At 40.9% G+C, this 60,264-nt stretch overlaps 3 protein-coding genes across 3 annotated transcripts; 1 reads left to right on the forward strand and 2 right to left on the reverse strand.

Annotated features, from left to right (window-relative positions):
• The first annotated feature begins 6,094 nt into the window (after nucleotides 1-6,094).
• LOC127756760 (disease resistance protein RGA5-like) lies at nucleotides 6,095-10,954 on the forward strand. The gene is made up of 4 exons (XM_052282135.1): nucleotides 6,095-6,175; nucleotides 6,598-6,682; nucleotides 6,810-7,620; nucleotides 8,712-10,954. Exons 3-4 carry the CDS (start codon nucleotides 6,824-6,826, stop codon nucleotides 10,795-10,797), a joined length of 2,883 nt encoding a protein of 960 aa, XP_052138095.1. The 5' UTR covers nucleotides 6,095-6,175; nucleotides 6,598-6,682; nucleotides 6,810-6,823; the 3' UTR covers nucleotides 10,798-10,954.
• Nucleotides 10,955-15,875: 4,921 nt separating this feature from the next.
• LOC127757693 (transcription factor MYB3R-4-like) lies at nucleotides 15,876-25,198 on the reverse strand. The gene is made up of 12 exons (XM_052283259.1): nucleotides 24,850-25,198; nucleotides 23,876-24,114; nucleotides 23,741-23,795; nucleotides 23,118-23,175; nucleotides 22,031-22,125; nucleotides 21,842-21,945; nucleotides 21,339-21,467; nucleotides 18,953-20,741; nucleotides 18,190-18,392; nucleotides 17,526-17,610; nucleotides 17,077-17,292; nucleotides 15,876-16,743 (listed from the first exon to the last, which is right to left on the reverse strand). The coding sequence occupies exons 2-12, from the start codon at nucleotides 24,004-24,006 to the stop codon at nucleotides 16,609-16,611; spliced, it is 3,000 nt and encodes a 999-aa protein (XP_052139219.1). The 5' UTR covers nucleotides 24,007-24,114; nucleotides 24,850-25,198; the 3' UTR covers nucleotides 15,876-16,608.
• A 9,190-nt stretch (nucleotides 25,199-34,388) lies between these two features.
• Nucleotides 34,389-47,972, reverse strand: LOC127757237 (exocyst complex component 5). The gene is made up of 24 exons (XM_052282712.1): nucleotides 47,753-47,972; nucleotides 47,460-47,657; nucleotides 47,273-47,347; nucleotides 46,008-46,109; nucleotides 45,826-45,876; nucleotides 45,626-45,731; nucleotides 44,405-44,518; nucleotides 44,244-44,335; nucleotides 39,559-39,727; nucleotides 39,393-39,469; nucleotides 39,208-39,306; nucleotides 39,009-39,099; nucleotides 37,169-37,254; nucleotides 36,906-37,082; nucleotides 36,632-36,685; nucleotides 36,415-36,543; nucleotides 36,206-36,298; nucleotides 35,982-36,128; nucleotides 35,734-35,831; nucleotides 35,577-35,661; nucleotides 35,164-35,222; nucleotides 34,989-35,087; nucleotides 34,825-34,908; nucleotides 34,389-34,737 (listed from the first exon to the last, which is right to left on the reverse strand). The coding sequence occupies exons 1-24, from the start codon at nucleotides 47,813-47,815 to the stop codon at nucleotides 34,665-34,667; spliced, it is 2,421 nt and encodes an 806-aa protein (XP_052138672.1). The 5' UTR covers nucleotides 47,816-47,972; the 3' UTR covers nucleotides 34,389-34,664.
• Nucleotides 47,973-60,264: the final 12,292 nt, after the last annotated feature.

Here is a 60,264-nt window from a genome sequence, read left to right on the forward strand (position 1 = left end):
GGCTGAAAATAAACTTTTATAAAAGTGAATTTTTCTGCTTTGGGGGAGCCAAGGAAATGGAGGACCAATATAGACAACTGTTTGGTTGTAATTCTGGTTCCTTTCCATTCAAATACTTAGGAATCCCTATACACTATCGAAAACTCAGAAATTCTGATTGGAAATGTGTGGAGGATAGGTTTCAAAGAAAACTTAGCACATGGAAGGGCAAAAACAGCTCCTATGGTGGGAGATTGGTTCTTCTTAACTCGGTTCTTTCGAGTCTTCCCATGTTCATGTTATCCTTTTTTGAAATACCTCGAGGTGTACTTCAAAGACTGAATTACTACCGATCGAGCTTTTTCTGGAGCAGTGATAGCCAGAAAAAGAAATATAGGTTAACAAAATGGGATTATATATGCCGGCCAAAAGATCAAGGTGGACTGGGTGTCCTAAATCTTGATATCATGAATAGATGTTTGTTGAGCAAATGGCTATTCAAACTTCTTAATGGTGATGGCCTATGGCAAAACCTTTTGCGCAACAAGTACTTAAAGGGTAAACCCCTCTCCCACATGTCACACAAACCAGGAACATCCCAATTTTGGGCTGGCCTAATAAAAGTAAAAGATCAACTTTTTTAGTATGGATCTTTTAAACCTGGTAATGGGATGGAAATAAGATTTTGGGAAGACACATGGTTGGGCTTGCAACCTCTCAAATATCAATATCCTTCTCTGTACAATGTGGTCCGAAAAAGACATTCTACTTTGGCAGAGGTTATGAGCACAACACCGTTGAATGTTTCATTCCGACGATCAATTGTAGGACCAAAGTTAGTTGAGTGGAATGATTTGATCTCTCGACTAGCTAACATAACCCTGTCAAATGAAAAGGATTGCTTTATTTGGTCGCTACATAAAAATAGCCATTTTTCGGTCAAATCCATGTATAATGCGATCATCAATTCCAATGTAAGAATCCACAAGAGGATCTTATGGGAGGTAAAGGTACCACTAAAAATCAAAGTATTTATGTGGTTTCTTCACAAAAAAAAGTAATCTTGACGAAAGATAATCTCATAAAGAGAAATTGGAGGGGAAACAAGCAATGTTATTTTTGTAATATACAAGAGACCATCCAACATCTTTTCTTTGACTGTCATGTTGCACGTTTTGCTTGGCGATGTGTCTTCTTTGCCTTCAACATCCCCCTCCCCACAATGCAAAAGATATTTTTGGTGACTGGCTAAGGGGAGTGCCTAGACGCACAAAAAAAATTTTGTTTGGAGCTAGTGCTTTATGTTGGTCAATTTGGCGTTGCCGTAATGATATAGTTTTTAACCATAAAAAAATGCCTAACATCATGCAGGTTATCTTCATATGTTCCAATTGGCTCCACTCTTGGTGTATGATGCTTTCACAGGAACAACAGGATACTATGCGCAATGGTGCTACACGCTTGGAATTAGTAGCCAAGGAACTTTTATTCCAGTTTGGATGGCGTAGTACCTACAGAATTTCGTGATAGAATCTACGTGATTTTGAAAAAAAAATATTATTTTAGTAGATCATATCATCGGCAGAAGTTGGGGGTTTGTCCCATCTCGCCTTTTTTAACTTTTCTGTTCACGTCTGAATTTTTTGGCTGTGTGCCTACGAGCAGAGGCCGGAGATGTAACCCATTTCCATTATCTAAAAAAAGCGTTTTTCGAGCTACAAATCGTTGTGTTTTTAAAAGGAATCCTATCTTAGAGATTGTTGTTATGGAGAATTAATTACTCCATTTTTTTAATTTAAAATAATTAATACTTAATTAATCGTACGCTAATGACTCTTCTCATTCTGCATATCTTCATAGTTCTCTCACTTTTCATTCACTCCGATGGTCACACATCTCATCCTGACAAGTATCAATTACAGCAATTGAGCAACGAAATAAGTGTTAAATTGTCTTTTTTTTCCGTCAAACACACACCCTAAGTAGTCGTGTTCCAAACATAAGGGGCTTGTCTTACTTTCTAGGATCATCATCGTCACAATTCGATGGACTTGACTGATGCTAGAGCTACCGAGTCACTGGTGACTGCTGAAATGAGATGTTTAAATTAAGGTTGAATTTAATGTAGTAAGGCCCGGCGGCTATGGGCATCAGTACAAGCAAACGATAAAAGACCTTGTACATGTCTAATTATTTAAAAAATAAAGCCAAATCAAAGCTCTACTCTATAATACTCCTCCGTGACAATGTCTAGAAATATAGCTACCTAACACTACGTATCTGGATAAGGGTTATGTTTAGATTCGTAGTGTTAACTAGCTACTCCCTCGATCTATTTTAGGATTTTTAATTTTTAGTAAATATTAAGGTTAATTCCTCTTTAGTAAAAAGATTTCTTTCTAACTAATTGATTGGCTTTTAAATCATTGAAATGATGAAAATAATTGAAATATTAGTGCAAGAACCTATAAAGCATTTATATTTTTGAACAGATGACGGGGGATTATCAGTCAAAGAAAAACCAAAGAGACTGCAACTAGTGCAATGCAAACACTTGGAGACGATGGAAAATGGCGGTTACATTCTGTCGTCAGTCGACCTATACAAGGTTGCAGTTATTAATTAAATACCAAGGTTTCCGGTCAATCCTTCCAGATCATCTACTCACTCTACTACGTCAGATACGTCTCCATCAATCTGTGATTCTAATGTAAAATAGTACTCACTTATACTATTTTTGGTCAAATAATCCCTCTTGGCGGCTGCTAACAGGTTCCAAATATGTCCAAATTAGCCTTTCGTCATTTATTCTTTGAATGCGATGTAACTAAATTCACACAGATCTGTTCACATTGGACATCACTTCGCCTATAGAATATCACACATGTGTTGGGTCATGGTTTGATGGTATTAAAAGAACTATTTCGACTATTTTAACAGGTACTAGTGCTAGTCAAGATGCCACCTTGTAAACCATGTCAATTTAAATGTTATACATTTATAATAGGGTGGATAGTCAAACTAGTCCTCCAAATTTCACCTACATCTCAGTTTGATCCTTAACTTTTCAATTCTACCTTCCATATTAGTCCTTAAAATTTTTATTTTAGTTCAGACTCATCCTTAGAGCTATTTAGGAAGCCACATGACTAAATCTAATCAACATCATAAATAACCCTAATACCTCTCTCACACATATATAAGAAAAGAAAAAAAGTATATATAGAAACTGTATGGCAGGCATCACCCTTTTATTTTTACTGGCGGAATAACAAAACAAATGCTTGGAAAATTTATTGGAGGATTCTGAGTCACGAGACGACAGCAAAAACCAACTTCCCATGATGTGCACTTAGGAGGTCCGCCATAAAAAATAACTCTATTTTTTGAGGTGGACCTCTTAAGTGTCCGCCACCAAAAAAGGGTAGATAAAGAGCACCGTTGTGAAAAAGATTCATGGTTTTAAAAGTTGCACATCCACCGCCCAACACCCACCAAACCCTCCCTCTCCTCTCCGCCCTATCTCCGCTCCCTCGCCTCTCCTCCTTCCTCTCCCTTACCCTCCTTTCTTCAGCTTCTCCTCGGTGCTCTCGGAGATGGTGATGGCAGCCGTGGTGATGACGACGACAACGATGGAAACGAGAGGTTTGTTCGCGGCGGATCCGACAGTGGGGCGGGACGTGGGCAGTGGATGTGGCAGTGAGGAGGCATCCAGGCGGCGGATCCGGCGGTGGGAGGTGCGCAGGCGGCGGATCCGGGAGCATGAAGGCACGTGGGCTATGGATCCGGCGGTGGGAGGCATGCGGGCATCCGATCCAGCAGTAGGGAGGTACTCGGGTGGCGGATCCAGCGGCTGAGAGGCTCGTGGGTGGGCCGGTGGAGCATGGCTGCGCGTGTGGGCGGGCAATGAAGCTCAGACGGCGGCGGATCCAGTGGCAGGGAGGCTCGCGGTGGCGAGCGGGCTGGTAGAGCTCGGGCACGACTATGTCTACGGACGAGGCTTGCGTGTACGGGTCCTGCGGCATGTCGGCCACAGCAAGGACAACTAATCAGCGACATCGACATCGCCCCTCCGCACTGGCAAGAGGAGCTCGACGCCGGCGTCAAAGAGTGCGTTGAGGTGGTCGATTTTTTTATCTTAGTGTGATACATTTTATGGTTTGTTATTTGTGATTTCTTGAATTTGTGGTTGTGGGATTGGAGGATGTGATGTTTAATTTGTGGATTTGTTATTGTGGGATTAGATGCAAATTCATAGAATCTGTGATTGTGGGATGTGGTGTTCGATTTGGATTTATGATTGTGGGACTAGAGACAAACTGATCTGGACTGTGAATCTGGTTTGGTTGGTTCTAAAAATATATATATATTTTACCAAAAAAATATTTTTTCTGGTGGTCGGTTCTGAAAATGAAAAACAAAATTGCCAAAAATATTTTTGCTAGTCGTCCGTATAACCTAGCCACCATTGAAACTGATTTTGGTAAGCGGGTGAGGTCTCCCTGCGATGATCATCATCTATTGTCACTGACCCATGATCGCAAGCAGCTAGGTGGTCCCCTGGTGAAAATGTGTAGTTATATACTACCTCCATTGACTTTTTCTCATATGTTTGACCATTCGTCTTATTTAAAAAATTTACGTAATTATAATTTATTTTGTTATGAGTTGTTTTATCACTCATAGTACTTTAAGTGTGGTTTATGATATATACATTTATATAAAATTTTTGAATAAAACGAATGGTCAAACATATGAGAAAAAGTCAACAGCGTCATCTATTAAAAAACGGAGGGAGTAGAATATATATAGTTTCATTAGCATCTATATGAATATAGACAATACTAAAAAGTCTTACATTGTGAAACGGAGGGAGTAAACGTTACACTAACTATATATATATTAATCCATGTCGACACTCCATGTGCATGCATGTACGTTGTTTAATAATGCTTTAATCAACAAATCAATCACATTCATCATGGCGTCCAACAGGAGAAATAGTTACATACTAAATACAACGAACACCAACTCGCGTCGCGATCTTCCTGTATAATTGGTCTTCAATAATTGTATATATATACACCCGATCTAGTTAGTCAAAAGAGTAATTGATTATTGCCTTATTGTCTTAATAAAGAAAAAGTCTAAATACCCTTAAAACTTTAATAAAAGTCCATCTTACCTAAATTGTAATCATTCATATGACCTTAAGATGATTTTACAAAGTGGTTTTTATTTAATTCTTTTCAAAAATAAAGTACAAATGCATGCACTAATAAGAGATGCGCACTTTCCCTGTAAGTACACACGTACACTGTACCCTACCCTTATGAGCAACTCCAAAAGACTAGGTTAATATATCTTAATATTGATAAAGTAACCACGCAGTTGTGGCCACGTCACAAACCATTGAATGAATAAATCGCATAAATACTAGCACGCATGCCAAATCTAGTACTTCAACCCACATAAGTATGTTGCGCCACAAGAAACCCAATTATGTTGGATCAATTTGACTATTTGACATATGCATTAGATATATGTTAAAATCTCTACCTAAATATTTCTGTTTAGTCCTATGTTTGCTCTCTCTTAATATCAATATAATACTAGAATAACATCACTGTAAGCATAAATTGAGAATCGAGGATTGACTATGTGTAAATAAATATGTTATATTCATTATTTAAAACCGTCCGTTTAAGTGTCCAAATCCACAAAACCGCCGTTCAAAACCAACTTAAGGTGTAATATAAACATTGGATGTCCGGTTCTAACGTACGTTCAGTGTACTAGGTAGATTTTCATCCAAAATTTATGGAGTATATGGACTTATTCCTCTCAATAATTAATGCAACGTTCTTGCTGTAATTCCCATTATTTATAGAAAATAATTTGGACTACAAAAAGAAATAATTGAGGGTAATTAATATAATCGTCCGGACATCGTGCGTACGCCTACAAAAGAAGACTCTAGCTAATTAAGAGCTGTCCACACCATGCATCCGTCCGCATATACCCTGTCAACAACGTCAGACTTAATTTTTGACTTTATTTTTTCAGAACACTCTATATATATATGACACCGATGATCGATGGCTTTGGGTGCCTCCCTTTGCCTGCCTTCATTCGTGAATTAAAAGCTTTGGGTGCACATTGCCTTCAAAGTTCAAACGGTGCAAGGGCAGGGCAGGTACGTAGCTCTCTGGCCTGTGGGCTGCTGGTTTCTTCCTCCACACCTCTAAAAAGTACTACTTTTTTTCTACTGTATTGCTTAGGCCATTTCTTGTAAGCACTTAGGTTGTGTTATTCCCCTTCTTTCCTAACTCAACTATCTTTTTCTTCCATGTAAGCTTTTCAAACTGCTAATGGTACGTTCTTGGTAAAAGTTTTCTGAAGTTGCTTTAAAAAAATCATATTAATTTATTTTTTATTTTTTTTACTAATACTTAATTAATTACGTGTTAATCTCAGCATTAGTATTTGTTAACAGGTTGTAGCATGTAGGATTTAATTATTTCATAATTAAATAAATAATCTATCAGTTTCCATTTAGAATGCTGCCTAATTCTTTAATTCTTATGTTTCTCTTGATCCATGCTTCATTACTACTAGCTGTTGTTATTTGGGTTCATCTGTTGCTCGGTCGAGGCTACTCTCAGTGGTCAGAAATCTAAGCTTCATTGAGGAAGCACCGGTGGTAAGTGTACAACTAACCCAACACAAGTCGGTTACTAATTATTATATTAACCGCCTAAATTTCTCCTAAAAAATAAGCACCATTTTAAAACTCTAATAAATAAACACCTTAATTTGGCTATTTGCAGGACCAAAGAGAGGCATGTCGACGATGGTGGTGAGCGCATACAAGGGGGTGATTGACTCTGTTCTTGCAAAGCTCAGAGAGCTGATGGGAGGGGACATGTGTGCCAACCTCATAGGCGTGTCCAGCAGGGACATTTTGTTCCTCAGGGATGAGCTGCCTGCCATGAGTGCTCTCCTGGAGAAGCTGGATGATGCCGAAGAACTCGATTCGGAGGCGAAAAATTGGAGGAACCAAGTGAGGGAGATGACCTACGACATCGAGGACTGCATCGATGATTTCAGTAACAACATCACAAGCGTAGACGCTAAGACGGGGTTCCTCTACAAGGCTTCCCAATTTCTCAAGACTTGCAGGGCTCATCTTGAGGCTGCCTGGCAAATCAAAGAGCTCAAGACTCGTCTACAGGAGATAAATGAGCGGCGTAAGAGGTACAAGGTTGGACATTACATCTCTAATACTACCTCGGTGACAGTTGACCCTCGCATCTCGGCATTCTATAAGGAGACAGCCGGCCTTGTAGGCATTGACAGCCCAAAGAGAGAGCTCACCAAATTGGTGATGGACGAAGAGACGCAATTGAAGGTTATGTCAATAGTTGGATTTGGAGGCCTAGGCAAGACCACCCTAGCTAGTCAGGTGTATCGTGAAGTTGGAGTGCAGTTCAACTGTAAGGCATTTGTATCTGTTTCTCAAAAACCAGACATGGTAAGGCTACTCACAAGTTTGCTGTTACAACTCAAGCAACATCCCTCTCATGCTTGTGGGGTGCAAGAACTCATCGACAATCTCAGGGAATATCTAATGGATAAAAGGTAGATATTCACATTATTTATTCAGTTTCTAGGAATAAATTAACGTCTTATCATACTAGTTCTTTCTTTAACTAAATAATAAAACTTCTAGGAAATTAATTTCTTTTCCTCCTAAGTATTAGGTCAAAATATGCGTGCACACCTTTAGATTTCCACAAAAGCTTGGATTTCTTGTTTCAAAAAATTTAAGACCCGTTAACACATACTTAATTTGACTAGTTTTAGGAACAGAGGACACAAATGAAATTAAATTTTACTTACTAAGGATCATCTGTAAATGGTGCACATTCATGCTACTACCTCCATCCAAAAAAACTAGCAAATTTCAGATAGATTAGTACTCAACACAAATTACCGTTGTACCCCTGTTTAATGTTGTTTCTAATGACTCAACATCACTCTCAATTCACCATGCATGCAAATAAAAAGAAAAAGTTCAGCCAATTAGTCCACCTAATTAGCATTCTCAACTTAACTAGTTGGGTCCTACCTTGCTAGAAACACAAATTTTTGGTGCACATTTTGAATGGTAGAAATACATTTAAAGATATTAATTGATGATTTTAGTATCTATGTATTTATATGGTCACATTTGACTTTGATGGTTTTTCTGTCCATCAATAAGGTAAAGCTCGAATTAATTAATTGCTCAATTATTTCCTACATACTGTACATTTGTATATTTGAAAAATAGTTGCATTTTTAATACAAGTATTCGCTTCAAATATAAAGATGAATATAATGTACTCCTCTCCATCCAAAAAAAAAAAGGATTTCTAGGTTGTTTAGCAAATATTAAAGTAAAGGATAATAGAGTTTAGTATTCCTCTTAAATGAGGGATGGATTGGAGTGGGAGGGTGTTTGAGGTTAAAGATGGTGAAAATTGATTGAGATGATTGATGGGATACATAGTAGAATGCTTATATTTGTAGATAAATTTCAAAATCTGGGAATTTTTATATTTATGGACAGAGGAAATAGAATCTAGTTTCCAATTGCACGAGCTTTGATTTTGCTAAATCTATTTAAAAGCGAGTGTTTAATTATTCCTTGCAATTTAATATGTACCGCGCGTGAAATGTTTTTGTAGGTACTTCATTGTAGTTGATGATTTGTGGGATGTTCCTTCATGGAATATTATTACATGTGCTTTTCCACAAAATAATCAACATAGCAGAGTTATAATAACTACAAGACACGGGGATGTGGCTAGGACATGTTCCAGTGACCATGGAAGCATTAACAATATGAAGCCCCTAAGTGCCCAAAACTCAAGAGAACTATTCTTCAACAGAATATTTGGGTCTAAAGATTATTGTCCCTCTTACTTGGAAGAAGTCTCATGTAAAATACTGAAGAAGTGTGGTGGCCTACCGCTTGCAATTGTTACTGTAGCTAGTATTTTAGCTTGCCAACCCACAAGACTGAAGGAGGAATGGGAGTACATTCAAAGTTCTCTAGCCACTAACAAATTTGCAAGGAAGTCCACCTTGGAAGACATGATGCAAATCTTGGAGCTCAGCTACAAGAGTCTGCCACATCATCTCAAAGCATGCTTTCTTTATCTTGGTGCTTACCCAGAGGATTGTGTGATTAGCAAGGTTGATCTTATTAAAAGGTGGGTAGCAGAAGGTTTTGTGAGTCACTCTCCTGGGCAAGATGCATGGGTTGTTGCAGAGAGCTATTTCAATGAGCTGGTGAATAGAAGCATGATTCAACTTCCATATCAGGGCTACTACAATGAAGTATCTCATTGCAAGGTTCATGATATGATGCTAGACATGATTCTAATGAGGTGCAAGGAAGATAATTTCATCAGTGTGATACAAGATCCACGAGCGGCGATAGAAGTTCAAGACAAGATTCGTCGGCTCACCATTGACTTGAATGGTGCCATGGGTGACACAATGGATATGAACATTACTAGGAAAGTGTCACAAGTTCGTTCTCTTGGTTTATTTGGAGGATCAAAGTGGATACCTCCTTTGTTGGAGTTTAAGTTTCTGCGGGTGTTATTCCTTGAATTCTTTCTACGAGAGATGATAATTGACCTCACTGGTATCAACCAACTGTCCCAGCTGAGATATTTAAAGGTTGAATGCAAGGAATGCCTAATGGATGGTGACATACCATCACAACTTTCCATAGTGTTACCAAGTCAAATCCGGAGGCTACAACATTTGGAAACCTTGGAGTTACCCTGGGTATCAGAATGCAGCATCCCATCAATATCAGGCATCATTGATTTGCCGCGCTTGACCCATCTAGTGTTGCGACAGCATAAGGGGGGATTACCGGATGGGATTGGAAAATTGAAGTCATTGCGCACTTTGCATGGCTTTAATCTACCAGTAAGCTCATTGGAAAATATTGATGCCCTGGGTGAGCTCACTAGTCTAGCAGATTTGTCACTCCATTGTGGCAAACAAGACACAAAATCTACTACTCCAGGATGGATGACTGCTCTGAGTTGTTCCATCGAGAAACTCGGTAATCTCAAAGGTCTTTATGTGAGGTCTAATAGTCCTAGCTGCTGCGCCGATGCGATGAGCAGCTGGTTTTCACCTCCATTCCTCAACCTTGAGAAGCTTGATCTGCTAGATTGGACATTCTCCAAAGTTCCTAGATGGATTGGCCAACTCCATAGCCTCCGTGAGTTGGCACTTGGGGGCAAGAAGATACTCCAGGAAGATGTTAGTATGATCGGCACAATGCTACCCTTCCTCACCCATCTAAGCCTACGTATTGTTACATGCAATATCGCGGTGAAGGAAAGCAGGATCATGATAGAAGGCTCCATAGGATTCGCGGCTCTCCGGTTTTTCTGTTTTGACTCTAATAGGATGTCACACCTAGAGTTTGGGGTAGGTGCTATGCCCCAGCTCAAGAGGCTGCTATTAGCACTTGATCCATGGGAATGGGATGAGGCCACACCTGTTGGACTTAAACACCTCTTGTACCTCGAGGAAATACGAGTATTGACAGCATCAACAGCTGTTGCTTCTGCAGGATCTGAATCAATGAATGGCAAGTCTGCACTAGTCAAGGGTGTGTTCCATGATGCCGCTAATGCTCTCCAGAGTCGCCCAGCATTTACCGTGCTCCCAAGGATCCGTTCTCTCTCTGATCACGTAAATTGTTGTAAAATTAATATGGAAACAGTTGCATGTAAGTAGGATTTTTAGGGAATGTATCTGTAATTGTTGTAGCAAGATTTGTTCTTGTTCCAACTGAACATGGTTGTTAATGTTCTTACTTGTAATTGTAAGTTCTAATCTTACATCAAAAGGATGATTAGCCTAACACATGATCACCAAGATAATCTAATGTGGAATTTGGTGCACTGGCCGGTGTCAATTGGAGCCACAAGGGTATCGTCTTCCTCTGTTCTTCTTGTTCTTCTGGCTCATGAGATGTTGATGTTCTTAGCTACCTGTGTACTTGAGGTACCTCGAACATGATATCGTCTGCTTGATGCAAAGATGTTGCAGGTGATTGTCCTCCGTGGGGCCAAAGGGGTTGCGGTTGATTGATGCCCTTCGCTACTGCAGATCAATGATGCCGAAGGCATTCTAGTGATCGGTGTTCCTCCCAATGTCACTACCTACATGGGAGAAGAGTCTGATCACCATGGAATCTTCTTCCACGGTTTCGTAGGATTGGATGTTTCAGGGTTTATGGGAGAGAACGTGCAAGAGTGACCACTATCCATGGGAACTCACTTAAATATCATAGTGGATAACTGGGGGAAACTCTATATAGAAAGATTTTAACATGTTTCTAATCATTCCGTGTTTGCGAATGTCATTGATCATGTTCATGTTTTCCAGCCAGTTAGGCCCAATTGATGAGCATATGTCACTAATTGCCTAGCCTACCACTATACCATAGTGTCGGCCATGCTCCCACCCAATCCCTTCCCTAAGCTCACTCCAACCAGTAGCGTTGTCTCGTCCTTTCCTCTCCTCTCCTCTCCTCTCCTCTCCTGGCTGAATTCAAGTCAGTGGCAAGCGATTGGCTTCCCAAACCCTCTTTATCCCACCACAACCAACAACCTACATATGGGCCAAAGTACCAAAGCTCAACTACACGAAGCATTAAGGCCTATTATGGCCTGAAGTTACCGGGCCAACGAACCAAGACCTACTCCGCAAAGATTTCAAGCCCACGATAAGGTAGGCTCAGCCGCTACCTCTATCTTTCCCCATGCACTAGGGCTAGGGCACCACATTTTCTTGTTGGAAATAAGTCTATTTTGCGTCCCTTAAATATTTCCCTTGGTCCAATCACATCTCTCAACCGCAAAACCACAACCTCCCTCGTTGCCCCTTCATCTGTGTCGCTGGCCCTCCATGTCGCATGTCACCGCCGGCCCTTCACGCCCTGTGACGTGAAACATAAGCAAGCATAGTGCCGCTGCCGCCGTGGAGTAGTGAGGAGAGCCACTGCCGCCATGGAAGAGTGAGAAGAGGGCTTCGGCACCGACGAAGTCAGAGACGAGAAGCTTCTCAAGACACGCCCGCTCCTCTCGGTCGACGGCTAGCGCAAGCGCCTCCGATCCAGCCGCTGCGACATCCGCACGGGGAGGAGGACGCCCACGGCAACCACTGTTGTGTTCACCGTAAGGTCCTGCGTCGCACCACCACCACCGAGCACACAGCACGGGGATCTGGTCATGTGTCATGGGAATGGTGCTCGTCGGGTAGAGCGGGTGACCGGTGCAACCACGCGATAGCGACGAGGCACGACTGCTCCTCTCAGTCAACCGCTAGCGCCAACGCCTCTGCCGCCTCCACCTCCTCCACCGCTGGCCATGCCGACATCAATCGGTGTCACAGCATCACCTCCTTGACAAACCCATCTACCATGTCAAACTTTGCTACTTCCACCATGGACGCCGTGCCATCCACACGGGGAGTATGACATCCCCGCCACCCACAACAGCCGCGGTCCCACCGCATCTCGGACTACGAGCAGTGCCGCCATGTCCACCATAAGGTCCACCATCACCGATCATGCCAGATGGGAAGTTGGTTGTTGATATTTCTTAATGATATTACTAGAATATAATTTCCAGCAATGGCGCAGAAATACTCCTGGTATATTATGGTTACAGAGTTCATCCGCAAACATGCGGATATACCATTGTAGCATTTCACCCGAGAGTATTCCAAGGGTATCGTATTTATGTAATCCCGTGGGAAGATCATAGTAGAGAGAACCGTACTAATAATTTATATGTTACTTGTAATAATCATAGTCTAAGCAAGGGTTAAGATAAATCAAAGGGTACAGTGACACACAAGCAGGGAGCTACTCATTCACATACTAAAACATCTAAGCTAAGTGGAAAGAAAATAGAAAGAGAATCTATTCCTATACTTCTAATATACATAGTATACATACACTTATATGATTAACTAGCTAATACCCTCTTTCCGATGCCCTCCTAGTACTTCGAGAAGCCACCCCTGACTGTCGAGTTCCTTACGACAGCCCGCCATGACCATACAACCGGGGCTAAATACGGAGGAGTACCTTCCCAGGAAACTAACTTAGGACTATATACACGTGCGGAGGAATACCTGTACTGAGCTGTCACCATCAGCGGCCCACCTCTCATCCGCAGCATATAACCCCAAATAATGATATCTTGTAATCTAGACACCATGCCTAAACTATCAGATACTACTCTAATATCATCGTCATGACATAGAGTAATTGCATAAGCAAACATTATACCCGTACCTATGCTTCTCCCAGATAAGCTACCAGTATAATCAGTATGAACATAATGTAAAGTTGGCATTCATATACTCGAAAAGTATTTCAATACTAGAAATGTATAAAGAAGAGTATTCTAAACAAAGTACAAAGCTTACAAAAGAAGAAAGGAAAGCTACTAGAGCCATACCCGATCTCTTCCAAAGGCTTCCGGACTCCGATTTCTATTCTATTCCTACTCCACTAGCATAAGACTACTAAACTAAACTTGAGAGAATATGAGAGAGCTTTGCTTGGAGTGTGTGGAGGAAGTGAGAGTGAGAGCTACTTTTATAGCTTGAGAATGACAGTTGTGTTAGTTGGAATGGTCGGAAATACCCTCCAACCGCCATAGGGAGTCGACCTCAGCCGTCCAGGAGAACCCTGGATCGAGTGGTGCCGTGGTGGGTTCGGCCGAACCATGGGTTGGGCCGGCCTAGCCCAAAATCGGCAGGTGGCCTCCTCTGCTGCTCTCATACGCAGACTTGTGAATTTTGCCACAGTTCATTGTGTCAATTCTGAGTTCTTGGCCCATTCATGCATAAGTCTAATCCTCGACATCGTCCGATTGATTTATCGTCTGGTTTGATGCCGATTCTCCTCCACTTTATGGTTATTCTCTACAACAGGTTAGTAAACCTAATACTAGTGGAGTATTATTATTTCTAACACAAATATGCATTGCAAGCATAACTAGTTCTCCTCTATTTTGGTAATATTGACGGTCGAAACTGATCGCTAACGACCGTCAACATTGGTCAGCGATGTCATGGACAGGGAGCTCGTTAGGCACGGTGGTTGACCGACACAGTCGCACGACAACGTCGAGGCATGCTAGCTCTCTCAGTTAGCCACTGGCGCATCCGTCGCCTCCACCTCCTCCAGCGTTGGTTGTGCCGGCTTCGGCCGGCATTGGCGCATCGCAAACGACGTGCCATCTGCACGAGGAGGATGCCCACACCGTCCTCGGCAACCTTGGTCCCGCACAAGGCCGAGGAGCTGCCATCGAGGGTGGCCAAAACTATACGGCGCTTTGTGAGGGCGTCAGCGCATGCGGGAAAAGAGGGAAGACGAGAGAGAGGGCGTGGAGAGGTGAGGATGAAATGTGGTGAGAGTCGTTGACACGTGGGTTGCACCTGCTAACTCAGCAAGTCAACCACAATCAACCTGCCTATATCAACAGACCGCTTCCTAAACCACTAAGGAGATAGTTTGCACCAGTTTTCAAAAATAGGGGTGGTGTTATACCAGGTTTTGTAGTGGAATAACTTCACCCGAGGTCCCTCAACTTTACGTCGAGTCTGTTTAAGATCCCTAATCCTCAATACCAGAAATGTCTACCTCTCAAATATTTAAAACCATGCAAAATAGGTTCTATGGCAGTATATAGGGGTGGCAATCTAAGCCCACATATTTTTCTTTTTTCTCTATTCTATTATCTTTCTTCTCTTCTCTTTCAGCGAGCCTGGCTGCCTAGGGAGAGCAGCGGGCAGAGAGCATGGCGGCGGCTGGGGCGCATCGGGCACCTCGTAACACCGCGGTTGTTCTTCTGATGGCCTCCGTTGGTGAAGCGGGGCTTATCGCCGTCACCACCATCGGAGTTAATACCGAGGGAGAAGGAGGGCGCGTTGGGAGCCTCGTAACTTCATCATTGCTCCTCCCGGCGGCGCTCCTCATCGTCGTCATTGTCCGAGTCGATGCCGAGAGAGAAGGATGGCGCATCAAGAGCCTCATAACGCTTATGTTCCTCCCCTCCATTGCCGCCGTCGGTGAGGTGGGATTTGTCACCGTCGCCCTCGAAATCGATTTCAAGAGAGAAGGATGAAGTCCATCCGCCATTGACGACGAGGGAGGCATTTGGTGGAGAACTGAGTAGGCCGGCAAAGGGGGGATCGGTGGTCGACGGAGCAAAGCGGCGGAGGCCGGAGTAGGCCGAGAGAGGGGAGACGAAGGCAGGCGACGTCGGCAAAGGGGGCGGAGCGGAGTGGCTGCGGCCGAAGTAGGCCCTGGCCCTCCCCTCCTTCCTCGTCTCAAGCTCCAACTTTAGCTTCTCAAGCAGTAGCCGCCGCACGCTTCTCAAGCTCCACCTCCACGAGCTCCGGCCCTTGATCTCCTCCACCAACGGTGGTGCCTCCGCCACACTCCGCGACTGACCCTGCTCTGCCCACCGCTAACCCCGCACCGAGTCGAGCGTGCAGCATGCGAACGGCGGCAGCGGCGCCTGATGCAACCTCCCCCTCCCTCCCCCGCCGGCCGCTTCCTCCCTCTCCCAGCCGCTTCTCCCACCGGCCATCTGCCCCACTCCCAAGCTTGGGAAGAAAAAAGAAAGGAAGAAGATGATGCTGACACATGGGCCCACATTTTTCCTTCTCACTTACAGATGGACCTCACATATTTATTATTTTATTTTTTGATAACTAGGATGTTACATCAACAAAACCAAATATCTATACTGTCTCGGGACTTTTTTTTTTGGACGGTTTTACATAGTTTAGGGGTACACATTTCTAATATTACGATTAGGGGAGCCTAGACAGATTCTGCGTACAATTGAGGGACGTCAGGTGAACTTATTCATTTTGCAGTTGAGGGAGACTATTCAGTAAGGAGCAAAAGAGGACGGGAAGTAAAGTAGACTTATTCCTTTCTTGTAGCTATGAATTTTCATGTTTTCAACTAACCAGTCCAAAGTTCTAAGCATTCAGAGGGCTAATCCATTTAGTGGACCTGCAGATAATATTTTTTTCTACTGAAAAATTTACATGCGTAAATATTTGTATAAAATTTAAGCTTTGCATGACACCAGACTGAATTCTAGCCATTCAAAGTATAGAGTAGTAGACTCACTCGAGAGCCAACTGTTATCTACCTGGTGAAAGACCTGCAGCAAGCAACACTAAGGTTGCCCCACGTAGTTCCAATTTGCAAAGGGCTTGCAAAATGATATTTTGAATCAAATCCACAAAGAGGCCTGGAATGTCAAATAATATTGAACAGGAATAAATTAAAATTTCTAAATTTAAATACTACAGCTTCAACAGCCCAAGTATTCTGCTGCCTTTTGGAAGCTAGCTTCTGGGCTGAAATTGTAAGCTGGCGATAGCAGTCACAAGAAGCAGCTTTCTTTACGGTAATAATCACAAAGAATACGGTAATGAACAAGATTCACAGTTTCACATAATGATTGTTACAGCTAACCTGAGGTGTATTCCTCATATATCTACCTATCGAAAACTTTTCAGGAGATGGGACGAAGGAATAGGGGAGCTCAAAGATCTTCCCAGACTGCTGCCAGCTTTTTTATCTGATGATCTTATAGGTGTGGCACATTCGTTGAAATCCAGGATTTTCCCCTCGGTCTGCAAAATATGCATTCATATTATGATCATTGCTAATAATACAGTTAAACACTGGCAGTCTGGAATGGGTAATGATGTTAATTTATGCTCAACGTGGATGCAAATCTATCAAAACCATTTACAGTTGATGGATTACAGAAAAACAACTGCCACCGTTTTGGAACTCACAAACCAAGATTTGCCAGACAGCATGAGCTACATAGCTAAATAATATTAACGCAAGAGGAACTACTAAAATAACAAACAATAAAACCAGGGTCCTCCTTTTGTTACAACGCAAGACCTTTTGTTTCAACAACACGGGAATATGAAAATAAGCAGTTCAATACGCACCTTGATTTTTGCTTGCAATTTGGTTGTTGCTCCTGGTTCCTTCTTGGCATCTGGATTCTCCAGGTTTTCCTTATCAGAATTTATGTTCTCAGATTGGCCACCACTTGCCAGCACCTCACGGGCTTCTGCCAAAGCAGCAGCAGTCTGCACATTTATCTGCTTCACCAATCCTAGCGCATCGTAACTTCCATTAGCTGGGCTGACGAAGTATGAACCCTGGGAGGAACATATGGCCACAAGAAGTTCAGCAGAGTAAACAGCAAGCAATATCCCCAGTGCGTGACAACATCAGTAATTAATGAAAAAAAATACTCTCAGGCACGACTCAATAATAAGAAATATATTTCCATCCGCTTAGATTTAGCCATAGTCCACCAAGTTATATTCTTGTTCCAAACACTTGAGCTCTGCATTTCAAATATATAAATTTTACAAAGTGCTAAATGTACCTGAAATTGCATATCTACAAACCAAGGGGACTTCCATGCTGAAGGAGATTCTAGTCCTCTTTTGATGCCTGGGGTATCAGCCAATCTAACAATAGCAAGGCTTTAGAATTCAGAATTACATATTAAAAGGAACAAGGATCAAGTAATCTCTTCACACTTCAGTAGTTGGAGACAAGCGGGGTTTAATTCCCTATTGTAGTATCTTAAATGTATTCGTCAGTAGGATTCAAGTGTTCTTCAACATTCTGGATGAAATAGCATGTGCTAATCCCAGTAAGATGGTGGCTAAAAGGCTTATGATAATACATTAGATAATAAAATGTTTTTCAGTTTCTGACTAATGATGAAGCTCTTGAATGGATATTTCAGTTACATAGATAAGAATGGGTAGTAACTTAATTTTGTACTGGATTAAGTATCTAAATAGAGACATGAGGTTGAACATGAAAACCAGCTAATCACAGTTTAGGTCTTCAGAAGCATGCCGGACTACAAATTCAATAGGTTGATGCTTGCAATAGCAAGAAAAGGAGGAAATGATCATTCACTAGAGATCAGTTGCCATAAAACTTAACGACTTAATATTCATGTAACCTGAGAAGATTACTATACAAAAGAATCTGCTGTAAAACAACAAAGGAACATGTGAAATTAGTGGTCTTACATGTTCACATATTCATAATCCACATTTATGTATGCTGAAGATTTCTCCACAATAAGTTCCGCAGGCTTTTTAGCAGACACTCCCTCCTTACAGACTGACAAAGATTCCATATTTGTGTTTTGCTTCTGTTTCATGGTGTTTTTACCATAATCTGGGGAAACAAGATCATCACCGTTGTGCTCAATAAGAATACCTGCAGGTTGCTGCATCAAACAACATATAGGTAAGAACAAGATCATTGGAAAAATTCATTTTCCATTTTGATCCAGTCTCCCAGCCCCCATATTTCATAGATGCTAACATGTTAAAGACTAAAGAGCACCTGCTACACTCAGGGCATTAACTTGATTATTTGAAGATGCATAAGGCCACTTCCAGTGGGAGTTTCATTTAAATAGGGCTCCATGTCAACAATTTAGATGATGTGGGCATGTGGCAAAGAATTAATAAAGTGAGATGAAATGAGTGTCATCTAGATGAAACTGTCTACATCATTTCCAATACAGCTTGTCTCTTGCATGTATTGCCTATGAAACAGCAAAAATGAAACAATGCATTGTAAGAGATATTTCAATCATCCATTAAATACCTTGTTGCTTATGTGGCACCCACTGGGACTGGCCTAATGCTAAATTTAATTGTGTTACTGGACCCACTCTGATTGGTTCACCTCACAAACTATACAGGTGCTACCTTTTATCCTCAACGAAATATGATACACATACTAACTGGCTAAATATCATCAAAAACTGGAAGTACTTACTAAATTGCCTGGCAGATCATCATAAGTAGTAGTTATATTTGTTGCAGTACGCCGTTCCCCCCTTGCCTGCTCGTCAATGTGTTTGTAATTTCCTGCACTCTGTCCATCTTTTGCCTGTTCAATTGTGTTGTCCAAATTTTCCTTGTTCTCATCAGAGAACTCAAGTTTCTTTTCCAGAGGTTTAGAAGAAGCAGATCGCTCAATACGCAAAATTGATTTAGTTATAACAGCATCATCTTTAGTGGCATTAATAAAACATGTTTGAATGCCGATGGAGGATGTGTCTGATACCCCACAATCCTTTTCAGTCCCAGATTTCTTCTCGATTCTTTTATCCGGAATAGGAGACACGAGGTCTCTGTGACGTTTCTTTAGTATTGATGGTGTGCATATGAAGCTTTTGGCAGCACTCTTCAGCAAAATGTCAGGGCTTTCATCATGTGTAGGGGAGCCCCACAATCTCATTGGAGTGCAGACATTCATGGTCGACCGCATTAACTGCCGAATACCAAGGGGACTATACTCTTGGAGATCACCAGAAGTTACAAGGTCGCAACTGACAAATGGAACATCCATGCTTGGAAAACGAGGAGGTTCATAGAATAGGGCTCCCTCATCCTGCTTTTCATCTGCTGTAGCACTCAGTGTAACCGATGGTTCTTTCTCTATACTGGCTTCAGGTTCTTCCGCATTAGTAACATGTTGGTCCGCACATTCAGGTATCCTTTCCATCATTGAAGGAATATCACTGCCATTACTACTACCAGGGTTAGCAGACATTTCAGCATCACCTGAAGAACTGGAAGATTGTGTGACCATTTCTGCCTGAGAAACTGTCATTTCTTTTGGTTCTGATCTATTATCAGAAGGTACATCAGTCATAACATTTGAACAGATAAGAGATGGTGGTACTGACATCTGTGGACTCTGTCCATAAGTAGCCTCCATCACACTGGAAGAATTTGATGTCTGTAATAGGTAGGGTGGTGCTAAAAATTCATTATCTGCTTGAGAGGAATATACATCCGATTGATGATTTGATCTTGAAAAAGAATCAGTTTCAACTGCATCAGGTCCAGAAAGAAGGCTTTGCAAGGAAATATCCTGCCAAAGTTCAGATTTCAGACAATTAGGACTATTGAAGTCAGCCTCCGACATAAAATGTAGTTTTTGCTCAGCTCCAGAATCACTTGGTAACATAGAGAGAGGCATCTCCATTGCTACATCATATGGTTCCAATGACCTTTCATGATTTTCTATACTACAGATAGTTGGGTTGTCTGCAAAACTAGAATTACTTGGCACTTCATCCATACTCATATGCAAATTCAATCCTTGAGCAAACTCCTCTTGCAAGTGTTGATCTGGATCGAAGTTAGAGGAAGAAACGTGGTAGTGCACCTCAGGTATAGCAGTTGCAACAGCCCCCACAGAAGTATAGCATGCTTCGTGACCCACAGAAGATTGAGAATCATGCGCTTCATTATTGTCAACATTCGCATTTACTTGCAAATCACAGCCCAATGCCACATTAGCATTGTGCACTTGGGAGCAAGAAACCTTGGCAAGTGATGATTGACTACACACTGATGAATTTTCAACCTCTCGAACAGCATAGCTACCACTGTCTTCGCTGTTTTGTTGGGTCAACGCAGGTGAGGAATTACAGTGTGCAGAGTATTCATTTAGAGGGAGACACGAGACTTGGGTAAGTAAACCTGATGACATGTATGAGTCGACTTTCTTCTTTACTGAACTGTTCCAGTGATTTTTAATTGCATTGTCCGTCCTGATAAGGGAAATAGAATGTTACAGGTTCAATCATTTCAGTAGTCCAAAAAGGGCATATTTTTATAATAACAAGCGTTAATTGAGCAGAAGTACATATAGATCATTGTGCATTAGGTCATAAACATTTAGAGAAGACAAGAATGTTAAACATCAATAGATGTGTCAAAATGGCAGTAAAACATAAATTTCACATCTATTTTCACTTCATAGAAGATAACAGATTGATTTTAAATTTCGCTTGCTGAAAATAAAGGAACGATATTGCAGTTAAGCAGTGGCATCTCTATTTCACATTCGGTGGAAGTATGGACCCGCGTCCTCATTCTATTCTCCCAAAGCAAAAACGATTTAAGTTTCTTTTTTAGGTTACCATCTTCCCTAAATTTATACAACACCATAGATTCCAAATGATGTCTGAAAGGAAGGTGGAAAGAATGCTGAGCTAAACAGTTTGGGAACTTACCACAGAAAAAAAATAGAATTTGGAACAAAAATTAGAGGAAAGATTTCCCCCATAATAGCAGTCATCATGACAATATCAGATCAAAACTAGAGGTCTGCAAACAGCTCTTAGGTTAAAAATAAAAATCATTACCTTCCTGGTAAAAATTTTGTCAGCTCAGCCCATTTATTTCCATACATTCGATGAGCATGTATGAGGGTAATTTCCTCTTCTTGTGTCCATGCCTCCTTGTTTATGCCAGGGTTAAGATGGTTGTGCCACCTAAATGCAGATTAGATAGTCCATCTTTAAGACGTAGAATCCACAGTAATGATACTCGATTAAAAATAATGGCATGCACATTAAGAAATAAATTAGCATAGTTTACAAAATACTGCATTGTGAAAATAAATCTTATTAACAATCTAACACATGTTTTGGTAGACATCATTGTACAACATATATGGTCTATGCGAAAACAATGTCCAAAGAAAACCTGCATTCACCAGCAGAACAACGGGCTAGAAGAAATCAGTTGTTGCTAGCACAAAGAAGTTGCTCTGTTGAGCCCCACAAAACTTCTTGTTATATCATTTTTCTTCAGTGCAAGCTAGATGAAATAAAATAAAATGAATAAGTAATTTTCATAGCATTACCGTTCCCGACATTGCTTTCCTATACGTCCAGGCAAAGCTTGAGCAATGGTTGACCATTTCTTTGGTCCAAGTTTGTTTACCATCTGAACAATGATGTCATCTTCCTGAAAAAGGGAACAAGTCATTGTGAGCGTATTATGACTAATCAATACTATCTAAGAAATGAAAATAAATGGAATAGCATCCTACTTCTTTGGACCATGGCCCTTTGACCAATTCAGGGTTTAGAACCTTTTGCCACCTGTGCAAGCATTGTACATCGGTTCTATCCGGAAAACATTCCGCTGGAAAATTAGAAGGACCTCTGTCAAAGCTTGGATTTTTAACGATATACAAGAATCTCATCAACAGAGTAGGAAAAACAATGCCAGAAGAGCATGACTTGAGTGTAAGTTAATGAAACAGCACAATGCTTTCCTGCACACGAGTTCACATAACATCGAAGAAAAAATATAAAATATGCTGCATGGTTTATGATATCCTACTGCACTAAACAATTGTAGGACAAAAGAGGCTTGAGAACAATATGGTAAAAATGAATTGTAAACCCTGGATAGTGGATAATATTGTGAAATAATATATTGTTCCTGTTACAACCTGACATGCATTGCCATACAACAGTATGTAATCAAAGAGCAAATGTGACCAAAAGAAAAACCAAAGGGAAGCAGACATGCATAATACTCCCTCTATTTCAGGTTATAAGATGTTTTGACTTTGGTCAAAGTCAAACTACTCTAAATTTGACTAACTCTATAGAAAAATGTAGTAATATTTACAACGCTAGCATAGTTTCATTAAATCTATAATTGAATAAATTTTCATAATACATTGGTCTTGGGTTAAAAATATTACTACTTTTTTCTATAAAATTAGTCAAACTTAAAATAGTTTGACTTTGACCAAAGTCAAAATGTCTTATAACCTGAAACGGAGGGAGTAGGCTATAAAATGTAGAGTAATGTAGATACCAAAGGACACATTTTTGAAGGTGCTTTCCTATGTTATTTCCTCTCTCAAAAAAATAGTGAAATGGGTGGGGATTGGATTTTAGAAGGCTGTTTCGTTTATATGTTCCATCATAAAAAAATAACTATATTGAAGATCAAGAAAAAGAAAAGTATGACAGCTAAAGGATATTGTAGAAATGCAATGATAAAGAGTAAGGACTCACCGGGCAAGAGTAAGGACTAAGGTAAAGAGTAGGACTAAGCAAATAGAAAAATAGAATCATTGCATGACTTTCCACATATAAGCATCAATCCAAAGAACGTACCTATTTTTTTCCAATTCTTCCCTTTATATGTCTGAACAGCTCTGGACAATATGGCATCCTACATTTGAATAGCACATAAGTGCAACGTTAAACAGTGTAAGTAGATAATAAGCACAAAAAAATATATGCATCTAAGAAATTTGAAATTTTGCATTGTGTGGATGATAATATGGATCTTGGCTCACATTTCATTGAGACATACAAAATAGAACCAAAATGCTGCTGTTACAATTTTGTACAAAGCATGGAACTAGAACAGAATTGCACATGACTATATGACAGAAACAGAACAAAGAAGGTAATCCCAAGGTAGAAAAGTGAAGTTTATGATTCGCCTCAGAATACATGCATTTGTTGACTTTTAAAGAGTTAAAGTTGCCCATGGCTCCCTTGGATGCTAGAGAAATTAGTAAATTATCAGATTCAACTTTGTTTGTAGGAGGAATAAAACACCAAATGAAGTGAAATATTTTTTTCATATTAAACAAGTCCAGTCTTTACCAGTAAACACATTAGATGTTTCACAGTTACATAAAACAAGATTTTTCAATCATCATTTAATTATGTGTACATGAAAGGACTCTTCATCAACAGAAACACAAGCTGACATTCACATGTTATACCTCTTCAGGGGTCCAATTTCCTTTCGTGGAACGCCGTGTTGGACCAGTGGTCCTCCTAAAGTTACAAGGACAAAGAAGCATAATAAAATTTAGTAGAATATACATTAGCATGGTTAGAAGAGCTTAGAATTTTACCCACTGAGCGGCCGGCGCCTTTGTGGTTCATTGCTGATTTCACCTTCTTGGGGAGCTGATGAAGGTCCAGAAGCTTCTCCACCCTTCTCTGGAGCCTTTCCGTTGTCGCTTGTCATCATGACTGAAGACATTCAATCCTCACTTTGCAATAGAAACCTCTAAGGGATATAAAAATCATTATACGGTCAAGCCTGAGTAAGGCCTTCAGGGAGTTGCTTCAAGGAATAAGCGATCATAGGCTGCAATAGAAATGGAGGAATGAAGTTCTTGTCACAAGATGTAACAATAGAAGTGTTCAGGAATGCATAGAGGGCATTGACTACACTCATAAGGACATTAATTTACTCATTTAAAAGGAATGGGGAGTAGAACTCATGTCACTTTGGCTTTCTTAAAAAGATGGATTTTATAATCTTCTATCAAAAAGAAGGAACAGAGGTGATAGTGTATCTACACCAGTACACCATCCCTTCACTGTACATCTTTCGTAAAAACTAAAAATTGCATCATTCACACAGATGTATCATGTATATGGAGGCAATCGATTGATATCCAGCCAAGCGTACAACTTATAGATTGGGAAAAAAAATAGTCCATCTTTGCTTTTCTAAAACTATTCTGCAGGATCAATTAACCAGCAAAACTATTTGATGGCTCATTCTACCCTCCGAGCTACCAAAGAAGCTAATTTCACACCCTGATGGTTTGTGTGTGGGTGTGTGTGGGTGATATGCACTGCCATATGGACCTCTAATGCTTGCATTGTCTGAATTTCAGCTTTATTTAGTACCAAAGAGAGTTTGATTTTTGCCATGGAATTTACCGAACAAAAATGTATAATATACAGATCTCACTGAGACAAATTCATCACACATACAAAAGCACCTCCTCCTCCTCCTCCTCCTCCTCCTCCAGCTCCAAATTCGAAGCGGACATCCCAAACAACAATCAAGCAAGCAAGCAGATATACATACCAATCGCCCTGGCGACGGCGACCCTGGCCGCCCTGGTCCCGCGGAGCGCCGTCCCCAGCCGCACGATTCCTGGATGCTGGATCTGCGGGTGGGAGCCCGACGGCCACGGCGGCGGCGCGATTTGCGGCGCACCGACCACCGGCCCACGGCGGCGGCGGCGGCGGCTCCAACTGAGAGATTCGGCGCGGCAGAAGTGGAGGCGGCGGGGGGTGCGAGATCGGGGGCGAGACGAGGTGGGGGATCCGATCTGCGGGCGGAGCAAATCGCCTCCTCCTAACCCTAGCTCTTGCTCTTCCTCTTCGTCTTCGTCTCGCCTCGTCTGCGATTTCAAATTTCAGAGCGTGGGAGAAATGAAGCGGATGGGATATTTGACAACTTTGTTTTTTCTTCTCTTTTTTAAGTTTTGGGTTTTGGGTTCGGGGTGGTTTCTGCAAAATGGACGGGAAGGAGGCGCGGAGAGGGATTCCGGTACGAAATGGACGGTGGGGAGATGGCTTCGCGTGAGATCGGGCGGATCTGGGCCGTCGCTTCATTCGCAGAGCTCGTGGAGTCGTTGACATTCGAATATTGCCGTAGCGGGAGTATCCAAAGCAAGGGATGCTTGGCTGTGTTCGTTAAGAGAAGGGAACAAATATCCCGTGCACAGAAAACAGAGCGGTTTATTACTACGTGATTAATTAAGTATTAGCTATTTTTAAAAAAAAATGATCAATATGATTTTTTAAAGAAACTTTCGTATAGAAATTTTTTATAAAATACGTACCGTTTAGCAATTTAAAAAACATGCGCGTGGAACACGAAGGATAGGAGTTGAGAACACAGGCCGCCGAACACAGCCAGTTGCTTACCTCCAATGGCCATTGTCGACCATGAAAATTTGCTCTCACAAAACATGAGAGGCTATTCCCTCGATAAAAACAAGAGGGGTAAGTTGAAAAAATTATTAAGCGGATTATTGTTACGGTCATTTGGTTCATTATAAAGATAAATTAAATATTTAAAAAAATACTAGCTAAATACCCGTAGTTTGCTACTGGAAAGTTGAGTTATACATGTGGTAAACTTATGTTTGGAACAAGTTAATTATAAGGTTTTTAAGAACAATTTCATTCCCAGTTCTCTATAGAGGTCTTTACATGATAAACTTAAATCATAGAGATGAAATAAGATATTAAAAATTTGTAAAAGGATATGTTTTTACAACATTAAAGTACGTACAGTAGTTGGTAAGAAAATAGAGTTGGTGATTGGCAGATTTATTGCCACCATCATTTTTTTATAAAAAAAAGAGTATAGAAACTTAATAATTAGCTTAAAACAAGTCTAAGCAGTATAACCAAAGAAAGTCTTGAGAAAATACCTTTTTAATCATGGAGCAAATAATTTGTTAGACATAAAAAGATAACATAATCAACTGGAACGATTACACTGAAAACAACAGAACTTTGGAGCATTTGTGAGGAAAAAAAATCTAAGCCAGGATGGAATGCTTGTCATATTTTTATATCCTTTTGGTGCCGGGATCAGTTGACTCATGAAGTGATGCAAGCTTTGAAGATGCTATCAAGCTGGAATGAAGCTACAATTGTTCATACCAAAAGTAAAAGATTTTTCCATCAATAAAGCACATGAACAGGGCTTATAATAGGGTGGATTCGATTATTTTCTTAAGCAATGTTACCCGGACTAGGCCTCTTTCCACGTTGGGTTGATCTCATCCAGGGTTTTCAATTTCGATTTGCACAGAAATTTTGGAATTTCGGTGCAACTAACACTTTTGGGAATTTTTGAACTTTTTTACCCAAAATCATTTGAAAATTTAATAAATTTTGACCAATATTCAAAAAAGTTTGCAGAAAACCAAAAATCTTGTGCAACATTTTTAGTTGCTAGAGGGGAGCGAAATTTCCAACTGAAATTGAAAACCCTGATTTTATCATGAAGCATGTCATTCAAATTTTTAGATTAAATGCACTAGGCCCAATTTAATCCTAATAAATTCCAAAAGCCAACAATTAATGTTAAAGTAATCTCAACATAAAGTGTTAGTTGCACCGAAATTTTGGAATGTGTTGCTATTGGAGAGCGCTTGTTGAGCGGTTAAGGTGGTGGTGGCTTGGTGGGAATGCCACCCGCGCGTCGAGCCGGCCAGGGCGTGGTAGTTGTTGCACGCGCTCTCTCTCTCTCTCTCTCATTATGTTTTGCAATGGACACGAATTGAATCGGCACTGTTACTTCTGTAATGGAAGAACGAATCAATCCCAATTTAATTATCGGATTGATTCCGTTATTACTCCAGTAACAGGGATTGATTCCTCTCCCTCTCGCGCACTATATAATCCCACCACCGGGACAGACAGAGGATGCACTTCTCTGCTCTCCTCTTCTTCTCTCCCGCACTGATTCTCCTCGGCACATCCTGATTCTTCTGTTCATGTGCTAAGATTCTGCTTCCCCAGTAACAAACACTTGTGCGCATGAGTGATTGGATGAGCAGGCCTTCGAAACTCCGTCCGCTTAAGTACATGCACGGGTAGGCGGCAATCAAGTTTTTGGGAGCGCGACTGCTCTGCATCGGTTCTCCACGGTATTGTCTTCTTCCTCTACATCGACTCCCTACTCTGCTTCGTCTACTTCCACTACTTCAACATATCTATTGGTGGAGGCGCTGGTGGAGGTGGCGGCAAGGACACTGGAGGAGGTGAGAACGTCAACATCAACGGAGGCAACAACACCAATAATGCCTCATCTAGTACCAAAGCGTTCTCCGGGTATGTTTCCTTCTTCACTATAGCGTTAAAACATGTTTCTCGATGATGCTTTTCTAGTTATTAGCATGTACATGTTTAGCACTTTTAGTAGATCAATTCCTATTACACATGTCATGTTTATTATCTTATTTTTCTGGATTAAAATATGTTGAATTATGACCAAATTTTCAACAACGGCCATATTTCTTTTTAGAAAATGGATTAAAACCGGCCTCTACATCCAAAACACATGTATACGGTCATGAAACATATAAACCCAAACTCGTCACAATAAGGTTTCAACAAAGTACCATAGACAACACCCAACAAAAGAGACAACAAGACTATGCTTCCAATCTCCTTCTAAAGTCCCACCCCAAACCTTTGCATAAATCTCTCTGACCCTTGCTTCCAACATTTTTCAGCACTCCTTTTCAACTGGTGACCATCCTTTTCTTTAAGCAACGATCACCACTAGCGTGCCCAGTATGTCTTCTTGAAGATCACCTGTAAAAATAAATTAGTTTTGGAGCCATTAAAGACCACACTATTTCTAGTTAACCATTCTGCCCAACATAAAACCGCAACGTCCACAAAAATTTGGTATTCTAGCCTAGTTGTACATCATCTTGCCAACTACCAAAAAGATTAACAACAATAGCAAGCAATTGATCAATCCCACAGGCTATAAGGACAATATTCCATACACATTTTACCAAACGATAATAAAAAAAATAGAGGTGTTGTATTATTTCATTAGAATTACAAAAGCAATATTTAATGCTACCCTTCTACTTTCTTTTTGCTAGATTATGTTTGGTCAAAATGACCCTCTCTTTAGGTACCAATGGAAGATCTTGATTTTCAACAAAATTCTAAGCTTCCAAATGAACTATATGTCATTGTAGTCACATATAATAAAGGTGAATGGAGAATTGGCAGAGTCTATGATCCCCTCTAGATGTTTAATGCAGGGAGATCCTCTCTTTCCATACCTATTCTTGATATATGCATATGGTTTTTATCCTTGCTAATTGTTGGTGAAAAGGGAGGGTACAATACACCAAGTTGTTTGTTTGCAACCTTAAGTCACACATCTGCTATGTTGACTTATTTTGCTGAAGTTGAATGCACATAATTTAGAACATATCCTTGAGGTGTATGAGAAATGTTCAGGCCAAGCAATAAACAAGGAAACACAGCCATTATGTTCAGCAAGAACTTAAGTCAGACCGGTAAATCTCAAGTAATGGTACTATAATGCTAATGCTAGATCTGATAAGTACTTGGGACTTCCACTATACACTTATCAATAAAGAAAACGAGAACCTTTGCTTATATCAAAGAAAGAATTTAGCAAAGCGTAAAGGGGTGGAAAAAGGAGATGCATGCCACCAAAGGAGGGGAAGGAGATAAGGATTAAAGCTATAACATTTTACCAACTGAGGGAAATGTCTATCTTGCACTACATGTGATGTGTAGGCAAAAGTGACATCTTCTAACCAAACGGTAGTGTGAAGAAATTAATATCATGATTAGACGATATTGAAGGAGCTAGAAAATAAATAGAACAAGATGCACTAGGTGTCATGGGGCTGGGCAGAATGAGGAAACAGATGAGTGTGAGATGGTTTGTACGGCTTCAACCTCAGCATGCTTGCCAGACAAGGTTGGAAATTACTGCAGCAACCAGATTCACTATGTGCTAATGCCAAGAATTTTATTCAGTGCTGGAGGCTAGACAAGTGTGAGGTATGTCTTATTCATGGAGGAGCATTCGTAAAGAAAAGTGTTAAAGCAAGAGATTATTTGGATGATCAGGAATGTAAAAACACTTTGAATTTGGAAAGATCCATGGTTACTAGTAGGTATCACTAGGAGGCCGACATCAGCCCAAGGCAACCACTAGGTAGGCGGTAGGCACCGGTGCTGGTAGCAACAAGCACGTGAGAGAGGTGCTACTGAACTCCTATTGCCTAATCCACTTTACACGTGAGGTAGTTAGTACAAGTGAAACACAAGTCGGGGCTAAACAAAACAAAGATAGGGTTGGTAGGCACGGGAAAAAAAACATTGAAGCCAACAACACCTACGTAGCTAGTTTCATGCCTTATCGCTTAGCGTTGCTGTCGAAAAATATGATCCAAAATCGAGAAAAGAACAAGTATCCATCCAAGTTTTCTTACTAATTAAAATGAACTTCCATTTATCTTGAATCTAATTATACTTTTTATCCAACACATTTTTTCAACAAAATAATAATATATTCATGAGGATATGACAACGTAGATAGGGGAAAGTCATTAGTAGAGCATGTTTTCTTAAGCTTGTTTTCCCATAAGGTATTGAGAGTTTTGCTGAATAGAGTGATAGTCCAAAGTGAAAAGCTAGTCTTGCTTGTTCGCCAAGGCTATCTTCTTTCCTTTTGGATCACCCTTCTACACTTTGAGCCATGGTTAGTGAAGGACTAGAAAAGCTTAATAGTTATGTAAAGAGTTGGTTGCTCTCACTACGAGAGGAATACTATTATCCATATCATTGAATCACTACATATAGCACCCCAATTACACTTTCATCCCTGCTTCATGTAGAATGGTCAACCTGAAGGTGCTATGGTTGGAGCGAACTAGGCAAATTTGGTCGTCAACAATAAGTTGGCCCAAAAATATCTAAACTTTCCATGTGGGACTATTCCTACCAAACAAACACTTGGGTCTAATGAGCCTAAATCGAAACCATAACATGCTTACATGCACACAAGTCAAACCAAACTAGGAACATGCTAGGGTATTGAAAGCTCGTAGATGTCGCCTAAGGAGGGGGTGAATAGGTGTTCCTAAAAATTCCTACAATGTAGCGGTCAAATTCAATTGACCGGAACTTTGTAATCTCCGACCAGTTCTCTCAGCGAAGCCTAGAGTGCTGGTCAGAACCTTCACTCCCTAGACTCGGAATTTCTGATCGGTTGTATACTTCTCTGAAGAGTAGCTCACAGCAAGTTCAAATCCATCAAGATGGAAGCCTAAAAAGAGGTATGGTATAGGCAATATATAAATTGATCATAGAAACTCCAACAAATGGATCGTGCAACACATAAGAGAGCAAGTAGAGCAAAGATAAGTGATTTTTACCCCAAGTTCAGATCACAAATACCCTACATCTCCATTGAGGAGCTCTTGAGAGCCCTGTTAACCCCTTGCCTCACCAAGCGACCAGAAGGTCAACTCAATTTTCACTCAAAGTTACCTCTTTTTCTTTTGGAGGCAAAGTCCATCCTCACAAACATGCCCAGGTCAATCCATAGCATGAGGAAGCTTGTAGGTGACTCCTGGCTATCTAAGAGGTCACCCTCCAAGAGTAACAAGCTCTAAAAAGCAGCTTGGTGTCAACCCCCCAAGTGCTCAAGATCCTCCTAATTCACTCACAAACACAAAACTCTCACAAACACCCTAGATCCACACTCAAATCACCATGGGAGCCCAATAACTAGGTGGAATCCTGAAACCCCAAAAGAAGTTAGGACACAGAAAACGGAAAGTGGAATTAATGACCAAAATGCACTGGAAGGGATGGCGGGGTTAAATACCCACATCCTTATGTCATGTAGCAAGTACTCACATATTCAAAGCTCGGAAGTTCCAATCAGGAAACTTGAAATCTCCGGCCAACACTTGGTGCATAAGCTGAAAACTGGAGCTGGAACTTCTAACCCAAGTGGCAAGAACTTTTGACCCACAACCAAACAACACCCAAACCTATGTAAGCGATGTGCAACCATGTCTCTCAACTAGACAAAGGATGGACATTTGAGCACTTGATTAGACATAAGCAACAATTTGGAACCCCCCTTGATAGCATGACTTTCCTAGACTCAAATTCAAAGTACAAGAAATTCTAAATAAACCTTTGAGTCCTCTCATCACTTTGCATCATGTTTGTGGAGGTCTCTATGCATCATCCTAAGCATCTTGGGATTAATCACTGCACAGTTCTCAATAAAATCAATAGTCCCATTATCATTTTTGTCATTAATCATCCAAAATACACAATGGGGGGGTGTTGACGCAAAATATGTCACAACACACAAAGGTATGAGAGATCTGTTTAGCTCTAGTGCAGGTCCTATCGATCAGGTTCAGAGTGTGCCAGTTAGTTTGATCTTGCAACTAACAAGATGAAAATAACAAGGTTAGGTCATAAGGCAGATCGCTCGATGGACCGATATGGCATCGTGAGCCCAGCCGATGCCGATGGAATTTCGGACCAACGACTATAACCAATGGAATCTGCAGATAAGGATATATTAAATGAAACATTCGTTGATTCTTAAATATAACATAATTGTTAATAACCTATTTTTATTAAAACCAATCTTGATAGATTAGAGTAAACTGAGACAGTATAAGGTTGAAGATAATAAACATAAAAACTAAGCAATTATATAACCTTCAATATTAGCCGATGCATCAAATTGATTATAACTTATCATTTACTTTTGTAAAGCTTTAAACTATCACTGACTAAGACTAAACAAAGTATAATCAACAACAATCTTCAATAATTAACCACAATCTTGATAGATCATACCAAATTGAGATAATATAAGATTGAAGATAATAAAAGTAGCAACTAGACAATTAAACTAAATCTTGTAACTTAGCTGATCTAATAGATTAATTGATGACAAGCAAATAACTGATCGGCGTTTGGTATAATGAATATAATCTATCGGATTGAACAAATTTATCTAGCAAATCAAGATCTAATAGATCGGACTTAACCGAGACAATATAAGGCTAATGATAAGCAATCTGATTGATACTATGCAAAGGAATTGATATATTAAATCTGACTAAGACAACAAAGCAATCAAAAAAAGAATCGATGTATTAGATAAGCAACGCAAGTAAAGACCTAATTAGTATATCGGACTCAACCGAGTAAGTACTAGCCGGGTCGATACAAGTGAAGTTGACAAAACTTACTTTCTTGCTAGGTATTGAAACCGATACAGCTCAAACTCGAAAACAAGAACTCGTCGGGAAACTAGGACGAGGGTGGCGATGCACCGAAAAGTGAATATTGAAATGTTGTTAGATCACAATGAACCCGGTTGTACATATTTATAACCTTGGACAGGAACAAGTCCGACTCAAACATGACCTAATCGGCTTAGGACTCTAACTAGAAAAAAATTAAATAAGTCCGACTCAGGTACGACATGATCAGCTTAGGAATCTATCCATATCAAACAAACCTTCCTTGATCCATGACCTGACACAAAAATAACTCTAAAACTAACCAAACTTGTCTGATACACTTCCCAAACGTGGCAACTATAATCACGATGTCAACTTTTCCCTTGACTCAGTCTCGACTAATGACAATTACCAAATTTTGCTGTTAAGAGAGGCTAGATGCACTTTCAGGTATTAGACCCCACGCCCTCCCCTTCACAGACTGTCGCCCTTGGTAGCTCACCACTACTCGGCATGTGAATGGTCACTATCTCCCCTCGATGCTACGCACACCCCTGTGTCGTGGGTTAAAATTCTAATAACAGTTGTAATACCCCGGTCTTCAATAATCGGGATTAGCCCAGCTTTACATGCTAAGCGGGGCAACATTCACATAGACCCACATCACTTTCATCCTCGCTTCGTGTAAAAGTGTTAACCTAGAGGTATGATGGTTGGAACGAACTGAGTATATAAGCCACCCAAACCTATCTAAACTTTTCAAGTGGGATTGTTCTCACCAAATGAACACTTGGGCCTAATGGGCCTAAACTAAAACCAAAAGCACATAGACCGAACCAAACTACAAATAGACTAGGGTAGTACACATTCAATTCAATACACATGACCTAATAATACTGGTAAGCAAGGTGTTAAATAAAGCACATTCATACGATCCCATCAACCTTCTATGTGCTATAGCTACATTATTGTCAATATGGAACAATCATATTTTGGATAACTAGTAACCGTGCATTGCAATGGGTCTATAAAACTTAGATGGGTTGCACTCATATGATTGGAAAGGGCTGAAAGCATGGATCAAGAATAAATCATTAGATCTAACCGGTTCAGCGGGTTTTTAGGGAGGCTGTGGTTGTGTGATTTCACGTGGCGTGCTTGCTTTTAGGGGATAGGAGGATGACTCTGTTATTATAGTAGTTGAAATAATGATGTTGCAAACACAATAGACTAGGCTTAGTAGAACAGGTGGACATAATATGTTTGCATTGTTTTTTCTTACGAGTTCAATATTTATCTCCTTATATTTGTGTGACATCCTAGTTCAATTAGGATGTGACATATGTGACCTATGTGACCTATAAGAATGGGCATTCGGCTATCTCCAAAACATAGTTAATCCTACCGTAGAAGAATGTATTACTCAAAACAGAAAGGTTGAATATAACCTTATTCACTTTCGAATTTCACATTAGGACAGAGGCAAGGAAGGGGTGATATATTCAACTTTCTACCGTCTACAGACTTTGCAATATGCAATTTTATGTGATTGAAAAATGAAATCTAACAAATAAACTTGTGCACACGCATCCTCTTGAGCCGAGTAGAGCCACTACCTGATGACGAACATAGTTTTGGTACAAGGTGGTTGCTTTGTGCGGTTATTTTGCATGAATCACATCAACCTATGCTGACATATAGTACACTACCAGCGAGCTGAATTGCATCAACCACACTTGAATCGTTGAATGGTACGGCACAGAGGCTGACCAACCCTACCAACTGCGTCGTCGCGCGTGATACAATCATGAACAACTGAACGTTAAATACTACTTATGCCACTTGGTACAATGGTCATATTTAGAGAGACTGATACGGCATGTACAAATGCAAGCCCAAAATAGGATAGGGAAAAAAATGGAACAAAGAAAACCCAAAGAATTAACATAATCATGAATCTGTGCTATACAGGCGACATGGATGGTCAAAATCATTTGGAGGGCACTGAATCATTTCATAGACTTGAAGCTTGATAGGCAGCAGAAAGTGTGAATGCGGCTCAAACATACTGCTTCTTGACGTGACACTATTCAGCCATGATACTGTTTAGCATGGAAGCGATTTTTGCTGTCTTATAGTCGTCCCTGAGTTGAATGAACCTGCAATTCAGATCCCAAATTTAGCATCAAGTTTAATAAAAGTGGTCGATAGGAAACTATCATGTTATACTATGCAAGATACGGTACCGCAAGGCATCTTTCCGGATACTGGGGGTTCCTTCAAATAAGGAAGCTAGACTTTCAGGAGCAACGATGAATACATTGGCCATGCTGCAAATAAGCAATAGAAATTATATTAGGGACGACTTAGAGAACCATCTGAGAAATAACAAGATACAAGGCGCACTCACATTCCAAGCAGTTCAAACTTTTCATCTATCGATGGGGCATTGAAGCTACGAACGAATTCCCCGTACTCAGTGATATCACGTTTCAGCCGTAACCCACCACTGCAAAAATTAATAGGACATTGGTCAGCATTTGACAAGATAACCCTTTCGAATGTGCAAAATGACACAAGGATACCTGGGACTAAATGTGAACTTCTGCCAATGATTGAGTAGCCCCTTATGCAAGCGATTTCCCTAAGGCAAAGCTCAGATTATTTATGGTATGTACTTTCCATGTCATTTAAACATCGCATAGAGTATAAAAGTACAGCACAAAATTAGCACCATACACTCAGATACTTGGATGTATTAGCTTATAACACAAATTTATTACTGGTAGCCAATTTAAATTTGATAAGACAACTATGGGAAGTTCATTCTGCAAGATAATATGCACAGGGCAGAAAGCAGCTCTGTACATGATAAGGAGTAATGAATGTGCATAATAAATATACAATAGTGCACTATTCTAATCTCGTAATATATTGGTTTCTCATATTCTTAGTTCATGAAAACATAAAAACAATTTTGAAGTTAAGATTTACATACCAGCTCAGTCAAAAAGGACTGTTTATTGAGACCTTCTAGAGCACTGAATGCAACCTCGAGAACACGAGATAGATAGGCTACAATTCTGAAATAACAGATAATCATATAGTTAGGCTTAGTTGTATTGGACATATTAGGTGAGCAAATAAAAGAACACCTTATGCAAGCATTGGTTGGTCGATGATCCGGTGCAGCTCCATCATCTGGTGTTCGATAATCTGTAGCCTTCTGTTCTGAAGACAGCAATCTTTCAACCTGTCAAGCAACGATAGAAGCACACACTTAACCAAACGTTGAAGATGCACAGTGACACCAAAAGTAACATATCTGATTCGCTGATCATGAATGTCAAACTAACAAGACACAAACACCTAACAGTGTGCCTGTAATGAGATAGGAGCGAACCTCAGACATGACGGTATCAATACACTGTAGCAGTCCTTTGTGGGCAGCAGCCTCAACAACAGATACTGCTGATCCCATATCTTCACAAGCTGAGGGGTGGGCACCATCCACAGGCAGCAGGAGCCGAGATATAGTATTTGAGAAGTACTGGAGAGGAGGAGGAAAATCAGCATGGTTCATCGTTTGGCAGCTTAGTGTAAAGTTTAGTGGACTCTGCATATTACCTGCTGAAGAATAGCCACACTGCTAGCACAACGCTGCACAGCAATCATGAAGGATCTAAAGCTACTCTCACCTGCAGCAGCTGCCGCCTCTGCCTGAAAAAATATTTCAAGCCTAGCTGCATCTTTCATTCAATGATAAATTTCGTATACAAATGGGGTGTGATTGCCAAAAATGAATGGTAGATTAAACCATTGGAAAGCAGACATACAGCATTAGCAGCAGCAGTAGCAACCCTTCTACTAACACTTGTTCCAATGACATATCTATCCCGTTGAGTTGCTGCATGATTTAAACTCTCTCTAGCACGGTCAAGCCCTTCAGTCAAATATTGGCTTACCTATATGGTGAAACAACAATCTAATCAGATGTGCCCAACATTTCTAAAGACTTTCAAAAATTATTACTGTATGCAGTTCTTCACTCACTTGATCAAGCAAGCATGCAAATATGGATCTCACATTAGCTGCAACAGTAGCAGGCTGCAAACAATAATAATTCAAATTAGTCTTGACAAGAGAATATACTAACGCAACTGTCAAACTAATTTCAAAATTTGAAAGTCTTGCCAATAAGAACGGAGGGCCCTCTGAATTTCAAAATAACATGTTTGTTCATACTGGTCCATTTTGCACAAGACATTCAGAATAAGAAACTCTATATCAAGCCCACACAATAAATGGGATGAAAAATCAGCTCAACCTGAGAAAACAACAGTGTGCATCTAGATATTGCTTCCTCATTCCAGCGAACAAATTCAGTCACTACAGTAACTGATATCTGCTGCTGAAGTGATGTAGTCACAGCCGCTCCATTTGAACGTCCAATTGTGCCAGTTGACTCAGATTGCTGCTTGGCCTCAGCTCTCAATTCAGCCATCTGCAGAACAGTTCAATTTTGAAAATTACGGTACTTGAAATTTACATTTGAAATTTTGACATCCTACAAATGCAAAGAGTGACAACCTTTGATTGGTATTGTTGTCTGAGTGATGCCTGTTCAAATTCTGTGTACTCATCTTTGTGGGAAACAAATATGGATTCAGTGAGACCTAGTATGGTCATTGAACAAAATGAGAATCATGACAGCAATCAACAAATAAGCAACTGCATTCCAAATGTAAAAGTATGGTCATTGAATCGAACTACTTTAATTCGATACATTAAATAAGGGAAATTTTCCTTTTTGCCACTCATTACAATCATGTTCTCTCTATTGGCAACAAAAAAGTGCAGTTCTTTCTTTTACCATTCTTCCATTAGTGAACCTTTTTGTTTTGCCATCGCAATCTCACTGGCAGTTACTATAAGTTTGCTTCTAACAGACCAAAGTTCCAAACTAAAATAGCACTTGAAATTTAAACAAAAAATATAAAATATCAAGAAAACCAAATTGTGGCCACCTAAACGATATAAAATTTTCAGAAAAACATAAACAAGGGAATTACACTAATTTTACTATTTTCATAAAAAAGAACCATGAGAATGATTGGTCTGTAAAAATAATTTATACCAGGATATCTGCAAGCAAATTTATAAATAGATAGGAGAAACTATTTTCCTTTAAATATTTTATTTCAAGACACATGTAAAACTTTTCTAACTAATTGAACATTTTTTCTGCTATATTTTTTGTACGAATTTCAAAAGGTAAAGATAAATTGTATTTTTCCTTTATTTTCTATTTCAACTATAATTTAGCTTCATAAGGGCATAATGGTATTAGGGGGGGCATATCTAATGGTCAAGTGACATTGACCAATGATAATAGAATAAGAGAAATGAGTACTAACAGAAGAGTGGCAACGGGTGGCAAAAATAAATTTTTCTCAGCATTTACAGGGCATCTGATAGACCAAGCCAAAAGACTATTATTTTAAAACTGCTAGAATAAATTAGGGTAAAGCCCATTTTACACCCTGAACTGCAAAATTGACTATTTTTCAATAATCGGACACATAGCATCCTAAACCATATGCCATGGTGGTTTTGATCAAAATGACAGTGGTTTTTCGCAAGCATGAACTTCAATTAGGTAAGTTACATGGTTGTGGATCTAATTAAGGCCCTGTTTGATTCAGCTTAAGCTTATTATAATCCAACTTATTAGGAGTAATCTGAAACAAACAGATAGATTACTATAATCTGGTAATCTCCTCCAAAGGTGCTTTTTCAGATTATTGGGTGGCTAAAGACCCACTGCCCTTAGATACTTGAAAGAAATTTCCCACCACTGCCTTCTGTACCTCTCAGCTCTCACCATATTTTTCTTTCCTATCCCCCACTCCAGAACAAATCGAGAATTGGTGTTCAACCTATTGTACAAACAAAATATTCATGATTTTTTATTTATTAATATGACAATAATTTTTAGCTACTTCAAATTATGTATTTGTTGTATACAGTGACAAAAGGATGAATAAGGCATCCAAAATAGCTGAGGGCATTATAGACTTTACCCTTTCAAACCTAGTAATCCATGCCTCCAAATAATCCAGAGAAACAAACAGCTCACAGCTTATTTTAGTCTAGCTTACATAATCCAGCTTATAGTAATTTGGCTAAATAATCTAGATTACAAAAATCTTAAGCTAAAATGAACAGGGCCTAAGTGACGTTTTTTCAACAAAATATGTGTAATAAGAGTATGAACTAGGAAAACCACCTCTACTTAAAAAACGTCCTAGGGTGTATCTAGTTTCGAAGAATCCAAAATAGCAACTGGATAAAGAACAGATGTACAGTTGTTATGTACCAAAAAAAAAAGGATGAAGAACAAAATAAAACGTTGTGTGATACAAGATACCTTCAATGTCCAAATCCCCACAACCGATAGATTGCAACTCTTTAGCAAGTTCTTTTGTCTTGTCATATGCTACCGCCAGAACTCTGAGATACTGCCATTTCCATTTGATAGGAATGAGATCTATCATGCTACGGTAAAGGATTGGCAATATATATATTTATATATAATTTGGAAGTATAATATTGTACACGGTGCTTACATGCAGAAGACCACCCTCTTCTATAGGAGGTAAGTTAGCAAGAGAGGGCTTAATAAGAAGTTTATCAAGAATTGCTGTTACCCTTTGTTCTAAAACTCTCTGAAAAGCAAAGTACAGTAGTCTTACTTTATGCATGTCATAAACACATGGTCATCACTTAGAAATCACAGCTCAAGGAGACATACCTGCACAAGAATTGACATGACCTCATTTGGAGAAGGAAATACAGCCATTATTGTAGTTGCTTCTCTCCTCACAGTATCTGAAGCAGCAGTATGATTGTCAGATTACTATAAATGTATATCTTTGAACTATCAACTTGTAAACAATAATCATCAAACTTTTCACTACCTGCAATTTCCTTGTACAATACAGAGAGGCCCTCTGCAATACAAATGTGGTCAGCTTGTGGCCCCTCCTCACCAAGAACAACTTGAATATCAATGCTCATAATATCCACATCAATAAACATTGGCCGTGTTGCAACATAATGTTGCATAGCACTGGTTCCGCGGTTGAACTGCAATTAATGTAGCATAAATAACTTTGTTGAAAAAAATGAATCCTTGAAACATACAGATATACTGCATTCCTTTACTCACAAATTATCAGAAAGAAGGTATAAAAAGGGCCAGACAGATAGCTTATTTTCAGGTTGAAATTGAACTCACAAAATTTCAACTTGGAAGCCAATGGAAGGATTTATTATGCGCAACTAATCATAAGTTTGTAAATCCTCATATGCTAGATTTCTCCTAACAGCTTCAGGGGATATCTGATCAGCAAGACAGTTGAGCATGTAACTAAGAGTGGTATGCTGGCTTGTAATGTAAGATAAACAAGTCTAACCAACACTGAAAGGGCCCAAAAACAACCCTTCAACATATTTTCCTGCATACAATGGCCTGAACTAGCATATGTCAGGCCATCAAAACTGTCTGTCTATTAACTCAGTTTTGAGTAGTCTAGCGATGTTCATGTTGTCCTTCTTTGAAGTGCCTGAAGGTATCTTAAAGAAGCTGGACTATTATAGATCCAGATTTTTTTGGGCAATGTGATGAACAAAGAAAAAGTACAGATTAGCCAGATGGATTGTTCTATGCAGATCTAAGGAATGTGGGGGGTCTAGGGATTCAAAATCTGGAGATACAAAACAAGGGCTTGCTAAGTGGTTGTATAAGCTCATTAATGAGGAAGGGATCTGGCAGAGTTTGCTTAAGAAAAAGTATTTGGTGAGAAAAACTATCATTCATCTGGCTTAATGCGGTTAAGGACACCTTTCTATCGTGCAGGGCATTTAAGGTGCAACGTGGCACGCAGGTAAGATTCTGGGAGGATTGTTGGTTGGGGGATCAATCCTTGGACAAGTATCCGTCACTATATAATGTAGTTGGAAACAGAAATGCAGTTGTTACAAATGTGTTGGGGAGGATACCTTTGAATGTCTCTTTTAGAAGGGCACTTGTGGGGGATAACTTGAAAGCTTGTATGAGATAGTGGCCAAAGTGGTATATGTGAGTTTGTAGGAGCGAAATGATTCTTTCACTTGGAAGGTCGCTAAGAATGGTTTTTTTACTGTTAGCTCAATGCATAAAGAGCTTATGTATTACTATGGCAAGATGTATATGGAATGCGATCCTAGGCTAAAATATCAGATGTTCGTGGGTATAGCTGCATTGTGTTGGGCAGTATGGTTAAATAGAAATGATGTGGTCTTCAGTGGCTCCAATACTAACTCCTTTTTGCAGGTAATCTTCAGGGGAATGCATTGCGCAAGGCACTGGTCGTTGTTGCTTAAAAAGGATGATGGTAACATGATAAAGCATTATTGCAAGATGATAGAGATCAGAGATGAGAGTTTTGGAGTTCTTTTCTAAATACAGTTGGAACTTTAGAAAGAGAATTAAAGCTCAGTCTTGTTATCTCTCTTTGTTGCTTAATCAGTGTGTTTCGAAAGCTTTGTCCCATGTAATGGGTTGCGAGTCTTAGTACTCTTGTATGAACTTTTTGGCTGTGTACATCCTTGTGGATGTAGAGGTCGGATTTTTCATCCATCTATTATATACTAAAAGTCCATTAACCTCCCTACAAACGCTTCTAATCCGCCATGTGGCGTTCCTACAAACGCTCCTAAATCGCCACGTGGTATTCAAATAAATTGGTGGCCCGTTATTTTACACCATTAGATTAGATCTATTTGAAAAGTCATTGCTACACCCTTAATGTATAAGCTTTATACAGGAGAAATTTTTACGAGAAAAATTAACGTATATTCCGATCGGATATAAACCCTTATGTACTGTTCGCTTAAAAAAAATAAGCAAATATACGTGCAGCTATGAAGCCAAAATAGTAGTACCACACTGTACGTTGAAACCATATATACCGGAAAATCTACGTACGAACGCACAATGGAAAAAAACAGAAACTTTAGGTACCGTTTATTTAAAAAACGTACGTACGTATGATAAAAAATATTAAAAAGGTACGGTTCACTAGAAAAAAAATGCATGTATGCTATCCGTCAGTAGACAAAAATAGATGTTTTTTTAAAAATAGTATTTTCTATAGTAGAAAAACAAAACTTATTACCCCACAAATATGGTAAAAAAACGTACAACAAAAATATATGATTTGAAAATATATGTTTTCAGCTGCGCGGGCATTCTTCTTTGAAAATAGACTTTAAAAAGTCGATCTAACAATATATAGTCACCATCTATTTTGTTTATGCATGCAAGTGAAGTGGTACTGGATGAAATAATATACAGTCACTTTCTTTTTATAATTTTTCATATACGTTTGAATGACATGGATTGAATAGAACTTAGAAGAATATACATTTTACGAGTGAAGTAGATAACATACGTATAAATTCTAATTGTGATTTTTATCATAAATAACACAATGGTCTAAATAGATAAAAAAACGAGTGTATCATTTAAAAGTTAAAAATTATGACGAGTTAAAATATATTGTTACAAATAAATATAAAATTTAGAAGGTTGTGGTTATTTAAAAATTATTGTTGCAAATATTTTCATAAAGAGAAAAAGGGAGAAAAAGTAATCAAGAGGATAAACTTTCTACAAACGCTTATAATCCGTCACTAGTACCGTATAAATGCTCATAGACCGCCATGTGGCACTAATAAATCATAGAAAATGTATAAAAAAAAGCAAAACATCCGACCAATCGGTTTGCATTTAATCTGGTGGACCCATTATTTTCAACTATTAGATCTATCTTAAAAAGTACTAATTAAATTTATCTGTTAAAAGGCCCACATCATAATGCCACTACCGGCCAATATACATGCACGTTGGTATGTAGGTATTCCTTCTTAACAAAAGTAGGTACCTACGTAGAGTACATACACAGCTATTCCTATGTACAGTACGTACACACACCGGGTCCCACATCCTTTTTTTTTCTTTTTTCTTCTTCTCATCATTTAGATTAGATGGAAAACCAAACTAGTAATTCAAACTAATATTAACTATGCTTTAAGTTGTAAAAATATATGCTATTTTGAGTTATATTCAAATTAGGCGCATGTCATTGAAACACCCATAAAAAAGTATAGATAAATTAAAAGTATAGATTATGTTATAGTTAAATTAGACTTACATTTTCCAAAATAAAAACAACTTCAAGTGTGTGTAGAATTTCAAAAATTACTAACTCTCTATTGTAAAAAATACTGATATGGCAAAAGGATGTTACTAAATTTATCATAAATATATTTTTATGTATTATGTGTTTACTCTATTCATATATTATTAGAAAATTGAAGATCAAATATATTCATTTGACACCATGTCAATATCCCTTTTCTCCCACTTAGCCTTCGTTTGATCTAGCTCATTAACTTAGCTTATACAGGGCACACGAAAAGACACAAGTCATTAGCACAAGATTAATCGAGTATTATAGAAGCTTGAAAATGGAGTTATTTGTATTTTTACAAAATTTCTATAATAAAAAATATTTTGTAAAATACGCACCATTTAGCAATTCGGTAAACGTGGTCATGGTAAATAACGAAGTAGGCACTCCAATAAGCACTTTAGAACTTAACCATAAATTTATTACTTATGCACTAAAACTAAATATGTAGTATATAATATACTTTGTGAATCAAGAATAGTATAATATATCAATCGTATGTCCCCGATAAATCCTATGTAATAAGTTCTATATACAAACCAGTGTCAACAATCGTCAAGTTATATTGTTTATGATACATCCATGCACAATGCACTTAGTAATCAGTTGACATCCAGTAAGCACATGCGTCATCAAGCACCGAAGATATAGGATGATTCTAAGTGGGAACCCATTAACAAAAAAATGATAGATAAGTAGAGGATGTCACAAAATCACAACAAACAATAGTTGACTACAAGTAGATTGTGAGTATGAGCAATAGAGTTCTTATACTTCTACAAACACTTGTAAGATGTCATGTGATGCTCCAATAAATAGGAGGAAATTTAAGAAAAAAATATAAGGGAAAAATAAAACATCATTGTTGCAAAGGATGATGATAGGTAAGTTTACATATAACCAAAACAAAGTGATTTTTGTTTGAATATGATAGACACTATCATTTACTATATCAAATTATATGGTCTATTTCACGGTATAAATATTTCCTTCTTTTATGGTAAGTTTATGAGGTAATCTATTGTTCTTATAGTTAATATGATGATATATGACTTTTTTCAGTATTTTTTTTATATAAACAAAAAATAAATTGCCCACGCATCTGCGAGGGCTTCCTTCCTAGTTATCTAAAAAATCAAAACTGTCTGTCTAGCCCATTTTTTATTTGAATATTGTAAGTTGTTGTTTTGCACCTGAAAGAAAAGTTGCAAAAGAAGAACAGTGACCATTGTGTTAACCTTGCTCTCTCTAATAGTCCTATACTAGTAGACCTCCATTGTAATGGAATGAAATTGATGTTTTTTCTTTCAAGAAGAAAACCTGAGAACGAGACAAATACTATCATGTCCTATGCACAGAATACACACCTGTGACAAAATTTTAGCACATTCTGCCATCGTAGACATCTCCCGCCTCTGTGATGCAGTATCAAACCGAGCTAACAATCTATTCTCCAATTCTGAATAAAGATGATCATTCAAAACTAGATTCAACAAACTAGTAACACAAAGGCTAAAAGTGAACTGACCATTACAATACTCTTGAAGATTTGCAACAGCAACCTCCAAACCACGACTTGCATTAGCAGAACCAACAGCTGATGGTACACCATGTCTACCAACATCCTCCTCGGCAAATGAACCTACATTAACAAAACATGCAAACCGTTAAACATCATATTATGAAAGAACATGCTGGGCCCAAAACCAAATAGTAAATCAACTATTTGAAGCTTGAAGGAGTTCTCCTTCAAAAATCAATAATAGCTGTGCTCTCCAGCTCTACAGCCAAAAAATATATATGTTTTACAGATTTAGCATATACAATTGACTGCACATAATCATAACTGTGATGCCCATCAGAAGGAGCAGAATATATTTTCACGGCAGCTGAAGTCATTACATTAACCATTGTTGTTTCAAGCAGTAGTAAGGTACCATACTACCATATTAAAAGACCTCATAAAAATTAGACACATGCTTGATAATCAGTCTATCACTCTCCTGGAATCCAATGATTCTTGGTTATATATTTGGGGGTCTCCAAAATACACTTCGCAGCATTTCTATAAGCTCAATTTTTGGTCCGTGTCACCCTCTTCTACTTTTAAATGGATCTGGCAGAGTAAGGTTAACATGAAAATAAAAGTTTTTAGCTGGCTCTTATTCATGGACAGAGTAAATGTGATTTCAGTAAAGCTTGTTGGAATAGACTGGGCTGGTGTTGGGATACTTCATTGGAGTTCCATCAAATGCTACAAACACAACGTTCTTCATTCCCGCATCGATGTTTCATGGAGCTGTTCCTGCTTGCTGCTTAGAGTATTTGGAAAGAAAGAAATGGGCTAATTTTCCAAGGCATACAGCCCTCTGTTTCTAATTGGGTGAAGATTTTGAAGTCTGATTTGAGCCTACATTTAATAGACTCAAGAAAAGTAACAGACCTTTAGTACAATCATGGATTGATCAGTTGTAATCGGCTTAGTCCTTTTCTTTTTATCTTGTTTCTTCTTTTGTAAATATTTTTCCCTTATATAATATATACCGTGGGGGCCTCCCCCACTGTCTTTTGATCAAAAAAATTAGACACATGCAACTCCATAAATATATGAAATTAGTAGGGCATGTATCTGGAACAAACAGAATCTGTACACAGACGCAGTAACAGGGATATGAAAAGAATGTAAGGTGCAACAGAAAACTGCTAAACATTGTGTTGATCCCGTGAGACAAAAATGTTGTGAGCTTACGCAATTTCTGTGCAATTGAAGCTGCCTCAGCAACACGACTGTCATCAGAAAATAAAGGAGAAAGTTCCATAAGATCCCCTGGTGTGCTGTTGAACTCCATCAGATACTGCAAAAGAAGTATATTTTGTTTAAAATGAGGTCACGGGTCATGAAAAAGTATTGGACGAAAGAACATTAGTAATGTCAAGCAACTACATTACCTTGATGAGATCTATTGTCTGACTAGCAGTTTCCCTCTGGGATTCTGCACTCTAAAAATGAGAAAACAAATGTTCAGTATGAAAACTAAGCAAGTTCCGATAAATTATATCAAAGAGTAATGTCACGATCAGCGAGTATATGTAACAATTGCAATCATAGATATTGAGTAAGAGAAGATTACCTGTAAATGATCACCAATTTTGGCAGCTGTTTGGCCAACACTAGAAATACGGGAATCCAACCTAGCAAAGCTATCAAATAAACCATCCACACCTTTCTCAAGCTGGAGTAAACAAAAACAAAGGAACAATGAAAATGAAAAATAAGCAAGAATTAGTAGTTCAAGTGTTCAACAATATATCCCAGGAATATGTTTCAGCGCTACAACTAATAAACAGTCCTTACCTCCAGAATGGAGCTTAAAACTTTCATTATAATATATCATATTATGCTCCCCTAAAAACAACTCTTCTCAGGTATAGAACAAAACATGGTCAATCAAAAAATGGAATCTAATTCAGAGGGTTCATGTGGCTATGGGAAAATGTAGCTACAAGAGCGGGAATACCATTTTTTTTTTTACCCAGCTCATATATTTTGAATTTATAACAGTAGTTTTCAGAAGAAAAAAATTCATTATATTATATTGTCATTTTTCCAGGATACCAAATGAGGAAGGACTACATTGTTCATTTATATTTATATAATCACAAAAGATAAATAATAGAAAGGAACTGTTGGAGTAAACAACCACATAACACACCAGGAGCCGTTGTGCAAAAAAGCAGTAATTAACATGCAGCAGAGTTTTTTAATCAAACTACAACCTTCATCAGATACTGTCCGTAACAAGAAAGGCATTTTATAACCAAATACCTAGAAAAAAAATGCCAACAAGTACTCTGGTACAGAAGCTTTTATACTGTTAATTGTTTCCCTAATGCTCTACATTCTGTCATTCTGAACATCAGCTTCCCAGTTTACTATCAATGAAATTTTCCAAGAGATTGGTTTAACTGGTTTTTTGGGAGAAATAAACAAAGTGAACAGGTCTAACAGAATATGCAGGCCAGAGATGTGAAGCAACATTTATGAGCAGAATATTTTCTCGTAAAGAATGTGTATTAACTATGCAATTACATCTATACAATGTGCATAACAGAATTTAAATTGCAATGGATTTGCACTTGATTTAACTGTGGTTAACAGGATGACAGATCGATTATCATTACCAGAAGGAGCAAAAGGAGTACAAACATTTCCTTTTGTACTGTGGATTTGTCAGATATATCCCTAAACGAAACCAATTGTTGTTTCTGTATCCATAGGGTCTTTCTGGTTTTATCCTTTTTTCCTAGTGTTATTCAATGTGATGGTTGTTTGTCTTCGTGCAAATATTGTTAACAGCAACGAATTTATAAGAAGCGTGCGTTTGTAGAAGCTAACCTCCCCGAGCGTCTTGCGATGCTTGGCGTCCTGCGTGGCCACCTCCTTCTTGAGATTCTGGAGCCTCTTGTCAATCTAGCAACACTCGAAAACATAACCCAGCAACCTCATCAGCACAACGCCGCGGGGCACCCAATCAACTCACGCATATAGAGGCAGGCAGGGCACAGGGGATCGATGACCGGACCTGGCGGCGGAGGTCGACGAGCTCCTTGCATGAGTGCTTGAAGAGCCCCAGAAGCTCGTCGACGGCGGGGAAGACGGGGGGCGCGGCCCCGAGCACGGGCGGCGGGGGCGGGGGCGCCCCGGGCGCGTCGTCCCCGCGGAACTCCGGCAGCAGCTCGTCCACCAGGGTCCCGAACAGCGCGTCGAACGAGAAGTCCCCCTGGGCGCACACGCAATGGCACCAGCACACACCTCAGACGCCGCCGCCGCCGCACCAAATCGCAGGAGGGAAGGACGGGGGCGAGTTGTTCTCACCTTGAAGTCGTCGAGGTCGAGGGTTAGCGGGAGCGCCGCCGGGGGGTCGGTCGCCGACGGCATGGCGGGCGGGCGGGCGGGCGGCGAGATCTGGGTGGGGGAGGCGATCGAATTGGGTGGGGGAGGTTGGGGGCGGACGGAACAAGAGAGAGAGAGAGAGAGAGAGAGAGGGAGGGAGAGAGAAATGGCGGATCTAGTAGTCAGGGCTAATGACGACGAGTCTCTCTCGACTCGAGTCGAGTTGAACGTTGGGAACCGTGGAGGGGAGGAGCGAGCTTCTCTGCTCGTGCTCGTGCTCGTGCTCCTGTTCGGCCCTGTTCGTTTCTCCTGGGAGCAAGTTTAACTAGTAGCTTCCAATTTATCTATAGTCAATCTAATAACTAATTTATACCATAGTTGTTTACTATATTATTAATATATAGTTCCACCTATCATACACACGCTGCGTCTTGGAGTCCGTGCTGTAGCTGGCTACAGATCTGTAGCCCGCTGCTCTTCTCTCTCATCTTTCATTTCATTAAAATATGTTTATAGCTAACTAATAGTATGCTATTGTACCTGCTCTACTAGGAGAGGATAAAATTTTGGATTATCGTGGCATGCTTTTCAAACTGCTAAACGATGCGTTTCGTGTAAAAACTTTATATATGAAAGTTGTTCTAAAATATCATATTAATTCATTTTTAAAGTTTGTAATAATTAAAACTTTAATTAATCACATGTTATTACCACTTTATTTTACGTGTTCAAGAGATTCAAACACCACCGAAGGTTGGTTAATCGGCAATGTCGAATGTCGATTTTGCTCCGGATTTTCCTTTGTTGGCAGCTTCCGATTGGAAATTTGCAAAGCAACTGGCTTAACCTTAAGTTTTATTATAAACTTGTAATGTGTTATAGGAGAGAGCAAAATGACCCATGTTTTAAGAAAACTTTCTACCTTATCTTATACTATTATAAAAAATTAAAATGTTTTTGTACGTCGTCTTTGGTTGTCATCCCGTCGGATTGAATCCGTGATTCCGTTAATTTATTATCATTCACAATAGGAACACTGATTCTTCAAACGGGCCCATCATCCCACGACAGGCCACTCAAACGGCCCGTGCATGACTTGGTCTAATATAAATTATAGTGCATTTTTTCAGTTGCGCAGCGTAGGGGTGGACAGGAAACTCGTGGCTCGTTAGCTCGCTCGGCTCGTTTGATTTTCCTAACGAGCCGAGCTGGCATTTTAGCTCTTTAGAGATAACGAGCCAGCTCGAGCTGGCTCGCGAGCCTTAACGAGCCAGGACTCCAACAAACAATAGCAAAGGCCCAGCCTAAGACAACAGCAAAGGCCCAAGCCAAGACAATAACAACCCTAGTCCCACTCCTCACCGCATCAGATCCCCTTCCGCAGTGCGTTGTGCGCCGTCGCCCACTGCCCAGGTGCAGGTCCTCTCCTCCTGAATCGATGAATCCATGAATCCTCGATCCCTTTTCTCTCCTCTGCTTTCGCTCTAGAGCGCCACCGATGAAGTCGTGTCGTCGTCTCATCGACAGTCCTCATAGCTGTCCCAGGCCAGCAGGCGCCAATCCTTGCGTCCGTCGACCTCCTGCCATCGCCGGCCTCCACCATCACCATCGCCATAGTCCACCTCGGCGCGACCAACTGCCCAGCCGCCACCCGCCTAGTGGCTGGCCCCTCAATGGACGGGGCAGCGTGGAGTCCACCACCGAGGAAGGAGGTGGCTGGCCCCTCATCGATCTGTGCATTCTTTCTTCATCAACCTCTATTTGCATTTTCAGATCTGGAATATTCCATTGGTTTTTGCTGTGTTGTTGGTTAATGTGGCACTCCATTGCATTTGATTTGTAGCAATTGATCTGTAGCATGCTCGTGATGTATCATTATACCAACATTTTGAGGATTTGTTGTTTTGAAACATTAAAGCTGTGAGATTTTGCCCTCTTTGTTCTTTGCAGCTCCTGTTTTTGTTCTAGCTCGCGAGATAAACGAGCTAGCTCGAGTTGATGAACGAGCCGAGCCGAGCCCGTCTCCTAACTCGTTAGGATAACGAGCCGAGCTAGCTCGTTATCCTAACGAGTCAGACCGAACTGAGCTGAGCCGAGCCAGCTCGATATCCACCCTAGACTTGCGCGTGCTAATAGAGAACTATGTTGTTGTAGCGAGGGATGAATTCAAGCAAAGGATATTGCAAAAGAACGAGAAAAATTAGGTCGGTTAGGTACGTACGTACCCGGAGAAAGAGATCGCCGCGATCGCTCCATCAAGATTTCACGCAGTCAAGGTCATCCTCTGTCCTCTCTGCATCTGCTTCGTTGCTGCTTCCTCCGCATTCACCACCCATCGTTGACCAGATCTATTACTGCTAGGTTCATATAAATGTTTATGGTATTTTCTTCGTTCCTGTATCTGATCTATCTTTTTTCTAAAAAAAATAGACAACATATAAATGCATATATACTAATCTCTATAAACACACACTAACACGTACATCCTACATTTATAATCACCTTTGAGGATTGGACTGGTATAGTTTGAATTTTATGAAGTTACAATTGATACTCGCTATTGATGGGTGTGTCGTCTACCATTAAAAATATATATACGACTATAGGGGTGTTCAGATCCAAAGGTGTAAAGTTTTCGCGTGTCACATCGGATATTATACAGAGTGTCACAATGGATGTTCGGGCACTAATAAAAAAACTAATTACAGAATCCGTTAGTAAACTGCGAGACGAATTTATTAAGCCTAATTAATCCATCATTAGCAAATGTTTACTGTAGCACCACATTGTCAAATCATGGAGCAATTAGGCTTAAAAGATTCGTCTCCCAAATTAGTCGCAATTTATGCAATTAGTAATTTTTTTAGCCTATATTTAATACTTCATGCAGGTGTTCAAATATTCGATGTGACAGGGTGTAAAATTTTTGGTAGGGATCTAAACAGGCCCTATAATACCACGTCTTATTTATTAGATGCTTTGGGGATCGACGTCTCTACCTATTATTTAAAAAACTAGCAAAATACCCGTGCGCTACACCTGATGAAAAATTATTGTAGGTTCTAATCAAACAAGAATTGTAGTGTAGCCGAACAATATAAGATAATCTTATAGTACATGAGGGATGACGATACATGTGGATGAATACATAACTAATAATTAATTCAACATTGGGTAGAAGAACAACTATGAGTTGAAATAATTTTCAACAATTTAAATTAGCTAAGAAAGTGTATAAATCAATTTATACTGCTGAGTAAGCGGCCCTACCGGCCCAGCCAAGAAACAGCCCGAGGAAGGATACACGCAAGAGCGCAGCACAGCGTGCGGAATAAGTTCACTTTGGGTTCCTCTATTTGTCGTCCAGTCTGATTTTCAGTCTGATTTTCGTTCCTTGATCACAAAACCGTGTACGACAGGTCCCCTAACTTACGAAACCATTTAAATAAGGTCCCTTGGCAGTATTTGACTCCGGTTTTGGGTGAGGTGGCGCCTACGTGACTAATTAACTCGGTCTTCATCTGACGTGGCATTGACGTGGCACTTACGTGGCAATTCGATCCGAAAAATAATAAAAATTATGGGACCCACATGTCAGTTTCACACACACAATAATTAAAAAAATGGTGGTGTGGACCCCGCCTGTCATCCTCACTACCCCTCTTTCTCTATTCTTTTTTCTTTCTCTCTCTCTCTCCTCTCTTCTTCCTTCTCCTCCGTCGCGTCGCCGCCTTCTTCTCCGTCACGTCACCGCCTTCTTCGACGCCGCTATCCGTGTCACCGCCACCGACCACCCAGACACCCTTCGAGCGCGCCGGGACGATGGTCTGCACGAAAGCAAGGCGACGAGGCCGAAGATGGCGAGCATCTCAGCGAGCAGCGCCTCGGGCCTCCCTATGGCGGCCTGCACGAATGCCACCGCTGCGGTGCTGTTCGACGACGCGGCGTCCCTCCACCCCGCCGCGCGTCCGCCGCCGCCGCAACGGCGTCCCCGGTGGCGGCCGCCATGGCCCCCTCGACGGCAGCTCTGATGGAGCGGAGGAGGAGGCAGCCGAGGTAGCCCGGGAGCTGGACCAGCCTGAGCAGGAGCACGACGGCCATGACGGCGCCCTTGAACACCACCGCGGAGGAGCAGGTGATCGTCGTGCTCAGCTCGGTGATGAACAGCTTCGCCATGGCCATTGCCATCGATCACCTCTTGTCTTTCTTTTGCCTGAACACGACGTGTTCTTGAGATTTCTTGATGAAAATTTGTCGAACACAAAATGTACGTTCTTGAGATTGAGCAGGGAGAAGAGATCAAAGAGGAAGAGATATGAATTTGTTTGGTCGATTGGTTGTGCCAGGGAGCTCGCCTAGCTGTCTACCGCCCTTCTAGCTCGCCGGCGGGAGAGAAGGGAGCTCGACACGGCTCGAGCGCGGCGTAGGCGGCGGGAGGACAACGAGCGCGGTGTAGAGGCGCTCGGTGATGCCGTCCCGGCGCGCGCGGAGGTCGGCGGTGGCGACACGGATGGTCCGGTGGCGGCGGCACGGATGGTTCGGTGGTCAGCGGAGGTCCCGGCACGCGCGGAGGTCGGCGGCGGTGACACGGATGGTCCGGTGGTCGGCGGCGGCGACACGGATGGCAGCGTCGATGGCGTCTTCCAGGGCGCCGCCGCGCTGCTCGCCTTCACGCTGACCGGCGGCGCTCCGGTCGGGGGGCGGCGCCGACCACGCCCGCCGCCGCCTCCGAAGCTCACCTGCTCCGCCGTCCTCTGCCGGGGAAGAAGAGAGAGAGGGGAATGGGAAGAAGAGAGAAGGGAGAGGGAAGAAGAGAGGAGTGAGGCTGACATGTGGGGCCACATGGCCCCACCATTTTAAAATTATTTCTTTTTGCAGCTGACATGTGGGGCCACACTTTTTATTATTTTGCTGAGATATAATTGCCATGTAAGCGCCACGTCAATGCCACGTGGGACGGAGACCTAGTCAAACAAGCCACGTATGTGCCACGTCAGCCAAAACCGCCTTCAAAACCGCCGAGGGACCACGTTTGCCCGGTTTTCGTAAGTTGGGGGACAGGTCATACCCGGTTTTGAGGTCAAGGGACGAAAATCGGACTGGGCGACAAATAGAGGGACCTAAAGTGAACTTATTCCACAGCGTGCAGCTCAGCTTACTTGTATGGCCCATTAAGCGTGCATGGCCCAGTTAACAGCAGCAGCCCGACACGGGAGTGAGGATGGCTGTCCGATCTGATGGGGAATAAGTTCATCTGATATCTCTTAACTTGTCAACGAATCCGATTTTCATCCTTTAATTGAAAAACCAGATATCACGGGTTCCTCAACTATCAAAACCAATGCAGATGAGATCCCTCAGCGGTTTAGATGGTGGTTTTGGCTAATATGGCGCCAGTTTCACACACAAAATAATTTTAAAAAGGGTGGGACCCACGTGGGCCCCATATGTCATCCTCTTTCTCACCTTTTATCTTTACAGAAAAGTAAATAAAAATGATGGGGCCCACATGTCATCCCATTCTCATTTTCCCCTTTCCTCTATTCTTCCTCTTTCTCCTCTGGTCCTTTCCATCTACTTCTTGTTGACCGGTGGAGGTGGGATAAGGACGGCTAGTGATGGATAGGAGAATCGGAGGCGCATGGCGGCCGGCTATGGGCCGGGAGAATAGGAGGCGGGCGGTGACCGCAATGGCCCTCGTTGGCGGTGACACTGATGCAAGATGTCCTCAAGAGGTCCTCGGGACCGGGTCCATGGCCGTCTCCATCGTCGCAAAGAACGGCGCGCTGCTAGCGTCGTCCAGGAAGCCGAGTGTCATCGTCGACCAGGCGTTGGGAACTCAAGCAGGCGCAGTCGCCTTCCAACTTGATGGCGTCATTGGGGCCCTGCCCGGCGGCAGCCTGGAGGCAAACGTTGTGCCGCTTCACTGCACCCCGGGGCCACTCCACCTGCATCGCGGAGACGACGCGGGAGCAGGAGGGCGGCGACGGCGGCGGAGACGACGCGACATCGCGCGCCTGCCAACTCTGCGCCTCTAATAAAGCCACGAGCCACCGGAAGCTTGACATAACAAAGTCACAGCAAACTCAGCGCAAGCATAGTATAACCAACCAAACCAATCAGCCATGGCGTGAAGGCTCTCGCTGCTGACCGTCGTGCTAGTGATGGTGGCCGTGTTAGCGAGCACGGCGATAGCGCAGAGCTGCGGGTGCGCATCGTACTAGTGATGCAGCAAGTGGGGGTTCTGGCATTCTGCGGCACCGGCAGCGACTACTACGGCACGGGGTGCCAGGCGGGTCCCTGCGACGTGTCGACCACCAATGACGTGTCTGTGGCGAGCATCGTAACGCCGGAGTTCTTCACGGCTCTCGTCGCCTAGGCCGACGACAGCTGCGCCGCCAAGGGCTTCTACACCAACGCCTTCCATGTCCCATCGAGGAGTAGCAGCATCGGGTTGGCTCGCGCGGGCGGAGGCGTGGATCGGCACCAGGAAGCGAGGTTGACGGCGTCTGGTGAAGGGAAGAGCAGGAGGACGGGGCTCGGGATGAGGGGGCCAGAGGAAGGGAGGAGGCGGCGGCCGGGGATGAGGCAAAGGGTGTGCGCTGGTCCCTCCTCTCCCGCTGGCGCCGCCGTGCCGCTCCCTCCTCTCCCACTGACGCGCTTGAGAGAGGAGAGGGGAGAGAGACGAAGAGAAGGGAGATGGGAAGAGAGGAGGAAGAAGAGGAGGGGTGAGAATGACAGGTGGGGCCCACGTGGGTCCACCATTTTTTTTATTAATTTGTGTGTTAAACTGACATGCGGGTTCCACGGGGTTTATTATTTTTTAGATCGAATTGCCACGTCAGCGCCACGTCAATGCCATGTCAGATGTAGACCGAGTCAAATTAGCTACGTAGGCACCATGTAGGCACCACTGCCACCCAAACCGCCGAGGGTCCTCATCTACACTAGTTTTGACAGTTCAGAGACGCGTTGTATCTGGTTTTTCGGTTGAAGGACGAAAATCGGATTCGTTAACAAGTTAAGGGACCTCAGATGAACTTATTCCATCTGATGGACAACCGAGATTGCACCTGTGCTGAAATCGCCGTCGGATGAGAGGGGAAACCCTAGCCCCGACTTTAGTCTTCTCCTCGATCCCCTTCCTCCCTGATTCCTCTGGCGTAAAAAATGAGCGGCAATGACAGCATACCCGTGCAAGGAGAGTACACATGGCTCTGGCAGAGCTAAAGCCGACGGCACATAGCGGGTCGACATCCCCATGTCAACTCGAGTCGGGTGTTCTTGCGAGCCGAGGGCCAGCGACATCGAGGTGATTGCAGCAGTGGCGATGGCGCACGATGGGCTGAGTCGGGAGAACCACTCCCCACCCACGGTTCTACTCCTTGGTGTAGCTAAATCCGCAACTGAGGTGAGCCTCGGTCTCGCGCGACCAACTTATGCAGGTGCTAGACCGGTCCGGGCAGCGAAGTCAAGCTGCCCCGGCGGGATGCATGATGATGCAGCAGCACTCGTGGGAAGGGAATTGGTGCGAAGCCGGTGGAGGAGTTTGGAGGTGCACACGCAGACTCTGATGACCAAGGTCTCCTGACGATGGTGGCGGTGAATGCAGTCTGGTGAGGTGGCGTGCACGGCGGGGACGGCGGCAACGCGTGCTTCTTGGCGAACCCCGTGTGACGACGCAGATATCCGTCGACCACATGGTGTGAGACACCCTTTCGAGATCGCACTGTTTTTTAGCACGTATCATAATTTCAGTTTTACCCATTACAACACATAGGCATTTCGCTAATGTATTAAATTTTTTAAAAAATCAAATGAATCTAGTTACTAATATTTAATTAGTCATATGCTAATGATCTTTCTTGATTTTCGTGCAACTAAAATCCAAGGCTTACCTTAGAAATGGATGCAATATCTCTAACAATTCATATGCGATGTTGTGATCCTATAACCGTTTCTTCAATACTTTCCCCTGAACTATGTCGTTATATACTAATAGATGTTTAAATTAAGAAAAAGTAAATGAACTGTCATACTTCCTCTGGTTATATATTAATTGACGTTTTAGACAAGGTTGAGGTTAAACTTTTATAAGTTTGACCATCAATAACTTTAAAAATATTTAGTTTAAAGAAACTAGAAAAACATATATAGATTTGTCTTTCAAAACACTATAATAAAAGTAAACATGCATTTATTTATTATATATATTATAATAAAAAAATAAGGTCAAAGGTATATCTTGTAAAGCGTGTCATTGTCCAAAGCGTCAATTAAAATGAGACCGGAGAGAGTAGTATTTCTTTACATGGTATATAAGGACACACTGGATTTGACACAACGACACTCGCACGGACTCAAGTTAGCCAGGTCTGACTAATTTAGGCATCCGTTTGGTTCGTGCCATATTTATGGCAAGATTCCTTCACCATGATGTAGGTCCCATATATTATTACCACATAAAAGTATAGCAAGCTTGCTCTCCTATAGTTGAAGTGTGGCTTTAATTTTGTTGGCAACATGTTAGACATGTTAGCTAAATGAAGTATAGCAACCTTTGGCAACGTAGGTATGCCAACCAAATAACCCCGAAGTGTGGAAGTGACCGTCCATGAAGCCTGGCATCGGTTTAGGAGAGCGCACGGCTGTCGTCGCCCAACTACATGCGGGTCGATGTAGCAAACATCTTAACAACAGAACGCTGGTTCGTGCTCATCACTTAGAATCCCTTCTTTCTATAAAATTAAGACCCAAAGCTGTCTCCTCAATTTGCCACTTCATCAACATTATATTAGCTGTTCGATCAATATGTATATCAGACATACGCCATTGGATCCCTCGTCCTCTTGCCCAGCATGCATGGTAATCAATTGCTTCATCCCATTCCCCTCCCTTAATCTCATGTATTAATTTACAGTAGAAACCGCCAAATCAATTGGGATATGAGGTGCGATGGTTAATACGATTTATGTGCCTCTTGTGATTCTCTTCCAAACCTTTTAATAAGCCCCTTTGCAATCCCCACTGTAACGAAGTCTTTTTCTCTTCCCCTTTGCATGAATCTTTTCATCGTACGTTGGATTCTACTCTCTTCGTCAAAAAAACCCAATCATAAATTTGAAGTATTTGATAAGCCTAAATTTAACATTTATTTTGACCGGATTCTATTTGAGTATACATAATGATTTGAACCAAGCAGGAGCACTATGAAAGTTTTGTCGATTGGTTTCTCTAAACTTGAAGAAATAATCCCTGTCCTATGCATTTACTGCTGTTTTAGTTTCTTAAGAAAAGATTCGTCATACTTGCAGCCAATACTTATATGTCCTATCACTTTAATTTATTTGAGTAGTTGGGAAGGATAAAGAGAATTGCTATATAGCTGTCCTGACATAGCGAGAAGTAGCTTAACTTGCTCGGAATATATTTTGTTTTTAGGTTCAATCAATATAATCTAATTGTTCATACTAATATACATATTTACATGTTCAAATGTGCCCGCAGCGAAGCGTGGGGTTTCATATAGCTAGATTTGATACATGTTAGTATTACGATTCTAAATAAGCTTTTTGCTTCCCGGCCTCAACATAAATTACAAATTAACAAATGGTGATGGGAATCATCTCACTACGCATATCATGTGGAAATTGCTGTCGGAACCGACAGTCACGTATAGCTTTCCATTTCCAACGGGGAACGTGCGTTGCGGCCGCATACGTCCGTCGCCGACCGGCGCTTGCTAGCTGCTGCACACGCAATCAATTAAGGCCGCCGGTCATGAGATCAATCGGCGCAGCCGCGCAGACGGCGGGCAATTAGGAGACGGGAGATCGGTGTCAAGGAGGCCAGGGAACAGGGAGGTTAATTATTGACTGGGATGTTTTAAGGCCAGAGTCAAGAGTGTGGTCCATTATTGTACCCTCGTGATCATGTTGGCGGTACGGACTTTCCGTAGACCGGTCTCGATCGGCTACGACGTCCATGCGTACCTAGGGTAGAAGACGTACCGTGACTTCTGCTATTACCATGAATTTATATAGTAAGATATTTGGATTCGTTCTACTAAAAAGTGATGAAATACAAACCGAAAGTATTACAACATGATATTCTCCTAAAATCGAGACACTCAGCTAGTAAGAGACTTCCTCCGGTGCTTGGAAATTATGGTGTCCGTTGATTACTTGCCATCTAACGATCTGTGATAAAAGGTATGCCTCAGAAGGTATTAAAAAAGTGAGCCAGGTACTAACTTGATGTTTTAGGTGGAAGGTTAGATTGGTAACTTTACTTTTATACAGATTAGAGGGTGGGGCTTTAATCAGTAAAAGAATTAGGATCGATAACCCCTGCTTGCTTGCTGATAAGAACAATTTCTTCAGCAAGTGCCGCACGGACGAAACGCCACCACCACTGATGATCCAAAATGACCAAGAATTTTGTATACATACAAATTAAGATTCAACATACTGGTTGATCGTGCCATACTTGTGGATTGTGTATGGATGAAAGAGGATATGTGTTCCTTTGGACTCTAAATTTAGATGAGAACCTGAAGAATTAATTAGGGAAATTGGATTTTGGACAAGTGTTAGGATTTATGATCTCATGTACTGAAAAGCAAAAAATGAATTAAACGATGCGAACGACATAATCGAAGATAAGTAACAAACTGGATGCGAAAAAAGAGAGAGACGGTTACGTGTAAAAGGAATTAATTATCAACTTTTATAATATATTGTTTTCTATTCCTAAGTTGCCCTTAACAGATCAACGGTGGATTAAGTAGTAAGGAAGGTACCTCTGGTACCTCTCAAGCACCTTAAAAGCTCTCAGCTAGTAAACGTGTAAGAGTGCTACAAAAGAGTGCAGTACCAAAAATGGGTACGTTGACAACATCGTATATCCAAGCATAGCCTCGTCCCGTGTAGCAATGGATAAAATCAATTATTGCGCAATAGATCAAAATCACAAATAATATTATTGAAACTGTTAGTACCAATCTATTTCCTCTATTATAAGTCGTTTTTTTGACTTTTTATAGTCAAAATGATTTATAATATGAAAATGAGTGAGTATTAATTTACCACAATGCAGTGTGAAATTAAAATTTTGTTTCTTCTTCCCTTTCCATTTTTTATCGTCACTCTCCATCATCGATAACGGTAGCACTAGGTACGGTCACTAACCTTGCACCCAAGCTCTTGTACTTATATAGTTGCCTAACAGATTTGTAAGAATTGAGAGAACTTCTCTCTAAAAATTTTATAGGACATTCCTACAATAAATATACTTAGATTTTATTCAACAATCCTACAAATATCTAGTATTTTTTTATAAAAAAAGGATAGTGACATTTATTATGAATATGATGGTTATAACAAATTATAAATATAGTTAAACTGAACTTTATTATATGCATTTATATATAGTTTTCGGTAGATAGTTTGAAACTGGTGATAAGGGTATATATGATTAGGTATTTTGTACACAATATATAATATATATAATTATGTATAATAGAAGTATAATAAATTCTAGAAACATGAAGGTTCACGTATGGAGAAAATTTAGATTGGTATGGCATATATTCGTAATCAGTTTATATTTTATATCCTCATGCTCTCTAATTATGCTAGTTTAATAGTTTAGGAATAGCACTCGTAATCTGTATGCCCGAGGATAAAAGTTTTGGTTAAAACTCGTTAACTAATACCATGCCTGGTACCATCTATAGTCACTACTTAAAAGCGAGATCCCCTAATTGATCGCGGGCGGACTAAAACAACGTCTGCATATCAAAAAGATTTCGGTGGTATTCGGTTAAGACTCGCATGCGAAAAATTTTCGTATATGAATCTCTTAATAGGCCTGTCTGCGAAAATAAAATTATTTTTGTAGGCAAGTTTATTAATTGAGAGACCTACATGCGAAAATACGCTTAGACATCACACCGATACCCTCTCCATTAAAAAAACACTCACACGATGCCTCATCCCTCTCTCCACCTCTCCATCTACCTTTCACTCTCTGACTATCTCATCTCTCCCTCTCACTCCACCGACGAACCGGTTGGCAGAGGTCAGCAATGGCGGCGACAAAATTCATCCTCCCCTCTCAATCCACCAACGCACCGACTGGCAGTGGTCGGCGACGGCCACAACGACATCGACCGCAACGACAATGACAACAGCAACAATGATGATGGCCGAGACGACGGCGATGTGAGCGGGATTCTGCCGTCGGGCCTTGGGCATGCGGATCCACCATTTTTGGGTCTCGGGCACGCAGATCTGTCACTGTGTTGCCTCGGGAGCACTTGATCTGACGCCTTCGGGCCTCGAGCAGATGGGACCACTGTTTGTTGGGTCTTGGGCATGCAGATCCACCATTTTTGGGCCTCGGGCACACATCTGTCACTGCATTGCCTTGGGAGCACCCGATCCATCGCCCTCGGGCCTCGAGCGGATGGGACCACTATTGTTGGGCCTTGG

This window comes from Oryza glaberrima, chromosome 12 (assembly GCF_000147395.1).
Source record: "Oryza glaberrima chromosome 12, OglaRS2, whole genome shotgun sequence".
NCBI classification, from domain to species: domain Eukaryota; kingdom Viridiplantae; phylum Streptophyta; class Magnoliopsida; order Poales; family Poaceae; genus Oryza; species Oryza glaberrima.

What these genes read in the sequence shown, in the direction of transcription:
- LOC127756760 (XM_052282135.1), top strand. Translation starts at nt 6,824, where the DNA reads ATGTCGACGATGGTGGTGAGCGCATACAAGGGGGTGATTGACTCTGTT. An exon ending in GAATATCTAATGGATAAAAG is followed by an intron (nt 7,621 to 8,711) that starts GTAGATATTCAC and finishes ATGTTTTTGTAG; the next exon opens with GTACTTCATTGTAGTTGATG.
- LOC127757237 (XM_052282712.1), bottom strand. Translation starts at nt 47,815, where the DNA reads ATGCCGTCGGCGACCGACCCCCCGGCGGCGCTCCCGCTAACCCTCGAC. An exon ending in GACAACAATACCAATCAAAG is followed by an intron (nt 37,083 to 37,168) that starts GTTGTCACTCTT and finishes ACTGTTCTGCAG; the next exon opens with ATGGCTGAATTGAGAGCTGA. An exon ending in AAGTTCACATTTAGTCCCAG is followed by an intron (nt 35,088 to 35,163) that starts GTATCCTTGTGT and finishes TAATTTTTGCAG; the next exon opens with TGGTGGGTTACGGCTGAAAC.
- LOC127757693 (XM_052283259.1), bottom strand. Translation starts at nt 24,006, where the DNA reads ATGTCTTCAGTCATGATGACAAGCGACAACGGAAAGGCTCCAGAGAAG. An exon ending in GAAATTGGACCCCTGAAGAG is followed by an intron (nt 23,176 to 23,740) that starts GTATAACATGTG and finishes ATTCAAATGTAG; the next exon opens with GATGCCATATTGTCCAGAGC. An exon ending in GAAGAATTGGAAAAAAATAG is followed by an intron (nt 22,126 to 23,117) that starts GTACGTTCTTTG and finishes CTAATTTTCCAG; the next exon opens with CGGAATGTTTTCCGGATAGA.